Genomic DNA, 63,632 nt, shown 5'->3' with positions numbered 1-63,632 from the left:
CCACAAACCCTTCTAAAACAACAACAACAACAAAACTTTAAAAAGACACGTCTCCCTTTGCTTTCTTCCTTGGAAATATTATTGAAGGAAAAAAAAAAGAAAAAACAAAACAAAAAAACCCACAAAAAAAAACAAAACAAAACAAAAACCACACAAAAAAAAGTTGCCTTATGGTGGAGCTGGACCGGGGAGGCTTGCTGGCTTCCTACACCCTGGGGCGCGCTGGGCTCTCGGCCCCCCTGGCCCAGAGACTCCTCGCAGCGTTGCTGCCGAGCTGATCTTCCCTGCGGCCTTTCCTCTGACCCCGCCGCTCGCTCGGATGCCTCCCCCCGTGGCGGAGCCCTCTTGCCAGCCCTGATTCTCGGGGGGGGGGGGGGGGGGGGAAGGTGCTGAGGGCAGTCAAATCCAAGACTTGCGCTCACGAAGCCGTCGAAGCCGCGACGTTGTGTACATACCGTTGTAGCATCCTCCCTGCGGCAGCGGCTGTACGTGCTTGCGGCCTCGCTCGCATCCCCCGTGCCCTTCGTGGGCAGGCTGGGGCGGGAGGTCGGTCTGTGCCGCTCTGCGCTTCCAGCGTGCTCGGGGGGGAGGGGGGAGATCTGCCACAGCAGCTGGAGGGACTGGTCTTGGCTGCGAGCGAGTGGGAGAGCTGGTGTGTCCCTGGTGCCGCTTCATGCTGTAGCCTGACGAAGGAGTGACCTCTGTCTCCCGCCGCTGTCACTGGCCCGGGGCTGCTGGTGGGACTTGTGCTGGATGGGAGCGGGCTCTTGCCTGGGTTTCCTTGGGCGATGTGTCTGGGTGGGTGGCTGCGTGGAGTCTCCCGCTCGGGGCAGCATCCCCGTGCATCTCCGAGGGCTGAGATAACACTGTGCTGCTCCTTGCTTGGCCGAGGCAAAGGGATGGCTGCAGAGTGGCTGCGCCATTTACTCTGCTCCTCTGCCCAGCCCTGGGTGGGCTTCGGCGGGTGAACCCTCCCCCAGCTCATGAGCTGCGTTCCGTTGCAGGGGGCACGTGTCAGGGGTGAGATCTGCTCCAGAAGGAGCGCTGGAAGGTCGTGCTCCCCACGTGAGGGTGGCCAGAGCCGTTTGTCTCCCGGGTTGGGATGCCTGCGCTGCGGCTGGCTTGGTTGTGGCTGCAGCACCCCGGCCTCGTGAGCTGCAAAGCGTGCTGCTGTGCGCGGTGCGGAGCAGGCACTGTAGTGGGCTACTCGAAGATGCAGTTAATGGTGTTACCTTCTCTGCAAAATCACAAGCTGGTAACAAACGGCGTTTTCCCAAAGTACCCAGTTGATCCAGTGCTGTATCTCATAGCTGGGAGGAGGAGTCACTCTCCAGGGCTGTCGCCGTACAGCCGCGGGTCTGGGGGACGATGAGAGCAGCCAGGAGCTGAGAGCAGAGATCAAGAGGGCGAGCTTGGGCTAGTTGTTGTTCAGCAGCGGCTGTGGGTGCTCGCGGAGCCCTGGCTGAAGTTTATCACCTTCCTGAAATGACACTGCGTTGAAGATGCTGCTTTAGTAGGTGGAGGCGGGGGGGGAGGTGGGCTGGTCCGTGTGGAGCAGCTTTGTGAACTGCTGCTAGAATGGAAAGCACAGCTGGGTTGGAGGGAGGCTGGGTAGCTGCTACTTTGCCGTTTCCTGGTGGTGTGATTCTGCCCCTGCCGCGTCGCCCTGCAGCTTGGTACCGCTCGCAGGCCCGATGTCAGCGTGCCAGCCTGTCTCGGGCTGTGGCTTGCTCCGTTACAGCAGCAGTGCTCTGGGGTTGCGGGGTGGTAACTGGGCCAGATGGGCCAGTAACGCTTGTACAGTGCTGTGGCCATGACTGTTATCTCTGGATTTCCCCTCTCTCGTGAGACGGAGTCAGATCTCTGAGGTTATGAATGCGGCCGGGTTTGCCCCTGATTTGGGAAGGAGGAGCCTTGGAGGCTGGAGATGGGGGTTGATCGAGGCCATTGGAGATGCATTACTGGTGGTTTGCGAGTGGAAGCCGGTCTGGATGTGCCGCGGGGGGTCCTTGCTGCTGTGTCCCTGAGCTCCTTTCGTCCGTGCGTGTTCTCTTTTTGAGGCCAATTGTCTGCGTTTTAGGAACAAATGAAATAGGAAATGAGGAACGAGCTTGTGCTGTGAAGTCGTGGCTTGTGGAGCAGACTGTGGAATTGCTTGGGTGGTAGAAGAGGTAAAAACCTTTCCCAGAGAATGTCCCAAAATCTGAATTGATTTTAAATTATTTTTTAATTGCTAAGGCTGAGACTCTAGTTCTGCCACAGAAGAGGTTTTTCCCCTCCCTCTGCTGAGTCAGTGGTTTGTCACACCAGTGTGGCTGAGGGCCCCACGTGAAACCCCTTTGTTTCCCAGAGGAAGGTGGGTCAGAAGAGTCCGACCCCGCTGCCCTCCAGATGTGTGGACCGTGTGCCTTGTTTTACTGTCTGTCGGGCAGCGGCATAGCCGGGGGGCGAAGGGAAGATGGACGGGACAACCCGAGGGACAACCTGAGGCGGCCATCGCTTCCTTCTGCCTGTCTTCCTCCGGACTGCAGGAACACCAGGCCGTTCACGTCCGCTCTCCGCCGGGATGCGATGCCGTCGGTGCTCTGGTTACGGGGCAGCATCCTGCGCCCCTGGGCTGGGCCGTGGCTGCGGCAGGGCCAGGGCTGCAGGGCGCCAGGCCGAGGAGGGGTCGGCCGTGGCGAGGGGCTTTCCCCTTCCCCGGGGGTCTGCACGGGGACAGGTCACAGGTCTGCGGAGGTGCTTGACCTCCCACGGCGTAGCTGCGTGCAGGAGGGGTCACACGCGGCTCGTGCCACCGCCGGGCGAAGGGACAGCTGCCCGGAGAGGGGTCTGGCTTTTGAGGAAGCTCTTGCCCTCCTGCTGAGGCAGGAGTTTGGCCTTGCTTTTAGCTTAGAGGCTTCACCACGATCATATTTTGTGCTTTTTTTTTTTTTTTAAAGTTTTAGTGGTTGTGAGCGGTCAGGCCCTTGCACTCTGGTGAGCACTGATCCGTCCCGCAGCTCGTGAGGGCTGGGCGGTGCTGGCGCCCGGCCACCAGCACGGCCGGAGGGAGCCCCGGCTGCTGGCGGAAAGGCCGGGGGGGGCCGTCAGGCCTGCAGGGGGAGCGCTCCCTGTCTTGCCCCTCTCCTCAGGGTGTCCCAGGCCGCTACAGCCGGGGCTCCTTGCCGAGATCCTGTGAGTCAGCCCGTCTTTGGGATGCGGGTGGCTGCAGTGGGTACAGAGCTCTGGCGTGGGGTTAGGAGTGGAGGTGGAAGGTGTGTTTCAGAGGAGGCTTTGTTGCTTTGCCGTTCTCATTGGGGGGGTGGGGGGGGGTGGGGCGGGGGGAAGTAAAAGTTTAAAAAAGTAACAATCCTGCTGCTCCGTTCGCCTGTCTGTCCCTCTTCTGCTGTCCCCCTCGCACCCCCGATGGCGGCTTGTCACTGCAGCCCTTGGGGTCCCTCGAGTTTTGGCAACTGCCCACCTTGCTTGGGCCTGGTCGACTGTACTGTAACAAAACGATGCGTTAACCTCAGTACCCTGCCGCGTGTCTGTACACGTTCCGCATGGCAGTGCAGAGGGGGCCTTCTAGCTCTTAATGCCTTTCCAGTTATTTTATCAAAAGGAAAAAAAAAAAAAAAGGAAAACTGTAAATGTAGCAAGCTGTGTTTGCAATGCTTATTTTCTCCTGTCTCCTCTGAGACTGGTTATGTCACTTTGTCACTGTTTGAAATGGATGCTAGGCTCTTTTTGAGAGAGGGTTGCAACACTTGATGTTAAATGCCTCACTGACACTCTTATTTTTTTTTAAAGTTTCCAATACAGGTAATAGATTAATGACTTTTTTTTTTTTCTTAAAGAAAATTTTCATCTCGGTGGCGTGGAGCGGGTGGCTGGAGGGCAGCATTTCAATGAGTAGTTTACAGTTTCACTTTCTGCAGACACTTGAACATAGGACCGATGTATCTGTGACAAGCACATCCCCTTGGTAGGAAGCTCCAGAGGAGCGGGGAGCTGCCAGCCGGCGTGTGCTGCGCGCTCGGCTCAGCCCCAGGGTCCCCGTGCCAGGTGCCGGTGGTGTCCCTTGCAGGAGGGGGTGCTTGGCACCGCTTGGTCCCTCGAGCCCCCCTTGGTGCAGCCCTGCTCCCCCTCCTCCTCTCCCAGCCTGCCCCGGTCCTGTTGGGGTTGCAAACCTTTGGATCTGTGGCTCAGAAACCCCCGCTGAGCTGTGCCCCGCGAGGGTGGCCCTCTGCTCGCTCGCCTGGAGCAAAAGGGGTGATGGTTCCATGTGCTGGCCCTTCTCAAACCCTGTGTGTCCCAACCTCAGCCTTCTGTTTCCCGAAACTAGAAAGTGTGTGCAACCTTCTTCAGCTGCATTTATCGTAGAGACAAACTTAAAATGACTCATCACAGACCATGTATCACTTGGGAGGAAAATCTTGTTAATATGGCCCGCTGTACATGATCCATCTTCTGTCGATAGTACATAATCTTTGACCCGTGTGCTAGGATCATCATCACATATAAAAGGAAAAGAGGAAAAATGTAAAATACTTGAATGAGAGCTTGTATTATAACATTAATATTATTCAGAGTATCTGCTTTCTAGGCTGATGTGATTCATTATTCTAGTAATGCTTTAGTCCTTTGTAATTTGTGGTAATTATGCTTTTTCCTTTTTAATACAAAAAAAAATGTATAAAAATAAAAACTTCAAAAGACAATGCAGCCTGGGTTTTCTGTTCTGCTGACTTGCCCTCCCCAGGGGCCGTGGGTGGATGAACAGGCTGGGCTCAGCCCTGTGGTTGTAGGGACTGGAGGAACATGGGGGAAGAGAGTTGGCTTCCACGGGTAGAGCTGGGCTGACAGCAGGTAAGTGCAGCGCAGGTCAGCCCTGCGTGTCCCTCCTCGGAGGGCTTCCTTAGGACGTGGGTCTAGCAATGGTGAGAGGCAGCTGCCATTTTCGTCCCAGACAGGATTGAGACTTAAAAAGATCCTGGAGATAATTCGCAGCCTGTCTCAAGATCAGTTGTGCAGGTGCTTACGGATGTGCATAAAGGTATGGGTGCTTTCTCTTGAGTCCTTTCTTGCAGGGTTTCACTTATCTCCACTCAGCTCAGGACAGCAGGGGCTCTTCTTTCTTTGGAAAGTTCGTTTCTGTAGTTTATCGTTGTACTGAGTTTCGGTTTGTGCCTCCTCTTGGCGCATGGGGAGCGAGGTGAGGCTTAGCAGGAGGAGGTGATGTACCAGGGCTTCTGCCATGGAGCACATCAGCTCCCAGCTCTGCTTCCCTGTCCCGCGAGGGGGAAACTCGCTTTATGTTTGCAGGCATTAGTTGGAGTGGAGATGAGGATGTGACAGCCCCCGGTTCAGACTTGTGCTTATTTCTCGCATGAAGAAAAAGTGCTCGGGGGAAGTCAGGCCTCTGTGGGCGTGTGCAGGAGAGAGTGTTTCTAAAGCTGTGGCCCCCCGACTTCCCACGGGGTTGTGTCCCATATCCCAGGTGTTCCGAGTCTCTGGTTTTAATCCTATCGCATGTTGTTACAGAGATCTTGCTGCTATTTCTATAGCATGTGTGAAACAGGCCAAAGCATGGCCTGTGAAAACTGAGGTGTTAAAACCATAATAACAAGAACTCCCCAAAGCCATGTGACCCAGAACAGAACATACCTGGCTTACGCACAGGCAGCCAGAACCAAGGAATGGTGCAAGTAATTCAGAAAAAAAAAACCCTCTAAACTTTGTTTAAAAATAGCTTTCTAGAGCAGTATATTTTGTGCCTTAGGTAGAAAATAACAGCAAAAGTGCAGTCATTTCAAGTAGCATGTTTAAGTTCAGCTTCGGGTTTTGTTAAGTGTGAACAACAACTTGTTTCCCAACTGAAATACTATTTGTCGTAAATCGTTGTCTCTCGCTCTGCTAGTCACTGGGCTCGGCAAGCTCCGCAGGCTGCTGGGTTCACTCTTCCTTCTTGGGTGCCTCCGGGACACTTTCTGAGAGTGGTGTGAGGCTGAGGAGCACCCGGTGTCTCTCGTAGGCTTTCGTTTGCCTGAACACTGTATCTGTTCCATGCAAATAATCCAGCACTCCCAGGACTCCGTAGCACTGGTTGAACCTGGAAACCAAACAGAATAAACATCGCTGGAAGTTACCGAGGTTACCTCGCCCTTCCTATTTCCCTCTCCTTTCAGAGCCCTGATGCGCTGTCCCTGCCATTTCTGCCACTGCACCCGTCTCCCTCGCAGCTGCAATGAAGCCTGGGTGGAACTTCTGCAGCTTCCCTCTCTGGTGCCGTCGTTCCCCAGAAACGGCGGCACTGAACAACAGCCGTCTCTCTCGCGGGCAGCTCAGAGCTGCGGGAGCGGCTGGACAGCCACGGAGCCGTGGCTGCGCGCTCCCGAGGGCCGGCTGCCCTGGGACACGGAGCCACTGTGCTCCCAGCGCTGGGACGCTGGCACAGCCGGGCCGCCCGGAGCCTGAGCTCTGCGGCGATCCCTGTCCTGGCACGAGCCGAGCTTCAGAGGAAACGACTGGTAACAAGAACTGGCACTGTGGTTGGGGTGTTGCCAGCATTCGGGTGGCGATAAGAGCTGCCACGCTGGCCCCTTCTGCAGGAGGGGCAGCTCTTCGATGGAGCGGGTCTATGAATTTAGCGCACAGCTGGGAGACGGGAACACTTCTTCCATGGCTGTGGTATGTATCCCTGAACAACCTGCTGAAACTCTGCTCTCTCCAGTGTAGGAGGAGGCTGGGAACGTCTGCCAGACACTGCAACTGTTTGGGCAACGTGTTAACTGATGAGTGTCACTAATCCCAGTGAAAGGGAGAGGGACAGACAGAGAGGCTCCCTGCAGGTTTATTTCAGCGGTGTGACCTGTCCTTGCTCCATCTTTGTTCTAGATCACACGCAGTGTCTTCTGAACTTCTAGGAAGAGCCTTGCAGAGAACAGTCTCTGACCCTGTGCCTGTGCTGGGGAAAGTCCAGGTGATACCTGCTGCTCCAGACACTACGTGCTTTCCTCCCATGTAATCTTGGGAAACTTGAAACGCCCAGCCTCAGCTGCGGTGTTTGTGCTTTGGAGAAAGTTTCCAAGTCAGCTGATGGAGGAGGGCAGATACCAGTGAGGTGTCTGGCAGCTCTGTGGGCAGTGAGCTGGAGTCCTCTGAAATCCCAGTCTCTGTTTAACTGCTTTCAGAACTGACACCGTTCAGCCTGCCATCGGGCGAACTGGATGGGCTTCTCTGCTTGTACGTGAGTTGTGCAAACCCACTTCACCCTCGGAAAGGAGTTTTTGCTTGTCAGCGGTGCCAGGGCGTGGGCAGGAGGGGAGGGGGAAGCTGAGCAGTGCCCGGACGTACTTGAGGTGGTGGAAGTCGTGGAACTCCGGCGACGGCAGCAAGGGCAGGTGGTAGCCGCAGTGCGAAATGCTTGTTGTTACGAGAGCGAGGGAGAACCACGCTGCGATTGAAACGATATGAGACCCCATGATCATCGGGCCGGTCATGACAGGCAGTGTGTTGGAGAACTAGAAATAAAAAGCAAACTCTGCCTCATTAACAGGTCCACAACAAGCAGACTCTCCTCTAGGAGCTGAATTGTTTGAATTGCATTAATTTTGTGCAAACAGCATTAAGGGAAGATCTCTCTGTAAACACCGTACTAAAATTACATCAACATCAAAGAAATAACTTACTCCGAGCTGAGTTTTACTCACTGCAAAACAGAGTCACAGCCCGAGCTCCCTAAGCTTGTAGTAGAAGTTAGACACGAGATCAAACCAGGGGTGCGAGGGCAGCACGATTCCAGTAAATCACCCTGGAGTCAGAGATCCGAATTTCACCTTCACCTTGGAATAATGCTGAAGCTGCTCTTGGGAAACCCAGCTGTAAGAGGGCATGGCCTGGGGACACGTGCAGTCGAGGCAGCAAGGTGACCATCCCGGCTGCATCACTTCATTGTGTCCTACCAGTGGCACACAGGGCTGTCACTGCCCAGACCAAGCTTCCTGCACCAGCTAGGCTCAGCTGGACTCTGGAATGTAACAGGTCATTTTGCTGCCCAAAGACTGTCAGGGAGACTGACAGAGCTGGTGCGGCAGCTCAAGACTATTGTTAACAGAAGACAGTTACTTATAAGCGGGATCTTCTGAAGAAGATCTTCTCCTCTTCATGAGAAGTCCCAGCTGGAGCAGCGCTGGGAGACACTCCTGCAAACACTGATCCCAGCCACCAGCATGGAAATGATGACAGAACTCCGAGTCCACGCAGTAACCCAGACTGTGTACGTGTCACACCTCGTGCTGAAAGGACCATCTGTGCTCAAGGAAACACCGTTCAGTCAGTTCCTTATCTGCTGGAGGTCCTTGGATCTCTGCTCCTAAAGCTAGGGGAGCCCAGTGCAAACAGGTACTGCAACCCTTCTGCAGCCAAGCTTCTTGGCAAGGCAGCTTTGCTTCCTCTTCCTAAGAAAGAAGAGTCTAAGGGCCCATTTGTTTTTCTTCTCTTACCACTCCTCCTCATCCCATGGAAAGTACACTCTGTACAGACACTGGAGGGTGACCACGGGAGAATCCACTTACTATGTGTTCTACTGGGTGAGCGTAAATGGAGACCACGCCAACGGGGGCTGTCCATTCGTGGTGCTTCTTGTGGATGTGCTTATACAGCAGTGGGAGGTGGACAAGCCTACGTGGAGAAAACAGAAAGGCGGGTTTTGAGCTCTGCCAGAAAGGAACATAGAGTAACATAGCACAGAGTTTCTGCTGGGGCCTTCCCCGTGTCCCCTCTTTACCATAAGATTTCAGAGCAGCTGGGAGTAAGAGTGTAGGACTCCTGGCTTCCCTCCCTCTCCCTTTACTCAGTTGATGTGCTCACTGGCTGATGTTAAACTTCAGTCCAGATAAATCCTACAAATCAAAGTCCCTGAATGACTCATTTGCTCAGACCTGGGAGTACTACTTAGGGAAGACTCGCTCTATATTTTCAGGTTTGACCTTTCCTATTGGCAACTATTAGAGTCAGAATTTTAGGTTCTGTGGGTCCTTCATAAGAAATGGCTTTTTATGGGTTTTTTTGTGTGCATTTGTGCAAAAGGGAAATCTACATATCTCTGAGAATGCTGCACTTGCTTCTGCACCGTCTTTTGCAGGCTTTTTTCTTCCTTGCTTTAGTTTTTTTCCTGTAATGTTGGTGTCAGTGCTTAGAAGGCCTGCAGTGTCTGGAGCTGGGCCGTGTTTCGTACGTGCTGAACGGGAGACCAGTCACTGACCTCTTGAGCTTTTTTCTTTCAGGACAGTCAGTCTTGTTCTTCAGTTTTCAAAGAATGCTGGGTCACGGCTTTTGTGTAAAGCTACCTGCTTTGTTTCTCCCTTACCTTCTAAGCTGCTCCACTTTTGTTTTTACCCAGTTTTGCTTACTGGCAGCACCAAAGCCTCATGTTGTAAGGGTGGATTTCAGGACCTGTAAGTCTTCCCATATAAATACAAGACTGGTGGAAGAGGGGGGACTAGGACTATCGCTGTTGCAGGAGATGGGCATAAACTTAAAGGCATGGAGGAAAACCACAGAGTCCTGTTCCCATGCTCAGCTCACCTGTGTGTATAATAGAAGAGAACTTCTTCTATTAAGGTAAAGATGCTTAGCTCCACAAGAAACCAGTGGAAGGTGGGTAATTCCTTGCTGAAGGTGTTGCCCCACCATTTCATGATGTAGAACATGGGCACAAGCATGGGCAAGGAGATAAAGAACTGATTACACAGCGCTGTGTAGACAGCTTGACGCAATTTCTTTGTGTCCACCTGCAAAAGAGAAGTCAGGAGCTGAAGCTAAGTCGGAAGCAATGCAGTTTCAAGTTGGAAGGACAAAGAGCTTCAAGATTTGTAGGCAGTTTGGGGATCGACTTTTTAACAAGCAGTGAATCCAGATCTGATCAGTAGCATAATTACAAGAACTGCCTTGCTCTCTGCAGTGGATATACAAGACTCAGCTTGATTCTCCTTGGATTCTATCTGGTTGCAAGAGAAAAGTGTAACAGGTTCTTCTCCCTGCTCCTAGCCTAAGAGACTGCAGGAAGCGTTTAGCCAGCAGAAGAGGCAGAGTAAGAAATACTTACGGGATCGTTCTTGCCCAGCTGAATGCGATAGCGAGTAATGAAAGCTGGCTTTCCTGTGACATCAGCCACCATAAGGATTCCATTGAAGCACCAGAAAGCAAGGCCAGGCACCAATGCAGCCCCTGCGGTGTGAGGAAAGGGTAGAGGTGGGTGAATAAATTGAGAGCTATGGCTAAATTGGAAACAAAATACAGTGGCATAGTATCCTGAGGATTTTGCTGGGACACAGATGTGCCAGGTGTGTACCTCCTTGCCCTGAGATGCTTTCAAATGGAATATGGGTAAGTAAGTTCTGACATCCAGGTAAGACCTAGGGAAGGGGCAGGAGGTTAGAGCAGATGAATGTCTCATAGGTTGAAACTTGCCAAAACTGAGGCTAAGAAAGAGCTTTTCTGGAAGGCTGGGGGATCTCTGTCATGGGTGGTTTTTAAACACAAGTAGGATAAGGTTGAGTTGATCCCTGGGACCTTGCAAGGTCCCTGCCAGGCCCGTTCACCATCTGTTAATCACAGACAGAGAAGAGTTTTATAGGTGCTACACCAAGAGTAAAATTCACTGATTTTTTTACTTTGATTTTCAGTAATTAGTTCTACTGAATCATTCAGCTCTCACAGGAGCAAAGTGTCTTGATAGAGAAGCCATTTCAGCAGCAGCAAAAAGATCAAATTTTTAATCTGTATAGGGGGTCTCCTGGTGAAGCAGTCCGAAGGCAGCACTACACCAGCTGTGGCTGGCTTTGAAGCCTTCGTGTGCTTTTTCAGTGGGAGGACTAGTGGGTTTGGGAGGGCATGTCTGTGTCCCCCTTCTAGACGTAACACATGGATGGTTCCCACTACAGCAGAGAGTTGTTTGTTAAAACTCACCGAGGAGGAAGATTGTCCACTCCTTCCCCTCAATCAGGTAGTAGAACTTCAGCCATGTTGTTTGCCAGAAATGGCCTAAAGCGTCCCAGATATTCTGCACGTACCTATGGAAGCAAGTGTTCCCGTTGACCACCTTTTCACCATCTGCTTTTTCCCCTCTCCACAGAAAAGTTTCTCCTCAAGCCCCTTGGTTCGAACAATCTTACCAAGAAACAGAGTTCACTAAGGCCGTGACTATGAGCAGGCTTGTACCAAGGACGCAGGCAGTGATCTTCACGGCATGCCAGAGCTTCTCTTCCTGTGAGCAAGCAACAAGAGTAAGCGTGTGCTGCTGTGTCCCACAGTAGCAGTTTTTGTATCTGAAATGCAGGAGGTAAAGGCAGTCCTATGACGGCCCGTTTTGTTTCATTAACCCTCTAAAGAACACGCTAACAAAGCTGTTATGGGATATTGTGTGTAACTGAGGGGGGAGTACACACACATCCATCTGCCATGCTTACAGAGACCTGCAGTGTCACTGACATGGACTTTCTCTGGAATAACCAAAGGGAGAGAAAGGACCGCTGATTTTTCCCTCTGTTTCTATTTGGCACACTTCTTGGTACCTGGGGGGCTATAAACAAGGGGCTTCTGGACAACTCAGAGCAGTAGGAAAGGAAGACCTGGGGGTAAGGAATGGTGCTCTGTCTCACCACCTCCCTCACTCGATATTTTCTCCCTCCCAGTATGCAGTATGCTTTCTCCCCGCAGTAGTCGAGAGCTGCCGTGCTCAGATGATCTGTTTAACAGCTCCAGTTAATCCAGAATCACTCCTCTCAACTTTCCTCTTTGCTTTGAAGACCAGTTCTGAAGTCAGGCTCACATGCCCAGAAGCTTGCCTGTTTTCCCCAAGTATAACAGAGGTTTAACACAGGGTATTACCCTTCCTTGCAGGAGTCACTTCGCAGTGCCTTTAGGCCATCACAGGTACAACTCAGCTCTAGTACTGCAAGTGCAACTGGGCTAGTAGGTACCACGTGCCAGCCGTAAAGAACAACTGCACATTAACAAGGAGCTAAAATACTCAACTTCTCAAAAGTATAAAGTTCTCTAAATCCCCGCTCAGTCACAGAAATGTTATCGATTGAAGAAATATTCCTGTGTACAGCATAAGGGCACCTGTGACGTTAGCATGACTCTTACCACAGTTAAGGATTTTAACTACACAAAGCAACTGCAAGAGAGTCAGAAAATTACCAGTGAGACCTTTTGATTCCAGGAATAAGTATACTCAAAAAGCCGTATTCAATGTATTTAAGCGCTTAAATATTCAACAGCAAGTTGTTTAGCAAATACACGACAAATGAATAATTATCTATCGGTTAGAGTAGCCCAAGTTGGAATTGGTTCTGGAGTTCAGCAATCTTAGCTTGGGTCATCTTGGGTGAATAGGCTTTATCTGCAGAATAAATGTTTTAAAAAAAACGCAACACAGTTCTAAAATACCAGCTAGTGTCTTGTTCATTCCTCTGTCCTTCCTGTTTTTTCACTGTGGTGTTGTGCTGCACAAACAGACTGGAGTAAAAATAGCATGATTCATAGTTGCTGTCCTGTTTGTCATCTGTTAGAGAGGACAAACAAGAGAGACAGCTCGGTAATAAATGCTGAATGCAGGTGTGTTTAGGGTAATGCAATCCAGAGGAAGCCTCTCTACACAGCTTTCAGTGCTAAGAGCTTCTTTAACATTCTGTAACAGCTACAGAACGTTAAACATCGCCCAGGACTTGTCAGCAATATTTATCTGTCCCAGGACAGAACTTTGCTCATTAGCACTGAAACTTTCCTCATTAAAACAAACAACTGTTTCCTCCTATCTTTTTTTTTTTTTTTTTTTTTTTTTTTTTAAAATCAAGTTAACAATTGGGGAGGAAGTAATTTAAAGGACTCTCGCCCTACAGCTTGATGTTTGTGAACCCTATAGGTTTGTATGAGAAGCAATGCAATCAGTTGCCAGCATTATCACTGGGTGCACTGAATTACAAATGCAAAGCTGGCAAAAGCCATCGCTTCCAGCTTCAGACAGTGCGTGCTGGATTCTGGGCTGGAGAGCTGCTCTCTTAGCAGTTTCATGCTTCCAACTGCATTCATGTTATGCCTCATGTATGCTGACATGAGATAAGACTTTCTTAATCTTTAGACCTGGAACACCATCTACATATTCTTTAGAGAAAGATTACAAAGGCTATAAACAGCTTAGAGCATTTTAACAGAATCGTATCCTATACATCCTTGTTTCTCCTGGGATGAAGAAAGAACATACCAAAGGAAACTCTGATGTCTTACAAGTGTCAGAATTAGACCAAATAGTATTTCAGATTCTTTAGTATCTTCCAGCTGAAGAACTTGGAGTTTCTTTCAAAAACTAGTAACTCCTAATACTCATCAGACCCTATGTCCTGCTTTGAGACAGGCCAGAGAGCAGCTAAAGCTCAGCCCTTCAGCTATTTTAAAAGCCTTTTGGCTAGAAACTGCCTTTTTTTGAGGCTGTGTTTTTATTGCATGCGATGAAGTGATTATGTGCATGAATCTCACACAGTATAATTACATGAGCTGTAGAAGCAGAGAAGTTTAGACAGGAAAAAAAAAAAAATCTTGTTCATCAAGTCCAAGTGCTCACGCCCTGCTTCTCTTCATGCCAACAGCTCCAGCACAGCCATTTCCAAACGCTGGCCCACGGATTGCTTGAGATCTTGCCCTTAAAGAGCTTTGTACAAGTTGGCAAATTCCTTAAGTGCAGAACAGGGTTGCTGCCTGCAAGGTAACGAGACTGGGGCACACCAGCTGGGAAACATCTGGTTCAGCAGGACTGCTCTGAGAACTGGGCCCAGGCAGGCGGCACAGCTGCTGGCTGCAGGAGAATGTTGTGGTCTCTTGCCACGCGAGCAAAGATAACAACAGGCCCTTCACCACTTGGTGCTGTAGCTGCAGCCCACCAGGAGGGAAGACTGCTGGGAAAATGTCGCTGTAGAGGTAAGAGATGAGGTCCTAGTTGTGCTAAAGCAATCAGAGCGTGGATGTGTCCGTCACTTCTCGTAGAAGATGATTCAACACATCCAGCCTTCCCAAGCCCCTGCATAACGCTTCCTTTAAAAGATGACCTTGAGCCTTTACCTGCTTCTGCTGCTCAGCCATGGTGGGATATCCAGAGTCTCTTTTCATCTGAAATAAGAGGTGATCTACATAAGTGAACCTTTTACAGCTGTAGAATGGAAGATTGCTGACAACGGCAAATCCCCTCAACTTCAGTTGCAAAACCGTGTAATATTTACTCTGTGTGCTCTGTCCTGTCCTGCTCCCTCCTTCATGATGGCCATGGAGCAAAGCTGAGTTCTTGGGAAGAAAAATCCCCTTATTTCCTGACGAGTTAGTATTGTCTCAGAAGACTAAAGGGATGCAAGGGCAACAAAGAAAAATGGGACAGCAGCCAAAACCAAAGCTTTTGCCCATGGCATTGGTGTGTTGTGGCACAGCTGCCTCCCCTGACCTGGCCCAGGGGTACGTTGCACTCCGCAGCAACTCCAGCCCTTCACAGACTGCAAGGAAACGATGATATGGCACGTGAGTTCTTCCGTAACGACGACTTGCTGTTAAACTAACAAGGAACAACAAAAATCCAACTCTAACAATGTGAGTTTGTGACATGATGAATTAACGCAGTAGAGCCCCACACAGCCTTCGCTCGCGTGGCAGAGGAACTGTAAGTACATGGTAAGTGAGAAAATTATCTTTGCTTCCAGTCCTGCTATGGTCAATTGGAGAGTTTAAAGTCCTAAATGGGCAGAGGGCCATCTCATAATAGATCTCTCTGCAGTTGGCTCTGGCTTGACCATTTGTTGCTGGTTTTGGTTAAAAAAAAAAAAAAGAAACCCAAGGTTTAAGTAACTGCTGGCGCTTCACTGCTGTCCAGGGCCATGGAAAGATCTCTGCAGTTCAGGACGTGCTGTGGCTGTCCTAGGGATTATTGTGTGGCTGTTTTTATCTTGCCATAAACTATAATTAGCAAGAACTAACAAATCATTCCTTAAGGTTTTCTTGGTTTCACCTGGTCTTTAAGAACAAACACATGCATTCTAATAATATGAAGGCCAGATTACTGAGGATTGCAGCATTTAATCTATTTTGCTTTTCATATCCAGAAGGATATTCAAGCACAGGCAAACTGTGTTACCTAAGGTAACAAAGGAAAGCACAAAGAAGGTGGAAAGCACCTGTCTAAGGTACAAAGAAAAACAGTTGGAAAATTACTCATTAGAAAGATGATATTCTATTACCTTTATGATGTTAGCAAGCCTCTTGGGAGTACTCCTCTTGCAGTGTTTCAGAAAACAGGAATACACTGCCAAAAAGAAGTCCCCAGATTAGCCAGGAGATTACACTCCAGCTTTGAAATGATAGCTTTCCGAGTACGTTCTTGCAAATGCAACCCTGTTTATTCACAGGTGTTCCCAGCTCTGTTTCCCGGCATTCCATGGTGGTATGCTGGGCCGGTCACGGGCCACGGGACAGAAAAATCGGACACCTTCTTCCTGCTTGGGGTCCTGCCCTACTCATGGACAGAAAAGGACAAGGCCAGTCTGCCAAACTGCGTACTTTAGTGGAAGAAACTGATGTTAAACAGTACTGGGAAGAAAAAAGAAATCAGGCAAAAAGTGATTTGAAACTTGAAACCAGAAGCCTGAACTTCCAACCCCCTATTTCGACACCAGGGTTGTATGTGCCCCTATGGGAAATGCTGACTTTTGGTGGCAGCCTTAAAAAACAAGCTTTGTTTCCCTTTGCCAAAAAAAGCAGTGTGAGAGGTGCCCTAAGGTGCTATTGCTTAAAACGAGAATGTGTCCAACAAGTCACAGCGTCCTAGGACTTCTTGTCTTTCCCCAGATCTAGAGCTCCTCGCTATTAGGCTTTGTGAGCTACTAGAGTCTGTGAGACTTTCCATGTCGTTTTTTTTCTGCGACATACCAAGTTTACCAACCACAACCTTATTAGAAAAATACAGTTGGGCTCTAACATACCTGATGAAGAATATCTGTAAGTTGCAATCACAAATAACCTGCCAGCCCGAATAGAACAGCGTAAATAACTTACCACAGGACAAATTGATCTTATCTTCATTTCCAAAAGACTGCCTAATCCCAGTGATGTTACATAACATACGCTATATGCCCACCTCATCACACAGGTCCTCTCAGTGCAGGTGTGCCCACTGTCTCCAAGAAAACATTACTAATGCCTGAAATATGTCAATCTTGAATAATCCATTCCTTTTTGAGGCTTTGCTCCATTCCATCTTTCTGAGCAGGTTGTTTGGAGCCTTGAACACGTGAGTTCTGAGTGTCTGCACGGAGGGAGATCCCACAGCTCCTCTGGGAAATCTGTTCCAGCATTGGACTACCTCCCCTGTAAACTTCCCTCTGTGCCCCTGTGTCTAATCAGAATTTCCCTTGTTACAGCTCTTGTCCCTTGCCCTTCTGCTGTGCACCTCCCTGTCCTCCCTACAACCACCCAGCAGAGATCTGAAAACAGCAATATGAAATTATTCTGCTGAGGTAGTTCAGTAAAAACCACTGGCCATAGCTTTCTGTGGTTAAAGAGATTATTCTGCTCCCGTGTCCTTGTAGTAGGCAACGTTAGATTTTAGAGAGGCAGACATAAAAGGGGTAGCTAAGCTGCTTGCTGCAAGGTTGATGCCCCAGCGCTGAGTCAAACCCTGCCAAATCTTTGCATGCGAGGAGCTAGAGAGCAGAGCACGGTAGGAAATGGGACTCTGCTTTGAGCTTTTAGGAGGAGAAAGAGCCATTGCTTGATTGAGTCTCATATTCTCTGAGCTCAAGAAAGAGTTAGAATTATAATCACGTTTCTAGTAGTTCTCTTTTTAAAATAATCAAATTGTGACAGGAGTCTTGCTTGGGCAAAGACTTCCAGTTCGAAACAGTACTGACATGTCTGCTTGCCCTTCCTCTCCCTAAACTCTCAGTACACTTCCTTTATTAAGTCACATTTACAGGATAAAATTCTACATTATTTACATTAAAACAAGATAAATTTTGATGGATTAGGTTTTTGTCAACATCTCATTACCTAGTTTTTTTTAGTCTCTTCTGATTCAGAATACACCAAATACGTTAAAAAAGCATTCATGTAACTGTGACTGTTTTGGCAAACAAAAAAGCCATTCAACTGCTTGGCTCTGATCTCATGTTGGCATGTTACACAGCCCCAGATCAACCGCTGAAGATCCCAGCCGCCTGCAGCTATTTCCAAATATTAGCTAGAACTGGTGCTGGTTGGAAAAAAAAAGCTCCTTTTCGGTTATTTCAAGTTCATTAACACAAAATTTGATCCAAACCAAATTCTCAACCCTAAAGTAAAAGTAATTGTTTTTCCAGTCTCTTGACATTGAAGGGGAAACATACACTAGCCAATAAAGAATTATAATACTTTTTTATTATTGTTATTTCCATGTACTTCATCATTTGTCCAACAACTGTTCATTAAGTCACAAATCTGTTTTCACTGAATTTTCCACTTGGGATATCAGAAAAGGCCAGTTTATCTAAGTCATGTTTTAAAATGCTCAACATAACCTGAAATGGAAAGAACTGCCATATTTTTTTACAGCTGTTTTAACATTTACAATATTATTTATGTCCCATCTCTGCTGTCCCCTCACACTTCTGTTGCTTGGACAGTCCCAAGCTGCGGCTCCACAAGCGCTGGATGCTCCATGTACTGCACCCCCTTCCTGACCCGGCCAGGCAGTCCCGCCGCTGGCAGGGGCGGTGAGGGGCCAGGTACGGCTGTGTGATAGCCTGGCTGCCTACCACGTTCCGTGGTATCCCCTTCTCCCTCCTGCTCGAGTCTTCTCTTGTAGCCCTTACTTCACTGGAACCAACCCTTACGGCGCACAGACAGTGGAAAAACAACCATGCCCGAGAGAATAAACTATTCGTGAAAGTCTAGAAAGGGAAACATAAGGACAACTTACCTGGTCACCCGAAAAGCTGCATTTCGGCCACACTACGGGGACAGGCACAGCTCTAGTCGTCGTGTTTGGTGGATGTCCCGCTATGCCAAGCACCTCCCAGACCCGAAGGCGACCACAGTTCCTAGAAGAGCTGACAGCTGTACTTTACACAGCCACGTGCCGTCGCCTTTTAACGATTTCCTCCAAGTTTCTCTCCTACCTTGCCAAGCTGCTACAGCCCTGAACCCTGGCTGCCCGTTCTTTGCTCACCTCCTGCTGACGGTAGCCTAGGAGAGGTCCTTTGTGTCTATTCAGAGCCCAGAGCTCAATGCCTCACCTTTCGCTGCTGCTGTGGAAACTTTATGAGGGTTTAGGCAAAGGCGACGGGGGTGTGTTTCCAAGCAGGAGCTGGCTGTCCCCTCCCAGACAAGTCATGTGAAGCCAGTGCCATGTCACTGTTAGTGCTGGCAGTGTTCCCTGTGCATATGCGCTCGCTGTCACTCACTTCGGCATTTGGAATACATCTCTGCAGGTGAGAGCTTTTCATCAAGAGTTAATGGCTGTATCTGAGAATAGAAAAACACCTACACCTTAAAGACAAGTAGTTCTCATAATGTACTAACTCATGTTTCGAGCACAAAATAGCCTGTGCCAGTGCAACTGAATGGCTCAAGGGTGTATTTGTTAAAAGCAGTAAGGGCTACTGTGGAATTTGGAACAAAAACCCCCCAGCAGTCAAGTTTTCAATGTGTTGTACCGAGTCTATAACTTACACCAACACTGTTGCCACACAGCGTCCTCAGCCAGTTACAGGTATGGATTCTCTGTAAGGACAAGATGCAAACAGGTTAGCATGTGCTTGGGCTCAGTTGTCTTTAAAGACAATGTTTACAGACCACAAAGTCTGTAATTACGGTATTGCAGAGAGCAAGATGTAATTTACAGTATCATTGGTTTTTATTATGCAAATGCGGCCCCAATCTCTGTTACTTACCCAATACACGTTGCTCTGTTAGGAACTAAGCTCTGAAAACTGAGGGTGTTACTCACCATAACTTCCCAGTTTTATTTTTCCACACAAGGAAAACCAAGGAGTATCACCTCTGCCTCAAGGGTAGCCTGGTGCGGCTGTTCACAGGTAAGCAGCATCTCCGGCGAGCAGCAGCTGGAGCTGCAGAGAGGGCTGCACGCAGGAACAGCAGCGGTGCCTCGCTGTCTGTGCCTGGTGTCTTGTACCTACCACTACATCTGTGCTTTTATCAATTAACTGTTTTCTGGAAGGAGAGGATTCCCAGAACTCCCCTCCCGACCTCACGCTGCTTGTCCTCTTAGCGCAGTAAACATTCACCGTTGCTTCATTTCAGATTTAAGACCGTGTTACTGCTTTCATTGACCGTTTCTCTTGACTAATCCTAACTATTCCCTAGTGGGGAAACAGTTGGGAATTCTCAGTCGTTGCTACGAATCGTTATGTATCATAGACAGCAGACTCAACAGGGAGGAATGCGATTCCTTCAAACAATTCACACCGGTGCAGAGGAGGAAGCGGGAAGGGGCATTTCGGGAGAGGAGTGCTATGTGGACGCTGTCCTCAGCCGATCGTCGTTCGGACTGGAGCTCGCACTGGACTGTCCATCCCACAGGCAAAAGTGGGTGAGAAGCCAGTGAATGTCACAGACCTCAATGTTTCTTTTTAACCGCTGCTCAATTCTGACACGGGTATCTCCGAAATATTTATACCCAATAGGAACAGACAGCTCGGCATATGAGTCATAATTTACCTTTTGCTGCAAGTCTGTGCCTAGCACGGGTTGGCAGTGATAGAAAAACTGCTGCTGCCTGTTGGCCAGGCTGTGCCCTGCGCTGGCATCTTCACCACAAACCCTCCAACGTTCGTGCAGTCTGTGCTGAGGCACGCAAGAAGCCTGATTTCTTCTCAGCAGGAAGGCTTTTTGATCGGACGCTTCGTAAAAATAACTTCTCTTTCGTCACTCTCCACGGTTTTTGTAACAGTCACCGTTTGTTTTGCTGTTTGAAAAAAAAAAAAACCACAGAAGGAGAAAACTTGTGAACTACCTTTGAGGGTTGTCCAGACCGCCATTGACAGCTCCTCCAACGCCAACGAGGAATCTGAACTCAGCACACCTCACCTCATCATTCATTCCCTGCGTTCTGAACTGTATTTCTAACTAGATGCCAGGGCACGTGTGTGCCACCACCCAGTGCTGCAGCAGTGGCTTTGGAAGCACCTGTGGAGCAAGGGAAGGGTTAGGAGGCTGGAAATGACGGCCTTGCCGTGATGGTTCACACATGTTCAGCAACAGTGGCATCTTTTCACGCTTAATTCATGTTTTAAGATTGCCATAAGTAAGTTTTCTACTATTTGCGGTGTAACTGAGCTCTAAAGGAAATGCACAACCGTTTCAACAGGGCACGATCCAGGACATGCAGCTCAAGCTGACTAATGTGAAAATGTTGAGCTAAAGCCCTTTCTTTCACCTTATGGTGTAGCAGGTCTACACACACAAACTGCTGCTTTACTCTGGTCTTAACAGAACCATGTAGAGGGAGGGAGTACTCTTCCAGAACTTGATTTGGAGTGCTGGACCTGGAAGAAAGTTTGGTAACTTCCAACTACAAGAACTACAGGACTTTTTGAAAGAGCAGGGTGCCTTTGTCAGCTATTCTTCATCTTTATTAGCCGTGATCAAAATTAGCCATAACTGAAACAACAAATTCTGATGTTTCCAGCTCTCACCACCAGTGCTTGAAAACATCCTTGAATTGCTTTTTTTTCTAAACTACATGCAAACTGGTAAACATTAAAAGTGTAGTTTATCACACATGATTATTTCCTGCAATACTTTTTTATTAGAGCAGCAAGGCACAACATATTTTCAGTGCCTGAGAAGATTCATCCTCCCATTTTCCCCTGGATTTAACATACTTCCAAGCACTGGGGTTTATGAACAAGGAAAATATAGTAATTTTCTCTGAACTCTTTAGGGAAAAAAAAAAAAATTCTAACCTTGTACTTACAGAGTGCTGTAATCTAACCTGCTGCATTTACCTGCTAGCAGCGTGTGTTTTCTTGCTCGAAATCCCAAACTCAGGTGACCACGGGATGAAAGGTGATTACTTTCTGCCAATTGAGCATATTGCATAATGTATCAATTGCACAACACAAGAGACTGCAGAGCTGAGAAAGCAAAATGGTGACTGCCTGTCATCTATGGAGATAAACTTTGAATCAAAATCGTGTTCAGTAATGGGATGTCACAAGATGCTGACAGCACCAAGGTCACTCGATAGAGAGCAGTACTCGGAAAAATCTTTTCTAAAATGCTGAGGTGTGGACATTGAACCTGAGCCACTGAGCTATGTCTAAAGTCTACAAGGTACCCAGATTTGTTTTTCCAGCTACTTGTATCAAGATGGGAAGGAGTGGCTGGAAAGCTGCCAGGCAGAAAATGACCTGGCGGGGTGCTGGTCGACAGCCGGCTGAACATGAGCCAGCAGTGTGCCCAGGTGGCCAAGAAGGCCAGCAGCATCCTGGCCTGTATCAGCAACAGTGTGGCCAGCAGGAGCAAGGAGGTGATCATGCCCCTGTACTGGGCACTGGTGAGGCTACATCTCGAATGCTGGGTGCAGTTTTGGGCCCCTCACTGCAAGACAGACATGGAGGTGCTGGAGCGTGTCCAGAGAAGGGCAGCGAAGCTGGTGAGGGGTCTGGAGAACAGGTCCAGTGAGGAGCTGCTGAGGGAACTGGGGCTGTTTAGTCTGGAGGAGGCTGAGGGGAGACCTTATCGCTCTATAACTGCCTGACAGGAGGCTGTAGTGAGGTGGGGGTCAGGCTCTTCTCCCAAGTAACAAGCGATAGGACGAGAGGAAATGGCCTCAAGATGCGCCAGGGGAGGTTTAGATCGGACATTAAGAAAAATTTCTTCACCAAAAGGGCTGTCAAGCGCTGGAACAGGCTGCCCAGGGAAGTTGGTGGCGTCACCATCCCTAGAGGTGTTCAAAAACCACATTGACGTAGCACTTCGAGACATGGTTTAGTGTGCATGGTGGTGTTGGGTAGATGGTTGGACTTGATGATCTCAGAGGTCTATACCAACCTAATGATTCTGACTGTAAGTAGCTGAGATCCAGTGAGAGGAAAGACTCCCAAATGTCGCAGGGGTGACAGTTCTGCAGTATTTTATAACAGATGCAGCCCTGTCCAGAAGGCTGGCAATCTAAAAAAAAAAAAAAAAAAAAAAAAAAAAAAAAAAAAGACTACCTAAGCTTAATTACTAGTAGATAAGCTTCCAAATAAATTCAGTATCTGCCGTCCGCATCAGCCAGCAAAGCAAGTGTTGGCAGCGATGTTGCACAAGAAGTCACATTATGCTGCTTTACCGGATACAAACTTCTGTTGCTAATGTAATTTAAATAGCATTTCTGGGACAGAAGTCAGCCTCAAAGTTTGCAGCCATAGTAGGAACTTCAACAACAACTTTTACGCTTCTGCAGGAAGAGGCAGAACTTTGACTAACGAGCTTGCTACGTGTCAGCTACAGCGTACGAGCCACACGTGCCCGGGCAGCAGCAGCACTTTGCCCTCGAGTCTGCCCTGAAGGATACACGCTCGTCCCGCTCCGCCGCCCTGCGCGCCCACGGCTGGGCCGCCCGGCAAAGGCCTGGGGGCCGGCGGGGGCCCGGTGCCCCGGCACAGCCCGGGCCTGCCGCAGGCCGCGGCCTCAGGGTCTCTGCTGCGACCGACTCGTCGCCCTCCGGGGACGGAGGGGCGGGCGCCGTTTCTTTTGGGGACGATCAGCCGGGGTCTGGCACTGCCGCCGCCCCAGGGCACCCGGCCGGGGGGCTGCCGGGGGACACCCCCCGCCGGCAGGCTGGAAGCCCGCCGAGGCCACGGCCGCCCAGCCTGGAGCCTCCTGCTCCCCCAGGGAGGGAGGGCACCCAGCTCCCTTTTCGCTCCCCCCGCCCGCGGACTTTGGACTCGCCCGTCGCTCCCACAGCAGGGAGCCCGAGCGAGTCCATTAGCCGCACTGGGGGGGGGGAGGGGGAAACACGAGCCATCAGCAGGCCAGCGACTCTGCGCAGGCGCACTCCGGATAGAGCCCCACGTGGCGTCCCATCTCCCCCGCCCCCTCCCTTTCCCCTCCCCTCCGCGGGAGCGCGCGCGACCGCGACACAGGCGCGCGCGGCAACGTCCCCCCGCCGCGCGCCCCTGCGGCTTTACCGTATCTCTCGCGAGAGCAAAGAGGCAACCCGGAAGTCCCGCCGCTCCCGGAGGTTTCATCGCGCCTGCGCGGCAGGCGAGCGGCCCGGCCCCGGCTTCCGGGCAGGTAGCGTGGGGGAAGGGATAGGCGATGGGGAGCGCCGGAGCAGACGAGTCGCGGGGGGGACTGAGGGCTAGAGCGGCCGGGCGGCCCGGCTCCTGGAGCGCGAGCGGCGGGGCCTGGCGGCGCGCGAGCAGGTGTGGGCGGGGCGGCCGCGGGCGCCGTGCGGGACCCCCGGCTGAGGGGACGGCGCGGGGGGGGGGGGGGGGGGGGGGTTCGACGACACCCGACACGGACGGACCCTCCCGCTTCCCGCCCGGGATGAGCCACGAGCGGGCGGCCCCGGCCCTGCGCGGGGCTGGCGGCGGCGGGACGGGCGGGCGAGTCTTGAGGTTGGTTAAGTTGGGTAAAGTCCCGCCGCCGCCGCGGGCAGCCCCAGGTCGCAGGGCCCGGCCAGGGGCCGGAGCGCTTGAGCCCCGCTGGCAGCGGTCTGGGGTCGCGGTGGCGGTGATGCGGCAGGAGGCGGTCAGCGAGCGGTGGTTTATCCCGGGGGTAGCACCGCGCGGCCGTAACGCCTCACTTCAGGGTTTGCCGAGTGCCATCCGAGAGGCTCGTGTCCATCGCTGTAGGCTGCCCAGCGTTCTGTTACCGTTCCTAAAAGCGATCGCGAGAGCTGGACGTTGAACGTGAGGATTCCCTGCTTGTACATCTGAGCCCAAAGTTTCAGAGCGTGTGCCAGGAGAAGAAGAAAGGCAGGGAGAATGGCTCTGTTTGTAAATAACCGGACTGTTAATTGTGCATCCGCTCCTGTAACCCGAACGGATGCTCTAGGTTTTCTTCTTGTTCGCCGTGTTTACAGGAAGTGCCAAAAGCAAGAAAAAACTTGGTGTAAACTTTAAATGGGCTGTTTGAAGCTGAACCTGGAAGTGTGACAGACTCCAGCAGAGCATTCATTCTTATGCTTAGATCTTCTTTCATAGAAAGCATTATTTATTTATCTGTTTAATGCAGCAGCTGATAAGATCGCGCAGCTTGCGGTTCTACGCTGTCACCTGAAGTCGACATCAGCTGTCTTTACTCTGGTCCCTGCAAGATGCCAGCAGCCCTCGCAGAGAACAGCCAGGTTATCTGTGAAGTATGGGCAAACAATCTGGAAGAAGAGATGAGGAAAATTCGAGAGATTGTTCTAAGTTACAGCTACATTGCAATGGTAAATATTTTATACTTGACCTAATTGCCTTAGTCAAGGGATTTTTTGGGTAGGGGAATAAGTTGATTCTTGAGCGAGACATTATTTCCCCCTGTCCCCAGTCAAACAGAGCCAGAAGTGGTGACAAATTAGAAAGCACTTCAGCAGAAGCTTTCCAGAATTTAATACAAGTAGTGTTGAGTATGGATTGAATGGAAGATGGGGAAGAGAGAGACCACTTTACAAACCTGTTTTCATTTAACATTTAGCTATTTGTAATGTATTAGTTTGTGCAACAGAAAAATGAAGCAGGCCAGATGTACAACTGGGTTTAAATCTTTAGTTTTCCACCAGTGTTTTCATTCTTTGAATGTCTTTCTCTGGTTATGGAAGATGCCATGGTCCTGTAGGACAAAAGGCCTGCAAGTGACAACTAGTCAGCTGGGCTGCCTCCTTTTTAATGAGGTCAGATGTTGATTCTTAGGGAAGAAAAATATTCTGGCTGTAGGTATGGCAGTGTGTTCAGAAAGCTTTGTTTAAGACAACCAGAATCTCCCCAGAATCTCTTCTTGCTCTTACAAGTCTGTAGCTGCTTGACAGGAGCCAGTTACATAAATAACTGGTTTCAGTTCTGATACTGTAAGCTATGCAAACTTTGCTTAGGAACTTCAAGATATGAAAAGTCCTTAATGAAAGTGTGGCAGAAAACTTGATGCCCCTGCAGAGTGTGTAGTAGTTCAGTGTAGAATGCAGTTGTGTAAGTGAATACGATTTTTTGTTGTTATATGTCAATGGGAGATGAGGTTTATTGCTTCTGTTTGATCTCACTGAAGGTGTGCTTATGACCTGCTGGAGTGGCTGTGCTGTAAGAGCGGACACAAAAACATCTTGGGCAGGGGAGAAATTTTGTCAGATCCGCAGCACTCGATTCTCATGGAAGTTTTTGCGTAGGCTGTAGTCAGTGCAAGTTACGTGACCTAGTCTGAGAGTAAAAATAGTGTGGAAGTTTGGGTTTCAGCAAAGATAGCACACGGTCACTGGCCAAGTGAAATATTTTTCATCTGTTAGATGACTGCTCTGTTGTTAAGGTCTGTTTTGATCAGCAGTAGTTTTCATTAATGCAGGCATTGGCCGTTCCTCAAAACCAGTGAAGGTTATCACTGCCTGGACTATCGAAGGAAGATGGTCAGAGTGCTAGACTGAACTTGTATTTACAGCGTGAAAGAACACTGAATAAATACATTTTTAAAAGTCCATTTTAGTAGATTTAGGGAAAATGAAAGAGTTAGTCCTTTGCGAGAGGGAGATTTTTAGATTATACAATAGTGCATATTGGATGGCTTCATAACATTGGGATAAAACAAAACTGTGAGAAGGGATACCTGTAATAAATGAACAACTGCAATAGTTAACCAATAGTGTACGGTTTTTTAGTGTCTGACTTGTAGTAGTTTAAAAGCTGTATGAATGTGGAAAAGGAGGAAAAAAAAAGTGTGTGGTGGGTTTTTTTGTTTGTTTGGTTTTGGTTTTGGTTTTTTTTTTCCAGAAGAATTCAGAGTGCAGTGCTGAGACCTGCAAGTCTGGAACTGAATAGACTCTTAATGGAGTGATAATAACGGCTCCTAATAGAGCAAGTGGTGAAATAAGTTTTTCCCTTCTCTGCTAGGACACAGAGTTCCCCGGAGTTGTTGTAAGGCCGATTGGGGAATTCCGCAGTTCCATAGACTATCAATACCAGCTCCTTCGGTGTAACGTTGACCTTCTGAAGATCATCCAGCTCGGCCTGACTTTCACAAACGAGAAAGGAGAATATCCTTCCGGCATCAACACCTGGCAGTTTAACTTCAAATTCAACCTCACGTGAGTCTCTCGAGCCAGGGAATAATCACCTGTTCCCTTCTGCTGAAGGGATGCTTTCCTTTGGCAGCTGCAAACGTGTGTTCATCGTTGCTGGCTGGTTCTGAGCAATAAAAATTCAGATTATAACGTAGATTAGGTGGGAACCTATTTTGGCATGACAGGCGTTTGCCATATTTCTGGAAGTCAAAGCCATGCTAAAATCCTGTCCTTAATACCCTCTCGCTTGACAAATAGTCTATCCTTAATAATTTTATGTGCCTTCAACTTTTTTCTGGAACCATGTTGTAGTCTGAAACTTTATACATTATACATATATATATATACACATTATATTTATATATATATAAAAAATCCATCTCTTTCTGCTAAAAATAAATGTATGTGCTGTTTGCAGCAAAAAGGAAAATACCTCTTTACAGATCCATGCTGAAATATTAACTGGAATCTAAAACCCATGTTGGTGTAATCGTCACACCTGTTTAGGAGAATGAATCCTGCTAAATGGAGTGTGGCAGTTCTTGTCTCCTCCATATGCATGTCCTCGCTTACAGCCAAAACAGGTTTCATTATCCCTTCCCCTATAATTGTAAAGACAAACTCAGCATAATTACCCCTAGAGCTGCCTGGAAACAAAGAGAGGGTTTATCTGGCAAAAAGACAATGTTTATGGGAAGTCAGTCGGTATTTTTATGGAACCGTCATTGGGAAACATTACAAAAATTCATAGCCAGTATATGCAGATCATACAGTTCTCGGACCCAAAGGCTGCAATATCTGCTTCCACAAATATATGAGCCTCTTAAAAGGACTGAAATCAGTGAAGTGGTTTTCACAGCCTGTGGTCACTTTGTTTGACTCAGTTATCTTATATGGCATGAATTTTGCTCTGTGTGTTGCCGTGTCCTTCCCTCCCCCACCACCCTCAAATGAAACAAACTAGTCCTGAACTCAGGTTCCTGCTCAGCCCTCCGCCAAGCCTATCAGACCATCACCCATCCCGGCCCTCCTTCCCTAGCCAAGTATTGCTCAGTTGTCATTGCTCCCAAAGATGGAGCTGGAGGTGATGATAAGGTGATATGTGCTGTGAAGTGAGAAAGAAAAATGTAGACAGGAGTGATGCGCATCTTTGTGTGGGAGAACTCCCCTTTGCGCTGCGCGCTCAGCTGTCGTGCTCCCTTGCAGAAGTGACCTCCGTTGTTCTGTGGAGGTGGATTCTCTGGAATTTGCACTAGCAACAGAATATGAACTAGTTAGGATCGCAGGACGGCTTGTTACGGCTGTAGGAGGCTGCAGTAGTGTATTAAAACTGATTCAATTTGAATTTTCTAGAGAGACAAATGTGGAACCCAGAGATAGCCTACTGGTCACTCCAAGTTTTGAAACACAGTGTGGGGAGAATTTTTCTAAAGTCAGCCTGACTTGGTAGCACCTTGAGTGCAAAGCTGCTTTTCTCCTTCAGGGAGGACATGTACTCTCAGGATTCCATAGACCTCCTCGCCAGCTCGGGGCTGCAGTTCCAGAAGCACGAAGAAGAAGGGATCGATACCCTGCATTTTGCGGAGTTGCTTATGACATCTGGGGTCGTCCTTAGTGACAGTGTGAAGTGGCTGTCCTTCCACAGGTAGGTCCGAGGTGGTCACTGACGCTGTGAAGTGAGAAATGTTTTTTTGCTCAAAATACTGCTGCTTTTGTCCATGGAGACTGACACAGATTTTAAGGAGAAGAATTGGCAGCTCTGCAGTTCTTAAAATAAGCTTGAAGACACAAAGGCTGAGTTGAAGAAGTACGTGTGCTTGGCACTTCGTTCTGTGCAAGCGCTTCCTGTGGTCTGAACTTGGTGTGTGCGTGGCTTGCAAATCCTTTCGCTGTCACAGTCTTCCTCTATGGAAGAAGTTATTAACAGGTTGAAATGTGATTTTTACACTTTGTGACTTGTGTGCATCATGAAGGGAGGTTTCTGCTTCTCCCTTGCAATGGTGGTGGTGTTCTCAACTTCCATCTTGTGTTTACGTAGAGGAAGAAATCTGTGTAGTTAAGGTGTTTCTTCCAGCATTTCAAGCAACTTGATTACAAAGCCTCTGGTCCTTGATGTCATCACAAGTGAGAGGACTCAAGGGAGGAGGAGGTGGTGGTGGCAGCAGACACTTAGAGGGTTTCCTGCTTTTCCTTATTGCCCATAACTACAGAAACTTGCAGTGTGGGGAAGGAAAGTATGTTCTTCCCAAAGGCTTAGCTGTTCTGCAGGGGGTTAGTGGAGGCACTCAGGAGGCAGTCAAAAGTCCTGCGTTGACATAGATGATCAGGATGAGTTCTGGCTCTGATTGAGAGGAGTTCTACGAATATCAGAAAATGTTAAGGCTTGAAAGCTGCAGCATGTAAAACTCCTGTGAAAAAAATGAAGTACAGGTACTGACCGAGTACAGGTGTTGCCTGCTTACCTGGTTTCTGTATGTTTTCATTTTCAGTGGTTATGACTTCGGCTACATGGTGAAGTTGTTGACAGATTCCAGGTTACCAGAAGAGGAACATGAATTTTTCCATATTTTGAACCTTTTCTTCCCATCTATCTATGATGTCAAGTACTTAATGAAGAGCTGCAAAAACCTCAAGGTACTTGTATCTCCCCAGCAAGCGACAGATGGGCATCAACACTGTCCTTGTACAGTGAGCCCGGGGACAGAACTGTGGCCTATGTCCTGGAACATCAACAGCCAGCAGTCACCCCTAAGCACCTGTGACTCTGTTTCTGATAGATGCCACCGCCCCAGTTTGAGACTTACTCATAGGTGTATTATATAGGGGACATTCCCATAACCTTCCGGTTTGTGCATCAGTCATTTCAGAGGCTAATTATAATCCAGCATGCTTATCTTCCCCGTGCAAGGCAGAGTGTTTCTTACATGAACTACTCCATGACTTAACTGGTAGACACTCAGAGGGTTGAAAGTAATTTATCTACTGAATCACAGCCGTGGTTGAGGAAAGGGAGGGAGAGGTCCAGCGTTTGTGACCTATGAGTGTACCCGCAGTCATCTCGAGTACCTGCAGCAAGGTACCTGTATTTGAGAAGAGGGTTTATGCATTTTTGAACAGCATTTACCGCTGTTGCACTCACAGCTGGTGTGTGTGTGTGTACTGCTGGACCCCGCATCAGTTCATCATAGTCAGTGTTTGCCCTCACGTTTTGGAGAAGCATGGCAATTCTGGGAAGGGATGGATCTTCCAAAATCAAATCTGTTCTGTTCTCGTGGCAGGGTGGCCTTCAAGAAGTGGCAGATCAGCTGGATTTGCAGCGAATTGGACGACAACACCAGGCGGGGTCGGACTCTCTTCTCACGGGAATGGCATTCTTCAGAATGAAGGAGGTACTGCAGTACTCTTCTTTGTGGGTCTTCCTTCTCCAGTTCCTATCTGTAAATGTCAACATGCACAATGGTTTTTATTTTGTGGGGTGTTTGTTGGGGTGGTTTGTTTTTTTTGAGCCTTGTGGCCATCATGCTCCAAACTGTCAATAATGGGAACTGCCGATATGGGCACGGACTTCTGTTTACTCCTCTCTTGTGTGCTTGTTTTAATTTGCATGCTGCATCGTAGAGGTGGCTGACTGCAAATGAGCTGTTTAATTAACAGTGGGTGCTTTCTGATTTAGAGGCACAAGTAAACAATACCTGTTTCTCACCCCTTTTTTTTTTTTTTTTAAATCTGCAGTTGTTTTTTGAGGATACAATTGATGATGCAAAGTACTGTGGGCGGCTGTATGGCCTTGGCACAGGAGTGGCTCAGAAACAAAATGAAGATGTGGACTCAGCCCAAGAGAAAATGAGCATTTTGGCTATTATCAACAACATGCAGCCGTGATAAGCAGTACCCCTCGGCAGAATGTGGTTACCATATTGGCAGCTGCTGTCCTCAACCATTTTCCCTAATAGTGTCTCAAACAAAAGGCATCTACAGCCTGCAGTTTTGCTGAAGAGCTGCATCTTCATTTGAAACCCAGAAGAAGAGAGTTGACTGAATTCCTAATGCCAGCATTTGTGGTTTGCCATCTTTTTTAATACCAAGGGCAAAAGACAGAACCCACTGTGTATACCTCTCCGTTTTTTTCCTCTTTATACTGTACAGAATCTGCAAGGAAGATGTAACAGCAGAATATTCAGTAGAGTTAAGGGTATGGAAACCCAGTGAAAATGGACACAGACATGCACATAAACTTGCAAATTGCGCTTTATAAAGCTTATTTTAAAACTTCTGCATGTTGTGAGGGTGACTGCTTCACCTCATGTTTTGCTTATTTTATCTTCGTGTAGTCTGTGGAAATTGCTCCCTTTGATCACTGCAGAGGTTTGGGAATGGATGACATTAAAAATGATCCTTGCAGCTAAAAATATTCAGAGATTTGCTTTAACAACAAGGGGAATGGATATAACTGGAGCTGATTTGATCAGCTCTCCATCATTGCTAATTCTGTATGGTACAGCCTTGACCCATGCTGAGCCTCAGCTTAGTTCTTGTGGGTATTAATAAACTGGTCTGGAAATAGATTAAGAGGCCTAAAAGTTCACCTTTGACAGGGGATTGGATCACTCCTCTGACTTCAGTTTTCTTCAACTTAACTTACAAATTTTATTCTTCTCCTTGCAATGCAAGTAGTTCAGCAGATGGATAAATATTGTTCCTCTTCTCCCCCCTGCTTCTCCAGCCCCTAATTTTCTGCTTAACAACAGACAAAACTGCTCCATTTCTCCTCATTATAAACATCTGAAAAGTAGAGGATGGAACAACTTGGGATTCTGACTTTTTTAAAAGTGAGCTATTCTATAGAATCTTTTTTTCTTTTTCCCTCCAACAGCTCTGTAATGACATTTCCTAAAAAAACCAACCAAACAAAAAACCCAAAACCCCTTTTGGACATGGCAACTTAAATTTTAAGACTTTACCTTGCCTTTTAAACAAGCTTAAACAATCTACTATTAGGTGTTGAGGTTTAGAGCTGGTATTTAAAATGCTTGTAAATACTACTTGTTTTTACTTTCTGTAAAATAAATTTTTTTAAACCAGGCCTTGTTGTGGAGTTTCCATTCCCAAAGTTCAGGTTTTAGAATCTGAATTTGAGCTCAAAGATGCTCAAGTTTCTTTTTTTACCATTTATACTGTGCTACTACTGGGGTACTTCCTAGTAAAGTCTGCTTTTGAGCTTATCGTACAGCAGCTGATGAAAGATGAGCTTAAGATCTCTTTGGGTTCTGCTCATGACAGCAGTATCAGAGTATTCTTTCAGCGCAGCGCAGCCACCTGAAGTGACAAATCTGGTTTGGTCATCTGTCGTGTGTGGAGTTTTGCTGCTCCACCTAAACTCTAGTGGTTCTTGCTTGAAGTGTAGGAGGGCTGTTTGGTTAGGCACTAGCTCCCCCTCCTGGTTTTCAAGTATTTAATACAGAATTTAGCAAGTAGTGACACCAGTTTACCAGATTCATGCATCTACAGAAAGATCTTCTTTTAGTACAACCCCTGGCTTTCACCTGCTGCTCTTCACGTTGTTCTGAGACTTGCTCGGCTTGCAGGAGGAAATCGATCAGTACTAAGTCTGCATTTTGGCTGGAAGAATCTGCAACAGCTCTTCATCTAAAAAATCCATCCCTCCTACTTTTTTTTCTTAAATAATCATCTATTGTATCTATAAACTTTCTAAATTCATGACACACACCCCCCCCGCCCATCCTACCATGAACTTTGCTGCTGCATTTAAAAACTTGCTGCTAGAAGTTACGGAGATGCTATGTTCACTAAGGCTTATACAGCCTTGTTCTTTTCTTAGGAAAAGTTACGTTTTTGTAACAAGACAGACCAAGCCTTTACGTAAGCTGCAAGACTGGTCAAAATGTTGCATGTTCCAAGACTTCAGAATCTACCTTTTTTTTTTTTTTTTCTCTAGAATAGCTTTTCTAGAGAACTTGATAGTACCTCAAATTCACCATCATGGTAGCAAAAAGCAGTTTGTTCAGCTGTGGCTGTTGCCAAAAGCAGGGACTTTTTCTTGACCTGGAGAAATCCCTTATCTCTTGCTAGTCATGCTAGAAACCAATATAGAAGCTCTTGCCCTCCCTTTATGTTGTACAGGTGGCTTAGCACACCCTTGTTTTATCTACTGAGTTTATGTAGTAAGTTTAACATAAAGAAGGCTTATTTTTACTGCATTTACCCTTTACTGATACTGATTTCTATCCATCAAAGCACATGCCAATTCATGGTGGTAGAAGACTTTATTTAAAGGAGGGAAAATAAAATCACAATGCTTTTAACAATAATACTGGCTTAAGGGTCAGTTTGCTTACAGAAACCATTGTTTTTCCTGAGGGCAGCTACGATTCCTCCTCTGCTGAAAGACTGATAGAGCTGCCGAAAACTGTTTCTCTTACATGTAAATAGCAAGAGCTTTCATTAGCATAATTTCCAACAAATAAAAAAAAAGACTATACAAAAATCCTGTATACAGTTCAAGGCCACAGCCTACTGCTTTTCCATTTTCTAACACAACCTCCTTAAGTAGTAGCAGTTGACCGCAAATGAGTCTGTATATAAACCTGATTTTTTTGTAGTTTCATCCAAAATAACCACAGCCCTCAAAACAAGCCTTCACTTGAAGAAAGAACAGCCTTGGTGTTAAGCAGTTGTAGGCAGCTCGGTCTCAAAACGTCACGTCAAGAACCTCCTACCAGCCTTTTTGTAAGCACTGGTGCTACCACGCTTCCTAAGGAGATCCAACGCCTGCTCGTGTAGTTCAGGAGGGCACTGGGATCCCATGTGGAGGAGGACAAGGCAGCACTCCAGCACGTCAGGGAAGGGGAAGACCTGCAAAAAGAAAGGAACATGAGGTGATGTCTACTCTTTCAGCTGTAATTGCTCCACTACAACATACTCAGGCAGCCAGCTCTCTAAAGGCACTGCTTTGTAATATCTTTGGAACACAGTCATGAGTCAGATGCCTTTTCTTCCTCTTCTTCCAGTGCATTAGCTCACGTGTAACCAAGTTTCCCATTCTTGCAGTCACTGTGATTTATCTTCAGTTACATTATAAACTAGAGAACAGAGGGGATGAGACAGCCTAAGAAACATTTATTTTTAAACATGTGATGTGTAGTTTCTACAGCTACTAATCTATAAAGGCCATTTTGTACCTTAAATTTCTGATTTCACTGTTTATCCAAACTGGTTTTGCATATGTGATTCTAAGTAGCAAGGGAACTTTTAAAATGAACTTCTTTGGAGGTTTTTTTTGAACTTTTAAAATGCACGGGATTCATTCAGAATATCCCACTGAGTTGTCCCATGCAGGGGCTTTACCTACGCTTTCCAACTGCACGGAGAAAGTTATGCTTGAAAGAAAAATACCACCCTGATGCCATGTGTCAAATCTCTCAAAATTGCCATAGGATCACAAAGAAAGTCACTGGTCCTTACCTTCTATACGACAGGGATTCTGTGATGAGGCTGCTCTTACAAAAAGACAGTCTTTTTTTCAGAACCACAATGCCTCTTCTGAAAACTTACCTTTAAATTGTCTGGAAATTCTGCTAGTTTCTGCTTTGCTTTTAGAAGCTGCTTCGTTAGCTCAGGGAGTGTAATTGGTTCCTTTACTTCATCTTGACTGTCAAAAGAAGAGCAGGTGTCATGAGTAACTGTTTTGCTTAAGTGACTGCATAGTCTTCCTCCTGTACAGGGAGCACAGGGGAGAGCTGGACAAGCGTTATAAGCTCTAGCTTGTTCTTGCTAACGTCCCAAATGATTGTTCAACAAAAAGACAGACCTTCAACAAAGGACAGATTGTGCTTGTCCTTTTCATTATCCTCCCCTTTTCAAGCTGCCCTGTTTATTCACTGTACCAACACCAACAATTCCTGTCTGTCAGGAAGTTACTCAGCTGTATTAAGTTTACGCACATGGTAGTTCAGCCCCAGGGAAATGCAAGACTTTCGAGCTGTGTGTTGAAGTGTCCCTGGGTGACAAGCTTGAGATTAGAGGAAATCTGAGCTAACCAAGAAATCTGCTGAACAAACACACAAACACACAAAACCCCAATGCTTTTCAATCCATTCATTCATGTTCTGAAGCTTACCAATTCATCTGGTTGCTGTCAGAGCACGGTTTGTCTGATTCAGTCTCTGAACTCTGCTGCAGGTTGCTTTCCTGGGTGCTTCCATTTGTGGTTTCCTGGAGATTGTTCCTCTGCTGCTGATGCTGGCGGATCATACCTGCTAAAATCTGCTGGACCTCAGCTATATCTCTCTGGGTGTTCTGCAAATCAGCGATCTCGTCCGAGAGAAGCACTTTGCAGCCATTCAGTTTTGACTGTCTGTCTACCAAATCGACTGAGACAGTTCTCGAGTCACTTTCTGTCTCACACCTATGAACTTCAGTTGTACTGCAGAGGTTTTCATCCATCTCAACTGCAGTTTGATCAGGGGTTTCTTCAGAGGAGGATGAAACCTGACCTGAAACGTAACTCTTCTCAAGAGCTGTCTGCTCACTGGGACACAGCACGGGATCCAAACCAGCCTTCTGCAAGACAGGGGGGTCTTTGGGTAGCTTCCACCACAGGTCATACAGCAGTCCGTAAGCCACAAAGCCCTCTAAACTTCTGCAAGCGTCCATGCTCTGAGAGTTTGTGCTGTCAAGCATGTGTCTCAGGTTATCACAGCCTAATAACGAAAAAAGGATTACAAATAGTTTATAGAGCTTTCCAAAGAAAAAGACCAGATCTGGTAAATGAAAGGCTATCCTGGAGACCCAAACCAGAGATTTACTCTAATGCTGGCAGAGTGGCAGGAAGAGGAAAGCAAAGGCAGTCGTCTTTGGCATCTTTTTAAACACAATACTCTGTTCTAGCTAGCAGGAGACTGCATGTTCTCATCATCTACAGCAAACTTCCTTGGTCCCAAGCCGCACATCAAGATATTCACATGATCAAGAGCTGCAAAATAAATGCACTGCATACTCTGCAGAGAACAAAGGGAATGCTGGAGCGATTTGTAACTATGAGATGAACATGGCTTTCCAGTGTCCCCACCTCCCTTACAGAATAGAATTTGCTCCGTTTCCTCCAGCACCCACAGCAGCTGACACTGCTGAGCTTCCTTCCAGAGTCAGGAATTTTGATCACCCAATGGCCCTTGTACTAGCCAAGTTCCACAGGTTTCCATATGTGTGTGTGTGTGTGTATATATATATATATATATATATATATAGGTATGTCTTGCTCCTTCCAAACATTATTATGCCTAGAAACATTAATGGACACACAGCTGTGCTTACAAGGAAGATCCTCCCCATCTGTCAGTGCCAGGAGATGCACAAGAGACTTACCTTCAGGGAGGAGGATACTGCAAATCTCTTGCATCAGAGTGAAATTACCAGCATCATAACTGCGGATCACAGCTCCAACAATACTTTTCACTGCCTCATCCCACATAGCAGTCTGATAGCTCAGGGCTGCAAGGGTCAGGTCATGGGAGATATGGTAAAGCACCTACAGGAAGCACCAGAGAGCGTGATGAACAGTTTTACTGCAAAGTACGAATTACTCGCAGCTTCTGAGCATTGTGGAAGAGCCCAGCAGCACATGACTTAACCAAAGGAAGTTTTAATGACAATGCAATTCACAGTCTCCTTCATGCAGGAGACAGAGCACTTTTACATCACTTACAGCTGTAAATCAGCAGCTGCGCTTGCATGCGTCCTGTCAAACGGATGAGAAGCGGGAGCACAGCAAAGGTCAGTGACTCACTGTGGTCAGAGAGCAGAGCTGCAGGAGCGCCAGTCTATGAACAGACCTTCTGAACTCCAGGGTATTTTAACAAGCAGCCCTGCCTCTCCTAACGGTTCGACACAAACCCCTGAATCACTGCTCAGACTACTCAGCCATGCCCATCACTCCCACCCAGCCAGCACATCCCGGTCATCTCAGTGCTCACCACTGACAGTTCTCACCCAGAAACAAATGCAGAAACAAACTGGTGGCTACACAAGCTGTCCCAGCTGCCTGTCATCTCCTTCTCCCAGACCATAACCTCATCCTGCAGCAGGGTGTAGGCATCAGTCCCCTGGGAATGGCTGGCACACCACCACAAAGCGGCTGTGTTTTACTGCACGTGCACAGGAAGGCTGGGGATGTACCCCCGTTTAAATCCACTCACCTGCTTTGGGTGCGTGTTGCTGGTAGAAGGAGGATGCTCGATCCTGCGCAGCTGCTCCTGTGCACACGTGGCTCGTTCAGCGGTGTCCATGCCCAATGCGTTCTGCCACACTCCTATCACCATGTCAAAAAATGAGGTGCCTCTGTTCAGCTCCCAGCTGTGGTAACAGGGAGGCACGGGGCTCTTTCGCTCACAGGGATTTCTTTCACTAAGGCACTTGCAAAGCAGTTCATTAAGGCAGAAAACAAGTCTTTGTCCCTTTAACATGGGGAAAAAATAAAAGAAAAAAAAGAGCACTGAGCTGCTGCTAAAAGAAAAACAGTCCCTTACTGACCACAGCAGTAAACTAATTTAAGAACATCACGGCTAGTGGCAGCTTTTTGGTGATAGACTTTCACAACTGCAGCTACCAAAGAATAGTGCTGGTAGGCTCAGAGACTCTAAGGCCAGAAGGAAACCCCAGAACACGCTAAGCTAGCCTCCTGCTCCTCACTCTGCATGAAAACACATTTCTGGATTAAGCCTCTAGCAGATGGACTTACAGTTAGCTTGTCTGTTCCTTTAAACAGCAAATATCTTCCTTCACTTCTTTCTCCTTATGATCAGTATTACATACTTAAAAACCTCCACTTTTTTCAACTCCCTCTCCTATAACTAACAAGCATAGAGCCTACCTGCCTCCCCACCATGGGCCCTTGGCCTCTGCAAGGGCACAGGCTTTTTCACAGGGTCACTGCAATAAACTCTTAGAAAAATATTGAGGCAAAACCAGCTCAAAGGACTACTTGCGGACTATTAACATATGGGGAGTGGTGCCAAGTTAATGAAGTTAATCTGGAGAGAGACAACGCTAAAGAAAGGAGAAAGGAAACGACCACACTCACAAATAAAGTTTTATGTTGCTGAAGGACTTCCTGAGCTCCCACCCAGTTCCTGGATAACAGCAGGTCTTGGGCACATCTGAAAGACAAACTTGCTGACAAGTCCTCCTCTCCAGATATCAGCGCAAGCTCAGCAGCAATTTTAAGGGATGTCACATCCCCCTTTTTTGCCAACACCTTAACTGCATCGTAGGGTGAGGAGGCTCCCAAATAACTGAAAAGAGATAAAAGCAAATCAACTCAATTAATACTAAAAAAAACATTTTTAAAATTGTATTGCAACACAATAGGATGAACACACAAATGAAGATAAACCTGTATTTTCCACAGGTTCTTGGAGCTCTCATCACTAACTTACTATTTACTATTTTACTAGAGAGACACGGCGCTTGATCTGATGCAAAGCTAAAAAGGGAAAGTCACACAGCCTAATAATCTGCATTGAAACCTCTGGTGTGCATACCAGACACAGCTTGGATGAGAAATAGAAATAAACAGATTCAAGAGACAAAGGTTCTATGCAGTAGTTTATCCCTACTGCATTTCTCTGGATTTCATCTGAATCCTTTCACAAGTGAACACCCTCAAAAATGCCAGAACTGCCATCAGCATCATGCAAAGGACACTATTCCAGCTAAAACATTTCAAGCATCATCAGTAATTTCAGTAGAACAAAGGTGAAACACTAGTTGGAGGAGGAGAACCCAGTGATGAGGATATTCGCTAAGGCCTCAAGAAACTCAGGATAAACTGCTGCAGCACACATTTCCAGTGGCAAGGTTGGAAACATCACACAGTCTTTTCATATACATCCTAATTTTAGTCTTGCTAGACTAGTTTTCAAAGACTTCCAGTAATGTCTATGGAAAGAGCTGGCTTTGCTGTAGTATGACATTTGGACCTTCTGCTCTGAACTGCCCTTTGGAGCTTCTAGAGGCAGCCTAGGGAGATCAGGCTCAGAAAGCACCTTAAACAAATAATGACCAGTCCAGTTAACATTTCAGCTGCTACAAACCCAAGACCCTTCTTTGTTTCAGGCATGGAACCAATTCTGTCTTCTTCCCAGTAACACTCACCATTTGGCGGCCATGGAATAATGACCATCTTTCTCTAACAGAGCTGCCCAACTGCTGTAGAGATCCCTCAGAATTGGATCATCTGGACGCAACCTGGCCTTAGCGATTACAATCGCTTCCCTAATGCACATAAGAGAAACCAGACAGAAAAGTCAATTGACTGTGTACAAAACCTGAACCAAAATGTCAGATCTACCCCGCTATAAAACAAGAGCAAATCTGAAACAGAAACGAACAGCAACCTGTAAAAATGGTTCACTTTCAGGAGCTCGACAGCCTCGTACACTTTATGGATGGACAGGAGATGGGAGGCGGCCTTCACATATTGCTCCTGAAAACACAGCTGCTTCACAAAGGCTTCTACTGTCCAAACCCAGGCCTGATACCCAACTGCAAAAGAGAAGACAATACAACAGGAGGCAAAGTTTTAAAACCAGAATAATTCCTGCAGGATGACATCATCACTGGTTTCTTCAATGTGTACCTCTTCTCTGCCCCAGATTAGTTTCTTGTATCTTAACCATCCTAATACAAGCCACTGAGGCAATGAAACAGGGCAAAGCTAGGGCTGGAACATGACTGCAGGACTTCATTACCAGTAAAATAACTTAAAAGTACATTTAAACCAACAGCGAGCTGAAAGGACTGCTGTGGATTCCACAGAACCAACTCTGGGCTTGGAAGGATGTACCTGCTTCTTCAAGAGATCCCAAAGGAAACCACTCTATTTCCTGCTATCCCAGCCTAAGGGTGCTTGTGGCAACATCCAGGTCTTTGTCATCAACAGAGTATGTTTTGTGTTTGATTTTTGTTATCAGGCAGTTAAAGCAGCAACTTCTTTCCAGTCTGGAACAATGTGAGTTTCCAATCCAGAACAATCAGAACCAGGCTACCCTTGGCAGCTAATCCCAGCTGCTGTTGCATTGCAAGAACAAACATACCCATGGGCGAGATTGCTACCAGCTGGTCTGTCAGCTCTCCCCTCTCAGCAGCTGCCTGGAGGACACCCTTCATGTCTCCCTTCCACAACATGAGCTGTTGAAAGAGCTCTGGATGCCCATTCTCCAAGTGATGTTTTCCTGTTGGAAGCAAACACATTTCCTATTGGCACGAGCGCAACAGCATTATTTGGCATAGTAACTAACGTGGCAAAACTGAGATTATTCAAGCTTAAGGTACTGCAGGTTTGCATCTGAAAAATGTAAAACTGTTGGGGAAAAAATATCTCTTTCCTTGCTTTCACACAGACCTGCATTCTTAACCCCACACTTTAATCCACGGTAAAGAAAATTCAAGCATGTTTCCCAAATTGTTTTCTCCTTGAATGTGACAGTTACCATGGACATACTGTCAAAGTGGACTCATTATCCCACATACCTTCCACATCAATCATCTTGTGCAGAGAATCCCTGTCTGCGAACAGCCCCAAGTGGATGCGATCCTTGAGGTCAGGGGACGCATCTTCATTATTATCTAAACCAGATAAAAAGAATGAATATTGATACAACACTGGGAACTGGGACCTGCCAAGTCACTGTACTGCTCCATTACACTCAACTGTTGGCACGTATTTACGTCTTCTACTTTCTTTCCTGTATAGCAGATTTAACAATTCGCAGATCAACATTTAGAACTTACATCAAAGTTTGGTTGAAGGACCATGTCTGTGCAGAACATTAATTCTAAATCTAACATAACGCATTCCTAAGGAACAATACTGTGAAATTACAAACATCTCCCCCATGGCTTATCTTCTCCTGCCCATATTACACTTCTGAAAGTGAAGAACACTCTGCACATATGCAGACAATTCTACCCTATCTCCACAACATAAGATCCTACTCAAAACCTGTCTGGAGTGGCTCCAGGGTGCTGAAAAACTGCAAGAGAAGTTAGATAAGAGACCACAACTAGTCACACACTTTCATCAAGATAAGGATGTAAAAAAAATAATGCCCAGTGGTCAAGGTTAGGTCCTTGGACACATGCTTCTGAATACCTTAGAGCACCTACCCTCTAAGTATTTTAGTTTTAGACCGATACCTTTGGTTTTCAGACATGTGGCCAGCCTCAAGCAGTCCTGATGCATTTCATCTTTTGATCTGTGATCCATGAATGTGCTGAAGGGTAGAATAGAACGAGGCTTCCTTTTCTTCAGAGAGGCATCAGGAGCTGAAAAATCAGAGACATTTTAATCGCTGCTGCACAGTTACAAAAGTCTCCTAAGCAGAACTCTCCAACGTATTCCAAAACCTCCCCCTTCCTCACACAGGAAAACAAAAACCAGACGCTCAAGTGCCACATCCATTTCCATTATGACAACTCTGACCTTTGAATACTGATCACGTTGTGCATTTTGCTGCCCATCTTGCCTGGAGTAAAAGTAGCAACTAAAAGGCAGTATCTAAGCTCAGATTAAACAGCTACTCAATTGACCTGACAAGCAGGGCAAATAAAAGAAGCAGCAACTTAAAAGGTTTAAGGTATTTTTAAAGCATGCTGCTCCTTCTCCGGCACTTATTTCACGTCACATTAGGAAGGGAAGCTGCAGCCAAACAGAAGCTTAGAATGAGGAACTCTGTCTTGATGCAGGACTTTTAAAAAGTCCCTGAAACATACTAACTTGGTTTCTCTTTAGGTGGATCCTTCTTCGCAGGAGCGGCTTTCTGGGTCCCAAAAGGCTTCAGTAAGCTGAATGAAGAGTAATCATATGCAGATGAAGATGTATCCTTGGACACTGTGGAGTTAAGTGATTAAAAAAAAAAGGAAAAACAATACATGGAGAAGCCCATAGCAGAATACTTTACGTATTCACATTTTATTACACTAGTTTCAAAATACACAGCAACCAAGCTTTGCTTTGCCATAGAACTTAATAGCTTTTTAAGAAAAGGAAATAATCAGAAAACATTACAGAACTGACAGAAAGCTAAATGAGATGTCAACAGGCACTAATGAAGATCCACCACTAGTGTAAGATTTATCACCAGAAGGCAACACTGATCAAAAATGACATTGCTTCAAGCCAAACACAGCAACTTTGTTCACTAGGCCAGAATCTTCTTATTTAAAGACAATCAGTCCTGAACTAGTTATGAAAATTACAAGAGGCATTCCAGAACTGTACTTCCTTCAAGTGGACGTCTTATGAGAATATCTGCATGAAAATATTAAACTTGGTGATGCTCTGAGGGCTAAACAGTCTGGGAACCACTGAACTAATATAATTTGATTATTACCAGTCACGGAGACTTTATCGGGCACCTCTGCCTCCTGAACCACTTCTTCTTCGTGGTCCGAAACTCCATTTTCCTCTAGCAACATTTCCTTGGCATTCTCATCTCCATTCGCGGCATCACTCAGATCCTGTTTGCCTGGACTCTTTCCCAGAGGCTTTTTCTTCTTCTTGGTTTTCACTTTTGGTTGCATGCTTCTTTTTTTCTCCAATTCTATACTCTTTTTGCCTGTAAAAGATTGCAAAAGTCACCCTGATAATATCTGTAGATATTTTTAGTGTATTAGCTGTCTGTCTCTTAAGATCAACATTTAGTTTGCAAATAAGCATACAACTCAATTTAAACCTAGACATAGTTTATTCCGGAAGAGGCAGCTGGCACAATTAAATTCAGCGTAAGAATGTACCGCATCATTTCACCATAGCAACCCTCTATTTCCCAACTACACCTTCAGGAAAGGATCTTCTGTCGAATATACTTGCCCTGAGGAGGCCGTGTATGCTCCTGCTTTGAGATGTGCCACTTGTGAACTGAAAAATCATCTGCTCCTGTATAAACACAATCTGAATCCACGGGTGACCACTGGACGCTCAGTAGCCGGCCCTGGTGCCCTCGGTAGTTGCAGAGTGGCTCTTCCTTCATTACATCCCACACCTTATAAACAAGAAAGAAACCAAATTACTCAAAGTCTCATCTTCCTCCAATACTCTGCATTTTCTCTTCAGTGATTTGCACTTGTAGGAACTTGTTTTTTAGTGTGTTTGCACAGGTATTTCAAATACCAACAATGAAACTAAAAGAAATACGCCTCTGAGCGGCTGTGGAAAAATACCTGTGCAGTGCCATCGTAGCAAGCAGACACCAATCTTCCCTCATGGTGGGGGCTCCAGGAGAGGCTTGTGATTTTAGCTGTGTGCCCAGCCAGAGTTCGAAAAGGCTCTGTTATTGTCAAAGGACTTTCTGAAGTGCTCTCTGAAAGAAAAAGAAAAGGATCAAGTATTTCCAGCAAGACAAACCAGGAGTAAACGAAAATAAGACTTGGAATATAATCTGCAAAGTGTTACCTACGATGCTCTTCAGGTTATGTACATAAATAGTGGCGTTGATCGAGCCTGAAGCTATCAAGTAACTCAGCTCTGGCTGGCTCCCGTGCTCATGATGCCAACGAATAGCATTAATCAGTTTATGATGCTGCTGGATACTGCAGAGCAACTTCAAGTTTGGCGCCTGAAATATTTCGATTGAGCTGAAATAGAAGAACAACAGTGTAAGAATTCCAGTAGTCAGTGAAGACTGGATGTTTTGTTTTGTTATCCTGCAGGAGCAAAATTGCAGAAGATGAAATAGAGTAACTAAACGAGTTTTTCTTTTCTGGATTCAACTCAAACTCTCATTTAGTACATCAGCAAAAACGTGTTTCAACCATGAGTGGATCCTTGAAAAAATAATTCAATGTGATGATATGGATCCTCCATGCCAAGAGCAGCTAAACCAAGTAACAACAGCAAGGAATGCTGTATTATAATTCAAATCCATTGAGAAATACAAAGAACAGAGACAAACCAGAGCAACAAAAAGTACTTCTGCTTCAGCACAGTGATTCTAGAGAAGATCAGCACACATACAGCCTTAACCTACAGGTGAAACATACCCATCTTCATTGCCAAGAGCCAAGAGTTTCCCATCTGGTTTCCAGCTGATCTCTGTACGCGCAGGCAGTTTGTGCTGTAGAAAGAAGACACAACTATTGCCAAAAAGTCTTAAATCTCTCTTGCATACATTCAACAGAGCAAGACTGGCAACTGGGCAGAGTTGCAATTAGTCTGCAAAATGAAAGTCATAAAAGGGTTCATTGCTTTTACAGCAGTGACTTAAGCTTGAGCAATTAAGAAAGACCAAATGAACCAGACGCAAGAACCAGTGATTATTTTTATCGGTTCAATGTCTCATAGGAAGTTTGTCTGGATTCCAGAAGGACCTTGATGCTCGATCTCCTTATGCTCCCTGGAAGGCCCCAGGCATCAAGCAAATTTTATCGTATTTCAAAACACATCAAAGTTTACTTGCAATTATTTATATTCTTTCTAATTCAGATGAAAGCTCCTTACAGTTTACAACTTACATGCCTAAAAATGATTGTTTCATTGCCTGTAACATTAGTCTCTTACCGCTCCCCCCCCCCCCTTACTCTTCTACTCAAGGAAGAAGCCAAACCCCAGCTCCTAGCTGATATAAATCAATATAGTTTGATTGACTTCAGCTGACTTATGCTGACTTAAAGCAACTGATGATCTAACCCACTTATTTTGTACTTTCAACTAAGAAATGACTGATCATGCTTGAGAAGATGTTATGGTCAGTTATCACCAACTACTCTGCATTAGCTGCAACGTAAATGGAAACAGACTCCTGCAAAATCATGACTGCTGTTAAAACAGAAAAAGTTAACATTTGAAACAAGAGAACTAGAGAAGCTGAGGTGTTAACTCACGCATGCCCACCATGTGATCCAAGCTATAACGTTATCCAGGATGTTACTTCAAGTGCTTTGAAACTGGACAGCTCTGTGTGATCTAACTATTTTAAACAGCCACACACAGCTTTAAAACCAGACTCTATACTTCAATTTAACTTTTCTGGTTAAGTAAATTAGCAGAAAATCAAAGTGACTGATGCCAGGAACAGATGTGCCATGTTGACAGTGAGGGGGAAAAAAGACGACCCTTTTTCAGAGTCAAACACGTAAACTGTTTAAATAGTTTGAGTCAGTGTCTCTGCTGTTCATCTGTGGAGACTGTGGGTTTCGAATTTTTTATTTGTTACAGATAAATTATGAAGGCAAAATCAGAAACCTACAACTACAAGGTCATAGAAACTATGACATGGTTACCATGAATCCAGAAAAGCTGCTCAAAATCATACTCACTTTGATTGAATTGGTGTCTCGGATGACTTTGTTGATGTCATTTGCCTCCCCATTAAGCTTCCAGGGGTTGTGTTGAAAAACAATGCCTTCTCCAGCACAACTGTATAAAGTTACAGACGGCTGTTCACCTTCTCCTTCTGTCCAACAGAGAAAAAAAAGCTAAATGCACTATGTTCTTCACCAGTCTTCCCAGAAGTAATCGCTCCCACTATAAATCAAAACACTTCTAAAAGGCTGTATAGAGGCCTGATGGCCTGTGATCCGGTAGCAAGAAATTCTCTCGATACAATCCTCTGAAAGGACCTCTCGTTTCTACCAATGGATGTCTCCACAGCACAATCACTACAAGCATTAAAATTCCCTTTAAAGTTTGGTCCTTAAAAAAATTCAAGTTGTGCAAGACCTAATGGAACTGCTCTGTTTAGTTCAAATGACAGAAACATACTTCTGGAGCTAAGGAACCCACATTTGAGCTGATGCAGTTACTGCAGGAAGCCCACGCTGGTCTGTGATACCCTGAAGTAAGCACAAAGGCGGGATACACCACTCCCACCCATTTCCTGAAGCTACTAGAACTCAAAAACTGGAAGAGATTGTTTCACTGCCTTGCAAAACTATTAACCATTCCTCAAGCAGAATGCATTCTTAGCTGCTAGAAAGGATTGCTACTGAGCAAATAGGGCTCCTTTTCCTAGGAAGGGAGGGCATGCCAACTTCATAGCACCTCTATGCGCTGCATGGATATTGTGCTTTGTCACAAGGCGATGGAAGACTCACCAGAAGAGAGAGGAGGAGTTGGAGGCCCCCAGGCTAATGTGTATACAGTCTTCTTGTGGTAAGTACTGGAGATCTGAGGTGGCTTATTCTTAGTACTGGGCAGGAAGAGAAGGAAGCAGGGGCCGTCAGATTTCAGCAAAGGGAAATTAAAAAAAAAAAAAAAAAAAAATCCAAGCAACATATTACCAGCAGTGAAAACAGACATCAGGTGCTTTAACACACTAAAGGCATGGCTCAACGAAGCCTGCATGTTGCTCATCATTCTCTGAAAACGCCTTTCTGACTAAAGTTTTCCTTAACTGATGTCCTCCCACAGGTGATCTCTGGTCTTTCAATTTTCAGTTTACCTTAAGTAAAGATTACCTTAGAAGCTACCAGACATAAAGGAAAGATGAAAAGATGCACTGAAAATCTAACTGTTTCACTAGTTTTAATTTAATCCTACTCCTGTCTAACAGCAAAGATATACCTCAGGAAAGACCACACCACCTGTGCATGGTAACACACCAGCAGGATCTGATGCGAATGAAATTGAAAGCCACTTTCTTACCTACTGGAGAAGGTGTCAAATATGCCAACTTTTCCATCATCTGTTCCAAAAGCCAAGCAGCCTTCCTTAGTTGGATGCCAGGATAACTGCACACAAAATAGAAAGAGACCCATAATGACACAAGCTAAAGACACTTTTAAGTCTAAATAATAAAAAGGAAAACATTGACACTGATGAGCAAGCACCACCCCTTATACCCACCCATCCAACTACAGCCACTTGATTTATCACGCCACTGTGAGTATCAAAGGCGTTCCCCCTACCAGCTGTCATGGGATAAGATGGAAAGGGACTAAAATAATTAAAATGCTGTTTGACATCTACATTACAAAATAGAAATGGACAATATGGTAGGATGGTGAGAAGCCTTTTGGTGTGAACAAGAATAATTACCACGTTCTACTGCTGCCAGCAATTTTACCTGGCAGCAGCCTCTGGCTAACCACTGGTTAAACCCAAGCTGAAGACATGCCTGTCGGTTTTTGTGCATGTCAAAATTTGTAACAGAGCAAGGGCAACCGTGGATGAGGTAAGGAAGCATCGCAAAGGAGGACAGAAGTGGAAAAGTAATGCAACAGCCAGCTGAACTTCAGCTGATTTTCACTAGATGTAATGCAAGCATTTAGGGTTGTAAAAAGGTCTAAAAACTTGTTGCCAGATTCTAAAATGTATTGTATACCAAAAGAATTGAGTACAAAAGGAACAACTTGGCTTTATATATTTTTAATTGGGAAAAACCTTCTTCAGAGTGAAAGAAAAATATTCTTGAAAGAAAAAAAGAAAGTGAAAAGAGAAGAGGCCAGGCAAAAAAAAAGGGGAATCAAAAGCACACTTACTGCTGTAACCTTGGACTTTATGCTTTGCCAAAACGTTTTAACATCATAAATATTGTTGATGGACAAAGTATTCCACACCCGTATCATGCTGTCTCCAACGCCAATGGCAAGACAGCCTGGGTCCACAGGGGAGAAGGCAAGACTATAGACAAATCCCCCGAGCGAGGGCATGGTCCAGCTACAGTCGAGAGTTGACAGGTCCCAGCACTTCACCTGAAGAATATTTAGGGAACAAGGAATGGTTAAACGTAGAGTGACTGGTATGATGAGGAAAAACAAAGCATGAGTGAGATGAAGAATCAAAGGGTCAAGTTCAAGGCTGGACATAGTATGTGATCTGCCCAGAAATGCCCAGAGCATTACATGTCACAGACAGGGCTGCAATAGTTGGAAAACTGCAATGGAATGGACAAAATTACTGTATTTTAGTACTACGGTCCTCTTCTGACTTCAAAATAGGAAGTGCTCTGCTGCCTGTAAAAGGCAGTAAGTCAAAAAAAAAATCCTTTAGTTTGTAAAAGTAAATGATTTTAAGAAGGAAAACCAGGCCTTTTAAAAATGAAACATAAAGGGAAAATAGATGGTAAACACTCTCTATTAAGTGTTTACCATTCAAGTCCAGAATGTTATAACCATTCACTCCACGATGGTAAGAGCTTAAACTTATGCACCAACAAAAATATACACCTGTTCTCAGAACAAATTTTGAGAAACAATGTTATGAAATGCTGCCATAAACCCACTTTAAGAGAAAATCTGTGGCCCTAAAAGGGTTAGCCTGACTCAGTCAGACTGTATAGGTATGGCTATTTTTATGTTAATTTTATAAATGGTTCTTACATCTCTGTCCATTGAAATGGAAAAAAGGAGCTCCTTGTTTTGATGCTTCACAGAACTCAGATTGAACACAATACGGGAGTGATTTTGTCCTTCTGAAGATCCCAGAAGTGTCCACTTGCGTTTTCCAGATTGGGTCAAATCCCACAGTAGCAGTTCTCCCCTGCAAAATTCAAAGTGTGGCCTTTATTGTTCACTTCAAAAGAATAATACAAGCTATATATGGACTGTGTTACAGGTATACAAACTGCAAGTGCAAGAGTAATACAGCTAGACACACATCCGCTACATGTGCCTATACGTAGATACACACACACCCCCGCCACCCTACAGATGATACCCCCAGTTAACCCCACTGAAACCTGACATGTCTATTTTTCTCCCAGTAGATGGGCAAACCTACAATTAGTACCATTAGCAGTCAATATTCAGTTAGAGTATCGGACAAATTATGGGACAAATAGTAGTTCTCTACTAAACTCCCACTTTAACTCTTGGCCTGTCTTCTCTCCAGTAACACTGGGAAGGAAGGGGGTGTCAAAGTTTCCTACCCAGTTCTTCCTTAAGTATTAATCTGCAGTTACTGATGGCCCCCAGGCTGCTGTGGGCCCTACTTACCCAAAAGAGCTGGATACCATTTCTGTGGGACGACCAGAAGGCCAGTGAACAGTCAGCCAAATGCGCTCTTTAACAGCGGGATCAACGGCTCCACCTCTTCTTTTCGTGGGTGGCAACTTCAAAGTCATTACACCTATGGAAGCAAGAGGGATCACCTGGTACATCAAAATTCTCTGAGAGAAAAAGAAGTCCTGTGAACCTGAAGCTTTATGTACGCTCCCCACACTTCAAACTATCGAGTTAGCACATGAAGGCTGCAGTTCAAGAACTCTTCTACCATATCGCTATCGTTTAACTCACATTATTAATCTTACTTACTTCTGCCCCTGGTACAGCTCCATATTCGTATGGTCTGATCTTTGCTTCCCGAAGCCAAGTAACAACCTTTCTTCGTGGTTTTGTCCTGTGTCAGCTCCCCATTTGGAACTTTGCCTTCCTCTGAAGAAACTACCGAATACCATTGAAACCATGTGACTATACTTTAAAATTCAAAGTTTTATAAAAATTAACCAAAAATATATTGATTTGTATCAGAACATACTTCATTAAACTTAGCAGTTGCCTTTGCTTAGTTAGTCGCTGACTTTCTAGAAGGAATTCAATTCTCTAGAAGGACATTTACATGAACTAAAAATTACTTTGCAAACTATTAATCACTTCTACATACCTTGGAGCTCATCTTGCCAAGCAGGGAACCTTTCTTCACCAGCCACAGGGCACCAGGCCAGACAATGTATTTCATCGTCATGGCCTCTTAGCCGATGGAGTACTTCTCTTTTCCTGCTGATATCAATGATAACCACCATGCCATCCTTGTAGCTAAAAACAGACGTTTCAGTTAATGAACAGATTCTGGGATAATAATATCTGACTCAATTTCCAAGCCCTTTACTAAGATGACTATCTCCATATCATGGACAGAGAAGCCAAATCACAAGCAGCAAGAGGACTAGCAGGGTAACCAGTCAGTCAGAGCTCCCATACAGCACTGGCAGGCACTTTTCAAGAAGTGCAACAAGTACATCTGGCTTCAAGAATGACACCAATTCATTCGTAACACAGCTTCAGAGACTTAAAAAACTACAATGGCTTTTACACAAGGAAAACTTTTCTCTTTACCGCAAGTCACTTTCATTCCTTCCTCTTGTGTTTGTTCTCCTTCAAGAGAACTGTATCACTCAGTCTAAAGGGCCTTCATGTTCCTGCTCTGTTTAGTACAGTCTTGAGTATCTAAAGGGCTGGAGTTGCAGTGGTTGACAAAGGCCTAGTCAAACTAAGAAACTCTCTTCAGATGAAGTAACCTATAGTGTGACAAACACTGGTCAAGCCTAATTAAAAAACAATTTAAAGAAATTTCAAAGATTCAAACCAAACCTGGCCCCTTACACTGTTATGGATTTCTGTATCTTGCCAAATCTAAATGTAACTTCTGAAGTGGCATACACCAGAATAAAAAAAAAAAAAAAAAAAAAAAAAAAAAAGAAAATAACCTTACAATTGCGTAGCAAAAATTTACAACAAAGCTCTTGCAGAAGAAGAGTGGAAAACAAAACATAATGAATATTTACCCGATTGCCACCAGGTTTTCATGATGAGGAGAACAAGTGAGACAAAAAATTGTCCGAGGCTCCGGGAAGAACTGCTGGCTGTCACTTCTGTTGTGCCAGTAACAAACAATTATACCTTTTTCATCACCGGAGACAATCAAATCTTTCACAAGGGGTGACCAATGCAACGCTGAGATTGCGTTCTGAAGAAAGACAATCGAACACATTTAAAACTGTCTTACACAGACACCACCTAACGCAGAACAACAGGTAGAAAATAATCTGCAAGTACTCCCCAGGATCAGCTGAATTAGTTCTAAAGTATTTCAGTTCTTTTGGGCTTTGGCGTGATCGGTGCATTTGCTGATACGCTGCCCTGCCAGTAACTGCTCAAAAGCATGTTCTTGGCCTGTGTGGAACAGGAACTCGCTGAAAAGGTTTTAAGGGAGCTGGGTTAAGCGTTAAGCGTTAGTGAGCACACGCTGCGAGCACACCCACACGCTGAGCCTCTGGCGGTAACCACCAGCTCACTGAGGTGATGCAACCACGCCGCACCCCTAAGGCTAGAACAAAAAGCTGGCCAGAAGCGTCCAACGGTTTTAATTTCACCGGGTTTGAGATTCACCTTTGGTTCAAGGGCCATCACCCCGCTTTGCCCGCAAGGCTGAAAAAACCCCACCCCGCCGGGCGAGTTCTTTCTGCCTCCCCCTCTCTCGCCCCTGGAGCGGCGGCTCCCGGCCGGGGGGCACCCTACCTGGTGCAGGCCGTACTCCGCCACCGCAGCCAGGCTCTCCGTGTCCCAAATCTTGACGCTCCCGTCGTCGGAGCTGCTGGCGCAAAGGCTGCTCTGCCCGGGGCAGCGGCAAAACGCGAACCCGGAGATCCGGTCCGTGTGCCCGATGAGCTCTCCTGCACCGACAATAAGAGACCGCGATGGGACCCCCCGGGAGCGCACGGCGCCTTCTCAAACCCCCCCCGCCCCAGGGCGCCCGCTGCCTCCCCAGCCCCCGGGGCTCCCGCTGCCCCCCGCGTGTCCGAGCGGCGCACACCGGCTCCCGGCGGAGGGGGAGGCCCCGCGGCGCTCCCATAAAGCGTGGTGGGTCGGGGAGGGCCGCCGGTAAGGCCCGGGGTCCCCGCAGGAGGGGGCTGCGGCGGTACCGTAAAACGCGGGAGCGGCGGCGCCGCCGCCGACATCCAGCAGACAGACGCGGTGCCTCGCCGCGAACCCGAAGAGGCGGCCATCGCTGCTGGCATCGCTGCAGCGGCTGCTGTACCAGTTGGGCGAGGCGGGCAGCACCCGCACGGCCGCCATCGCCCCGGGCCCCTCCGCGCCGCCGCCGCGCGCCGCCCACGCCGTCGCAAACAACGCGCCTCGCTGCGCCTGCGCCGGAAGCGCCTGCCGTGAAGCGCGGCGGGGAAGATGGCGTTGCGGTGGGCTCTTAGGGCGGGTAAGGCGGAGGGGGACGGAGCGGAGCGCTGGTTTCGGAGGGTCTCGCCCGCTCCTTCCTCGCTCACTGTGCCGCTTCCTTGCAGGTGGCGCCTGGGCGTGCGGCCTGCTGGGCTGGGCGCGGCCGGAGAGGTGAGTCTGGCTCCGCCGCGGGCCGGGAGCGGGCCCGGCCCGGCCCTCCGGTGCCCCGGGCGGGGAGCGGGACACGGGCCGCCTCGCCCTGGGGGTCCCCGGGCCTGGAGGCCCGGGTCGCCTGGCTCGGCCTTCTTGCTGGCTCCTTGCCCTGCCGCCCCGGAGCTGTGGGGAACGGGTCGCTGCACGTGTCTGTGGTGTTTTTCTATGTCCTTGGAGACTGTGGTGTCATGGAGGTGTCTTTTTTTTTTTTTTTTTCTTTTTCTTTTTTTTTTTTTTTTTCTCTCCTGACCCCTTTTTATTGGGCATCCAGGTTTGCCCCGGCTTTATGGTGCAGGTCACAGTAACATAGTGCCTGTTTCTTCCTTCTGCGCCCTCCTCAGCCGTTGCTTTTCTGTAGTTGCTTGTCTTTCCCCTCAGTCTGGAGGAGTGGCAGAGCTGTGCTGGGGGACTGCTGGCTGCATCCCTGACTGCAGAAGAAAGGCTGATGTGGATTCTCAAAGTGCAGAGCTTTGCTCTCTGTTAGAGCCTGTGGAGATAAAACGCAGAGACCTGTGTCACTGAAGAAATCAAAAATAGTCTTGTTTTGCCCGTGCTTTGCTTACTGCCTTGGAATTGAACGGTTATGTGCTAATTGTTTGGTTTGCTCAGTTCTAGTCTGCATGTCTCCCACTGGCTGCTTATGCATGATTCTTTCTAGAAAGGTGCTCAGGTTTTTTCTTTCCTGTTCCCTTGACTTACCCCTGTGTAATGTACTTTAGTTTGTTGCTTGTCACTTTTCTTTTGCCTACAGTGTGTTTGTGTCCTCTTTCTTTTCCTAAAGTTATGATAAATAGAATTGCTCTTCGTATGGGGTTGGATTCCCAAAGATAGAAAGAATGTAAGACTCCTTAGATTGTCGAGTGTATTAATGTGTGCTGCTAATGCCAGGAAGACAATACTTGGTTCATTAGCGCTTAAAGGGTTAAATTGCAAAGTGATATTCATGTGCTTGTCAAGTGTTTCCCTGTGTAATCAGTTTGGTGATGACGAATTGTTGTATTGATGAGTGAAATTTTTAAGTATTAAGTAATTAAACCGGTTTTGGTAGATATCTGAAAGAATATTCCATAACATTTAAATGGATGTGCTATGCTACCCCCTCCTGATAGGATGTGAAAACTTGAAGGTGTACAATGACCTCTTCAAACGAATCAATGTGTTCTCTTTGCCAGTTGTTTTTAAAATGCTTAGCACAGTTTGGCTAACCACATGAAGCTGTTCAAGCCGTAGTAAAACACAGGATCTGGTCTCGAACTCATCTCTTTCTTGAAGTTACCGGTGGCTGCCCGTACTGCTTTATCGAGTCAGCAGGGGGCAAAGTGTAGCTTGGTTTTTCTGAATCTGAGGTGAGCGAACTGACTGAAAACTAGAGTTTTTTTGCTATCGGCTGTCTTATATTGACTTGATTTTGTTTTGAAAGTAGTTTAGAATACCCTTCCTTTCAGACTTCAGAATGTTTATAAACTTCTAATAGTTTGTAGGTCCTCAGTCCCTTGAAAAAGTAGAAGTTTTTACTGCTAAAAATGTTGTTGGTAAAAATTAAATAAGTATTGACTAGTCTTGGAAAAGATATAAACTGTTTGTGTGGTTAATGAACCCCACATAAGAACAAAGAGGTGACTGTGTCTTTGAGTGACGATCCGGGGACGCTTAGTGTGGAATCTTGCGCTATACCAGTGTCACTTGCAGTTCATGGTTTGCTTTAGAAAGCCTGAGGCTTTTTGTTGAAATAAAAAGCCCTTTCAACATAAACTGTAGAGGACTTCATCAGTTTTATTTTGTGAGTAGTCAAATGTATCAGTTCTCTTTATCAAGACAGGTAAGTTCACAATCTTCCAGATAAACTGGGCAGGGACAAAGAACTCTTGTGTTCAGCAGCAAAGACTGTGGTCTTGTCTTGCAGGTGGCTAGCATCCAGTAGCCTTGTTCCACTGTCATGCATCCACACAAGTGCATCTCTGCAGAAACTTGGGAAGTGGGAGAAAAAGAACAGGATTGTTTACCCTCCACAGCTGCCTGGAGAACCTCGCAGACCAGCTGTAAGGCTACACCTGTACATGTCCTTACCTGTTTATGTTAGGAGTTTCTGAATAGATTGTCACTGTCTCTGGGTGACTCTGTCTCTACAAAGCACTATCTTGGTAGCCTGTTCATTTGTTATTTAAGATCTTAGTCAGTCTGGTATATTTATATTGTAAAAATTAACATAACTTTGAATGTTTTCCACTTCTAAATTATGCTGGAGCTTCAAATGGCTTGCAGCTGATCACCTACCTAATTTGTGATGCAAACTGCAAAGGTGCCGTCCTCTGTAGAAGTCTCTGAACTACAAGGAGCTAGAAGTTACCAAGGATGTGTTCTTAATACGTTTGCTCTGCTTGTACTGACGGTAAATAACTAGGAGGAAGGTGACTGTCTTGCTGCTTCTGTGCGCAAGGACACAAATGTAACTTCCATTGAGCAGCGGAGCTAGCGGTGCCTGTTTGATGTAGGTACAGTAGGGTGCATGCTTCTTTCATTTCTTAACATCTCTGCTTTATAGATTCTCTGAGGTCTCATAATGTGTTGCCTCTTGCTGTGGCCTCCCCTTCATGAAGCTGTTCAGAGGTTGTTTTCTGTCATACTGGTTTCTTGAAATGTTTGATATGGACTGAGAGGTTCTAAAGTAATGTGGGGAGGGACGTGCGAGTCAGTTGTGGCATGTGGTTGCAGGAGATTTTTGATTAGGAAACTGTTCTATATATACTGTACAGTCAGGTTGTTTCTTCAGTCTGTTGCACAACGATCTGTGTTTCTCTAAACCATAAACTGAAGCAAGGAATCTAAAATTCTCTTCTTGCCTGTATGCTTGGTGTAGGGCCGTCCACTAGCCATTCAAGACAACTTTTGGAAACATAAGTTAAATGATCAAGTTTTTTAAATGCAGTCATAACAGATTAGTTTTTGATAACAGCGGGTTTATGCCTGTTTCTCCCTGTCCCATCTTACTGATCATTTTATAACTGGGAAGTACAGTTTAATGTGAACAGAAGCAAGCTTCTTAATTTAAGTTTCACCTGAACACTGCATGTTGTATATTTGGTCACTGAAAGGACTCATTGGTGCTGCTTTCTCTACAGTACAACCTGGGAGAATTTTAGGTTACTACTTCAGTGTTGCCTTACTCTTGAGTTACTGGTATTTTGGAATTCCATTTTTGTAATTGATCTTCATTAAGCATTAATGTATTGTGGCCTCTGTAAGGCGTACTGCTCAGCAAAGTATTTGCATCTCAAAAGAGTAGGGTTTTTTGGACATGTGCTTTTGTGGGCCATGAGCATTTATTGCTTCTGTGAACATTGTGGCCTAGGACCTAGAAATACATGCAGTGTGTTGTGCTGACTAATGCAATGTGTGTGAAAATGCAGTTATCGACCAACTTGCTTATTAAATTAACAAGTTTTTCTTTTACCTGTTCATAAAGAATGCCATCTCCTTCAAATTTGTATTGATGTTAAAGTTTACTAGCTGGTTTTGGTCCCTGTTGGTACAGTAATAATGTTAAATGGGTCTTTGGAGACAGCTCTTTATGCCTCTTCACTTCTGAAGAGCTAATTAAGTTCATTCTGGTAAAATTGTTTAGTTGCTATCCCAGTAAGTTGACTTGACAGCAGAGTAATATTTTGAAGACTGAATGGGCATGTCAGTCTTGGACTGCTTCAAAAGGTGGGGAGGAGGACAGAAGAAGATAAAATCTTCTGATTATCCTTTTCAGGAGCTTCTATAAACTTATTCTTGTAAGATTGTATTAAATTTTTCTGTATGCTAGCTACCTTTTTTTAATGCTTTCAGCTTCAAATGTCAAAGGTATGCCTGATTTGGTATGTTCGTGGTGTAGTAGGGGGAGTAATTTTATTCATAGTAAGAAAATAGATTGTGGAGCAGGGGTGTGTGCTCCATTCTTGTTTTCGCAGTAAAATCACTGATCCTCTAACTTTTTTTGCACCTAGGAAATCTATCACTGTCGGAGGGAAATAAAATATAGCAAAGATAAGATGTGGTATCTGGCAAAACTGGTAAGGAAAAAGTACTTTGCACTGTGTTTGTTAGACTGCAGAATTTCATTGCTGTATTTGCCTTAACAGCCTAGTTCAATCACGGGCTAATCAGCATCTTCATAATAGTCCTGGGAAGAGCATGCATCTGTGCAGGCGAACAGTTGTAGTTTGGTTTAGCTGCTTTATCCTAGTATGCTCTCAGGATCTTATGCAGATCATGCCCTGTGGAGGAATTTTCATGTTGATTTCTGCCTAATAGTAGATGGGAAGAGGAACTTTGAAGGATAGTAATGGGCTGTTTTTAAGAAAAAAAATTGAGTGTTTTATGAAGATTTATTCAATATTTACCTCAGAAGTTCTGTATGTAAGATATTACATTGAAGAAATGGTAATTAAGGAAACTAAAGTCTTTTGATTTGCTCTTTATAATAGCAAAATAACAAATAGTTTTCTGAATAAGAGAAGGGAAATATTTGTAACTGCAGATGTTAACTCACACTCTGGTTGCAGATAAAAGGAATGTCCATTGATCAGGCTCTTGCTCAGTTGGAATTTAGTGATAAAAAGGGAGCAAAGGTGATCAAAGAGGTATGTAGTAGTATTCTTTAATACTCCTAGTTTCAAGGAAACTTTAAAATCAGTATCTATTGCCAGAAGTTTGGAGATGTTTATTTCTGTGTTTCCCTGTTTCTGTTAAGCCTGTTGGGACCACATTCAAACAACCTATTTTTGTAGCAGCCATGTAATGTTGTGACTTATGAATATGCATAGGTCACTTGTGCTGGCCGATTTAACTTGTAATGATGATAAATGACATGTGAGTACCCTCTCTAACAACGCTTGGTGTTAAGTTCATGGTAAATAATGCAGAATCCTTGCCACTAACGGCTGCTACATCGATGTGCTTTGGCTCTTAATATTGTAAGCAATAGAGGATATCAGAGAGGACTAAGTTCTGTAAAAACATGAAAGCTTTTCAAAACTGTACTTAGGAGTCTCAAACTGCTCATTTTCTTGGCTGAAGTATTGATTTCTGGCATAATAATGACGAAGTAGTATCCTGTATTAGCCGAAAATATTGAATGGCCTAAGTTCATTTTGCCCACCTTGGAATTTGTTTCTAGTCTGATGTCTAATTAGACAAAGGGTCCTGGGTGGAAAGCTGACAGATGCTGGTGGGAACCATCTTTTCCACGCCCTTTCCTCCCAAAAAATGTAATAAAGTTGTCCTGAAGCTTTTTCAGTCTGTATGCAAAGAACATACTTCTCTAAAAGGTGTTTGTCTTTAACAATTTTGATCTCTATAGAATACTTTTTCTGTAACTGACTGAAACTTGCAGTTTCTTCCGTGTTATCTAGAGATAAGAAATAGGATTGCTTAAATTCTTACTCAGTACTTCCATTTTTCCTTTTGTTACAGGTTCTGTTAGAAGCACAGGAAATGGCAGTAAGAAATCACAACGTGGAATTCAAATCCAATTTACATATAGGTACGTTTTTTCTTATTTTAGTGCAGAAAAATGTCATCCTACCCTATGACAAAATTTTATCCTTAAGGTTTTGTTGCTTCAAGTCGGCAGGCATGAATAGAGGATAGTTTCTAGTAAAATTACCTTCACCAAAAGATGGAAGGCACGTGCTTCCGACTTGCAGCGCAACTGGAGCTGCGTGGTTTTTGAGCGTTCAACCATCAGTTTGTTGTAGCTGGTGTCTGACTGATGCTCTCCTGGCACCTGCTAGTTGCCTTCATCTGAGAATGGGATTTCTGCTCTGTGTGTGAACAGAAAGTCATGAAGAGGAAGATGCTTGACATGATTAAGAGAGACTAGACAACAAGAAGCAAACTGTTACCACTTTTTAGTGTCGCCAGTGAACGGAGATGCTGGAAGCTTTGTCCATGGCTAGTACTACTAGATTTGCAGGGTCAGAATCTAAACTTCTGTAAGAAACAGCGTAACAGTAAATGAATATTGACACTAATAAATAGGCTTTGTTATAGATGATTACAGGTTGAGCTTGTAATACCTACAGCACGTTCTTGCCTAGAAAAATGTTAGAGAAATGTTTACTTGTAGGTGTTTTTAGGGCCAAAGAAAAAAATTCCCATTTTGCCAAAGATGGTACTAAAAGTTATTAAGATGACCATGTAAGATTAAAGTAACCTGAATTATAGAGCAGATTTGGTTAGAATTCTTTGAAGCCTTCCAGGCCTGTACCGTAAGAAAGTTTACCTGATAGTGCAGTACTGGATGTGTAGATAATGAAAGTACCTATAAGTGCAATAAAGGGAGAAAGGAGGGAAAATGAAGTCTGTAAGACTTCTACAGGGGTTCATGAGGCAAACTACTGAAAAGCAGCGGAGTTAATACCGCCTTCAGAAGAGCTATATAGTCTAGCAAGTGCTCACCGTAGCTTCCTTTAGACTTGTCCTTTACTACATACTTATCTTTGCATGCATGCTTTCCAAATTCACCTTTTTGGTGCTCCTGAAGAGGGTTAATTAAACTGAAGGGTTCCTCTATAGCAGTAATTTACTAAATGTAATAGAGGAAAGATGGAGGAGAGAATCCCAAGTAGAATTAACTTTTCATAGGCAGTCATGAAAAATTCACTGGCAAGACAGTGTTTCAGTTGTGGATGTGCAGTGGTTTATTCTTGACTGAATAGTCTTCTCTCCCCCCTGCCTTTTTCCTTCAGCTCAGTCACTGACGGGCAGAGGCCGCTATGTGAAGCGGATTCGTTACCATGGCAAAGGCATGTTTGGCATCATGAAAATCTCCAGGTGCCATTACTTTGTGAAGTTGGTGGAAGGTCCTCCTCCTCCTCCAGAGCCACCAAGGACTGGTTTTGACCAAGCAAAAGAATACGTGCAGCAGCTGCGAAGTAGAACCCTTGTTCATACACTGTGACAAACTTTTGTGGCTATATAGGTATTTCTTGTTTGACAATGTAATTATGTAGAAGAATAATTAAAATAGTGTTTTGGTTACATCTTTGGTGCTGCTGGAGTTGGATGGTGCAAGAATGATCATAGGCTTTTTTCTTATTTGTCAAGCCATAGGTACGGAAAAATCTTGGAAAAACAGCAACAGATGTTACTTTTTTCCGAGTTCCTTGGACCACAGCCTTCAAGCTCTACCCTGGACTATCAAATCTAGAACATATGGTGCCATTATAAAGCTTGTAAGGAACGGTGGTTGTCTTCAAATTCACACAGCTGTCTGTCATGTGTGGTTGGGTCTTTTATTGCAGAAATACGTGCTTGACAGTCATGTTGCAAGATCAAGACTTGGACCAAAATTACTAAAATTCGACATCTTAAAGTAGCTACAACAGTGGAACAAAACAAGTAACAATAATAGCTGAGATTATCAGGCATCCATTTACAGTTTATCTGGGCTGTAATGCTCTTTCCTTACAGCCTGTGTTATGCCTCTTAGGCATTGTGTCTGGGAGTGGGGAATAAACCAACCATTTGAAGTTTAGGTTTTGACACAGTCGGTAGGTGGCAATGTTTAGTTTGTCAGAGAAGGAAGTGACAGTGAAAACTTACTGCACGTTGAAACTGTTCTTGATTCTGACCATGGTCTTACTAGTCTATGTGCATGGAGTTCAGCTGTTCTCTGTGAAACTCGATGTGGGTAGCAGGCACAATATGGAGAAAAGCTTGTCTTGGTGAAGAGTGAATTAATTATTCTGCACTGTCTGGAAACAAATTGCTTTTGTAATGTTGAAGCAAGTAAAATACTCCATGGACTTAATGTGGAATGGCTTGTTGCATATACAAAAAAGGCTTTCAGTTCTCTGAAAACAATCCCGTTTTTATCATTACTTCTTTGACAGGAAAAAGACTGGGGTCAATAGGGGGAATCTCATTTCACCCAGTCAAACTTTCAGCTCAAATGGCCAGCCATCGTGAACATCAGCATAAAAAGAGAAGGAGTAACCGCTTGTTTATGCAGATGTCTGATATTTAGACCTTTCTTTTTCATTCTGGGAGCATTAGAATGGGAGATAGATTGCTTACCTCATTTGGGTCTTTTTAACCACACCAACTAGTAGCCTTGCTTACACATGTTTACTTTGATCAGTACTTGAAGGATGGCAAAGGGGTGGTTCCTATAAGGAAACAAAGTGCCTTTGCCTTAACGAAGGTGGCTACAGCTTTTGACTACCAAAGAAGGGGTCTCATGATGCTAAAGAGTGTTAGGGGTTTGTGAAGTTCCGCAGTAAGTATATGCGTAGCTTGTACCGTTAGTGAGTGCCTGTTTGTAGTCTGGTTTTCTGCAGTGCACTTACAGACACATTACTCGCTTTAAAGCCACAATTTAGTAACTCTAGTCCGAAAGGTATGTTCCTGATAAAACTCTGTCTCCGTGCTCCCTGATGTGTGTTTGAAGAACTGTTTCTGGTGTGCTATGATAAACAGCTGTGCTTTGCTCTGCCAGCTGCTGTTAAACTCTTGTCATACTGGATCTGTTACAAGTTGTAGCAAACTTGAATTGCTTAATCTCTTTGAGGGTCAGTGATCTTGGGGAAGACTAAGGAATTGCAACATAATCCAAGCTTAATAAGCACTTGTCATCTAAGCATGTAAAACCTGGCGTCTGGCTATTTCATTCCATGCCTGTTTCTCCTGCATGCTGTAAATTTTGCTTCAGATCCCTTCTGGACCTGCAGACAAGGTTGTATCCTTATAGATACCGTTGCTGTAGTTACAAATCTGCAGACATGGAGAAATGAGAATGTGACTGACGTCTCTTCCAGCTTCTTTATGATGCAGCAGGTGACCCTGACACTCCTTTAAACAAACAGACCTGGGCTTTTAGAAGTTTTCAGTCAAAAAGCAAGGTTGTTCCTTGTCGTTCTTGGTTTCTTTCTCAGAACAATAAGTGGGAAGACTTTTTTTAGCATGCTTTTCAGCATTCCTCTTATTCCTTAGTAACCTTTTCTGCCTTAAAGATGTGTAACCCATAGCGGATCCTTATGGTGCTGGCTCCAGAGCTGTGTCAGTAACTGTACAATGATGGCGGATTTGGTGAGATGAGGGGCTTGAACTGGCTTGATCCCTGCCTTTCACTGGTAGGATGGTGAGAGTATCTGAAGTGGTTTCTGTGGTAGGTGCATCGCAACCTTGGTATGGGAACCTGCCTAACCCTTTTTAAAATTCAGTAAGATCTAGTGATAAAGTTTTATGCTGTCAAGTTCTATATATAAATAAAACTTGCGGTTTTTGATTCTACTGTGCTTTCTTGGTAATTAGCACGTCTGCACTTCAGTGAGATGTTTGATAAGGATTCAGACAGAAAATTTCATGCTGTCTGCAACAAGTATTTAGTGGAAGATCATTTATTACTGTGACCTCCAATAAAAGAACATTCTTAAATGAGCCGTCGCCAGAAGGGAGGGAGAGGGGCACCTAGGCCTCTACTTGATGTTAATTTTATTAGTGGTGTCTGGGGGCACTGTAAACTCACCACTTGTGTATATGTGCTGATGTTACAGAAACGAGAAGGAGCAAGTATGCGTGAAGGTGTAGTAAGGCTTCAGGGAAATCTGAAGAGTAGAACTGTGAGCTGTGCTCAGCAATGTGAGATTCAGTTGAGGAAAACTTAAAAACCTGCTGTTGGGCTTGTTCATAAACACTTTAAAGTATCCAGTGAGAAAGTCTTTTGTCAGACAGCCTGATCTCTTCTGGGTGGTGGCTTTTTTTCTTTTTCCTCTTTAAAACTCCTATTGAGGAGGTAGTTCATCAAAGGTAAAGAAAGAGTTGTGAATACAGTTATAAAGTGATCATCAGCCTCTTTAAAAACATGGAAGATAGATGTGAGTGTGATAGACAATGACTGGACAGTTAGGGATGTCTGATTCTGGTCAGGTCTGTGCTGGAAATTGCTGTTGTGATGTGGACTGCGTGAAGGCTTGGGTGGTACCTGGGCTCGACAGGCGTGTTCTGCTCAGTGCCTCAGCTGTGTTGCTGTACCTGGCACGAACTTGACAGGACCAGGGTTGTGCACTGCAAATCTTCTGGTTACCCCGTTTGCACAAGTGGGAGGTATGTAACAGTACTGCTGCCCTCTGCATTGTGGAGTTGCTTGGGAAATCCTTCAGTCACTGGAGTGAAGGAACAATAGGAATTACTGTTTGTTTTCTGCCAGTCCTTATGGAAATCCGTTGCTGGGATGCTGGAAAGTCATTTGCAAACAGAATTCTCCTTTAAACAGAAATAAGGTTACTCCTAATATCCTCAGTGAACCATAGAAACAAAGTGTGACATTCCTCACCATATGAGCTGTATTCCTGCTGAAAATGCTCATATTTCTAGCTTTTCAAAGAACAAGCCTTTATTGCTGAATGACGTCTATCCAGCTGCACTTCAGCCATGTAATTTAGAAGAATTACTAATTAGACAAAATAAGACTGTAATAGCAGTAATAATCACACAAGTTACTGTTTGCTGGAGCCTTACCTAGGGAGAATAACTTGAAAGGAGGGGAGAGTTTTGGGAACTGACTTTTGAGTACTTAGGGTGACGTAAGGAACAAGATATCTCTTGGGAGTAGTCTGCAAATGCAGAGCTAATTTTGTATTTGTTATAACATCAACACTCTCTTGTTTCAGGGAAGTTGTACGCTAATACAGAGGGCAGGCTGCCATTGGAGAGAACGAGCCAAGGAGAGTGTAACTTTACATTGGGCAAATTAGGCATCCGCCTCAGTATTAGCTGAGGAGATTAATCTGAAAGTCTGTGTAATACACTTGAACAAAGCGTTCTTGAAACTAAAGACGTGGGGCAGAGCATCTGAATAACTACTGCATCTGAGGGCTGCTTCTGTGTATTGCATAGCAGTAGTGCAGCCGTCAAGTTTTGCATGGTAAAATCAATGTGTCATATATGAACCTATATTCACTCCCTTTTTCTTTCCTCCAAAAATGAAATGGAGGCTTAAACCTATGATATCTTTATTTTGAATTGGCACGGAGCTGGGACCATTGTCAACACTGCATGAAATCACATGTGTCTCTGGTAGCCTGTACTAGTGCTGTGCTGCTCTCCCTGTGAAAACTTCTGTGTAAAGCCCAGCCTCAGCCTTCCAAGCTGTGCTCTCTTGTCCTTGTCCTTTGTACTGTTGCCTGGTGCTACTGAGAAATAGTTGACTTTATCACATTGTAACTCTCCTGTTGCTATCAGATCACCCTGCTAACCACTTTTTTGGTGGGATGAACAAGCCCAGCTTCAACCTCTCCTCACAAGTCTAGTTCTCTAGCCCTTGGACTGTAACTCTCTAGTTTCCCTGTCTCTGTTGCAGTGGGGGACCTAAAACCAGACTCAGTGTTCCAGGTACAGCTTCAGGAGCACTGGTGAGAGGGAGATAAAGGTGTGGTTTGGTAACCAAGGGAAGTTAATGGAGCCAAGTATGCAGTTTGCTTTATCTGTGGTGAGAACGTGTTGTTGGCTTACCTTCAGCCTAATGTTCATGCGAGTCCCAGGTCCTTTTTAGGTCGCTCATCAGAAATGCAGTGAGTACCTGTGGCACCTGTGTTCCAGCTCTCATTGCTTTTTTGGCTATGCTACTTTTTACAAGGGCATGTAAAATAGGACAAGGGGAAATGGCTTTAAACTGAAAGAAGGTAGGTCTAGATTAGGTATAAGGAAGTTCTTTACCGTGAGGGTGGTGAGGCGCTGGAACAGGTTGCTCAGAAGTTGTGGCTGCCCCCTCCCTGGCAGTGTTCAAGGCCAGGCTGGATGGGGCTTGGAGCAACCTGATCTAGTGGAAGGTGTCCCTGCCCATGGCAGGGGGGGTGTGGAACTGGATGATCTTTGAGGTCCCTTCCAACCCAAACCATTCTGTGGTTCTGTGAGTCCTTTACCACTAGGAAATTGTTCTGTTATTTGGATGATAATTTTTTTTCCCAATAGAAAAGTTTCAAAACTGTTTTCTGGCTTCTGTTATTAATCAAACTCTCAAGCTAGCTATGAGTGGAGTAAAGGTATTTGTACAGAGGTTATTGTGGTAAACTCCATCAATGCGTGCAGCTAATAAGCAGTGAAATGTGTCTACATCTCTCCTATTGATTATCTCCTTCAGAGCAAGACAAACACAGGTCCTTACTGTATGCTGGCCATGTGAATTAAAACTTAAATTAAATGAAATCAGAGTGGACTGTGAGGTGCACTGCACTGGACTGTTAAAGGATTGCTGTTCAAAACC

General features: G+C 45.6%; 4 protein-coding genes across 6 annotated transcripts; 2 read left to right on the top strand and 2 right to left on the bottom strand.

Moving 5' to 3' along the window:
* Nucleotides 1-5,937: 5,937 nt before the first annotated feature.
* Nucleotides 5,938-15,314, bottom strand: FAXDC2 (fatty acid hydroxylase domain containing 2). The gene is made up of 9 exons (XM_009955673.2): nt 15,264-15,314; nt 14,104-14,151; nt 11,160-11,251; nt 10,954-11,057; nt 10,091-10,212; nt 9,571-9,776; nt 8,559-8,664; nt 7,339-7,505; nt 5,938-6,094 (listed from the first exon to the last, which is right to left on the bottom strand). Exons 2-9 carry the CDS (start codon nt 14,149-14,151, stop codon nt 5,938-5,940), a joined length of 1,002 nt encoding a protein of 333 aa, XP_009953975.2. The 5' UTR covers nt 15,264-15,314.
* A 7,969-nt stretch (nt 15,315-23,283) lies between these two features.
* CNOT8 (CCR4-NOT transcription complex subunit 8) lies at nt 23,284-31,344 on the top strand. The gene is made up of 7 exons (XM_086470807.1): nt 23,284-23,304; nt 24,250-24,448; nt 26,094-26,287; nt 27,747-27,908; nt 28,753-28,897; nt 29,542-29,652; nt 29,996-31,344. The coding sequence occupies exons 2-7, from the start codon at nt 24,332-24,334 to the stop codon at nt 30,143-30,145; spliced, it is 879 nt and encodes a 292-aa protein (XP_086326933.1). The 5' UTR covers nt 23,284-23,304; nt 24,250-24,331; the 3' UTR covers nt 30,146-31,344.
* Nucleotides 31,345-32,551: 1,207 nt separating this feature from the next.
* On the bottom strand, nt 32,552-51,073 carry GEMIN5 (gem nuclear organelle associated protein 5). Of its 2 annotated transcripts, none has more exons than XM_086471194.1 (28): nt 50,920-51,073; nt 50,516-50,670; nt 49,783-49,964; nt 48,882-49,033; nt 48,533-48,661; nt 48,215-48,347; nt 47,600-47,759; nt 46,760-46,972; nt 45,924-46,009; nt 45,374-45,468; nt 44,597-44,733; nt 43,322-43,395; nt 42,735-42,916; nt 42,503-42,642; nt 42,153-42,324; nt 41,674-41,898; nt 41,058-41,171; nt 40,478-40,606; nt 39,812-39,907; nt 39,376-39,513; nt 38,677-38,824; nt 38,435-38,554; nt 37,362-37,572; nt 36,478-36,735; nt 35,648-35,810; nt 34,401-34,983; nt 33,836-33,932; nt 32,552-33,136 (listed from the first exon to the last, which is right to left on the bottom strand). In XM_086471194.1, the coding sequence occupies exons 1-28, from the start codon at nt 51,071-51,073 to the stop codon at nt 32,981-32,983; spliced, it is 4,602 nt and encodes a 1,533-aa protein (XP_086327320.1). In that variant the 3' UTR covers nt 32,552-32,980. The 2 variants fall into 2 exon arrangements, with proteins under 2 accessions (XP_086327320.1, XP_086327321.1); XM_086471195.1 differs by having other exon boundaries at nt 44,597-44,730.
* A 107-nt stretch (nt 51,074-51,180) lies between these two features.
* MRPL22 (mitochondrial ribosomal protein L22) lies at nt 51,181-59,180 on the top strand. Of its 2 annotated transcripts, XM_086470790.1 has the most exons (8): nt 51,181-51,209; nt 51,295-51,340; nt 53,286-53,421; nt 55,372-55,437; nt 55,930-56,007; nt 56,840-56,909; nt 58,117-58,349; nt 58,475-59,180. In XM_086470790.1, exons 1-7 carry the CDS (start codon nt 51,182-51,184, stop codon nt 58,326-58,328), a joined length of 636 nt encoding a protein of 211 aa, XP_086326916.1. In that variant the 5' UTR covers nt 51,181; the 3' UTR covers nt 58,329-58,349; nt 58,475-59,180. The 2 variants fall into 2 exon arrangements, with proteins under 2 accessions (XP_086326916.1, XP_086326915.1); XM_086470789.1 differs by having other exon boundaries at nt 58,117-59,180.
* Nucleotides 59,181-63,632: the final 4,452 nt, after the last annotated feature.

This window comes from Leptosomus discolor, chromosome 10 (genome assembly GCF_034619465.1).
Source record: "Leptosomus discolor isolate bLepDis1 chromosome 10, bLepDis1.hap2, whole genome shotgun sequence".
Taxonomy (NCBI): domain Eukaryota; kingdom Metazoa; phylum Chordata; class Aves; order Leptosomiformes; family Leptosomidae; genus Leptosomus; species Leptosomus discolor.
This window is presented reverse-complemented; position numbering and strand designations above follow the sequence as displayed.

What these genes read in the sequence shown, in the direction of transcription:
- FAXDC2 (XM_009955673.2), bottom strand. Translation starts at nt 14,151, where the DNA reads ATGAAAAGAGACTCTGGATATCCCACCATGGCTGAGCAGCAGAAGCAG. An exon ending in TGGCTGAGCAGCAGAAGCAG is followed by an intron (nt 11,252 to 14,103) that starts GTAAAGGCTCAA and finishes GCTTGCTCACAG; the next exon opens with GAAGAGAAGCTCTGGCATGC. An exon ending in CTCTTCTATTATACACACAG is followed by an intron (nt 8,665 to 9,570) that starts GTGAGCTGAGCA and finishes TTCTCCACGTAG; the next exon opens with GCTTGTCCACCTCCCACTGC.
- CNOT8 (XM_086470807.1), top strand. Translation starts at nt 24,332, where the DNA reads ATGCCAGCAGCCCTCGCAGAGAACAGCCAGGTTATCTGTGAAGTATGG. An exon ending in GTTACAGCTACATTGCAATG is followed by an intron (nt 24,449 to 26,093) that starts GTAAATATTTTA and finishes CTTCTCTGCTAG; the next exon opens with GACACAGAGTTCCCCGGAGT. An exon ending in AACTTCAAATTCAACCTCAC is followed by an intron (nt 26,288 to 27,746) that starts GTGAGTCTCTCG and finishes TTTCTCCTTCAG; the next exon opens with GGAGGACATGTACTCTCAGG.
- GEMIN5 (XM_086471194.1), bottom strand. Translation starts at nt 51,073, where the DNA reads ATGGCGGCCGTGCGGGTGCTGCCCGCCTCGCCCAACTGGTACAGCAGC. An exon ending in CACATGTCTGAAAACCAAAG is followed by an intron (nt 39,908 to 40,477) that starts GTATCGGTCTAA and finishes TATCTGGTTTAG; the next exon opens with ATAATAATGAAGATGCGTCC. An exon ending in TATTCCATGGCCGCCAAATG is followed by an intron (nt 37,573 to 38,434) that starts GTGAGTGTTACT and finishes ATCTCTTTTCAG; the next exon opens with TTATTTGGGAGCCTCCTCAC.
- MRPL22 (XM_086470790.1), top strand. Translation starts at nt 51,182, where the DNA reads ATGGCGTTGCGGTGGGCTCTTAGGGCGG. An exon ending in GGCTGGGCGCGGCCGGAGAG is followed by an intron (nt 51,341 to 53,285) that starts GTGAGTCTGGCT and finishes CTTGTCTTGCAG; the next exon opens with GTGGCTAGCATCCAGTAGCC. An exon ending in GAGCAAAGGTGATCAAAGAG is followed by an intron (nt 56,008 to 56,839) that starts GTATGTAGTAGT and finishes CTTTTGTTACAG; the next exon opens with GTTCTGTTAGAAGCACAGGA.